The sequence below is a fragment of the Ranitomeya imitator genome, chromosome 2 (assembly GCF_032444005.1).
Source record: "Ranitomeya imitator isolate aRanImi1 chromosome 2, aRanImi1.pri, whole genome shotgun sequence".
In the NCBI taxonomy this organism is placed as follows: domain Eukaryota; kingdom Metazoa; phylum Chordata; class Amphibia; order Anura; family Dendrobatidae; genus Ranitomeya; species Ranitomeya imitator.
In genome coordinates, this window is record NC_091283.1 from 261,804,648 (window position 1) to 261,870,902 (window position 66,255).

The 66,255-nt window shown below is 46.0% G+C and overlaps 1 protein-coding gene across 2 annotated transcripts; it reads right to left on the minus strand.

Annotated features, from left to right (window-relative positions):
- Positions 1 to 4,429: 4,429 nt before the first annotated feature.
- On the minus strand, positions 4,430 to 58,949 carry LOC138667370 (oocyte zinc finger protein XlCOF22-like). 2 transcript variants are annotated; one of them, XM_069755596.1, is made up of 7 exons: positions 58,898 to 58,949; positions 28,661 to 28,810; positions 28,352 to 28,531; positions 28,145 to 28,268; positions 27,966 to 28,063; positions 27,677 to 27,767; positions 4,430 to 5,750 (listed from the first exon to the last, which is right to left on the minus strand). In XM_069755596.1, exons 1-7 carry the CDS (start codon positions 58,922 to 58,924, stop codon positions 4,477 to 4,479), a joined length of 1,944 nt encoding a protein of 647 aa, XP_069611697.1. In that variant the 5' UTR covers positions 58,925 to 58,949; the 3' UTR covers positions 4,430 to 4,476. The 2 variants fall into 2 exon arrangements, with proteins under 2 accessions (XP_069611697.1, XP_069611696.1); XM_069755595.1 differs by having other exon boundaries at positions 4,430 to 5,753.
- Positions 58,950 to 66,255: the final 7,306 nt, after the last annotated feature.

Consider the following 66,255-nt stretch of genomic DNA (forward strand, 5'->3'; position numbering starts at 1 on the left):
GTAGAAATTCAAAAACTGAGAAGTGGGGCATGCCATATTTTTCGGCCCCTTTACTTTTAGTGCAGCAAACTCACACCAGAAGTTCATTGTGGATCTCTCAATGATCCAATGTTGTCCTAAATGACTAATGATGATAAATATAATCCACCTGTGTGTAATCAAGTCTCCGTATAAATGCACCTGCTCTATGATAGTCTCAGGGTTCTGTTTGAAGCACAGAGAGCATCATGAAGACCAAGGATCACAACAGGCAGGTCCGTGATACTGTTGTGGAGAAGTTTTAAGCCGGATTTGGATACAAAATGATTTCCAAAACTTTAATCATCCCAAGGAGCACTGTGCAAGCGATCATATTGAAATGGAAAGAGTATCACACCACTGCAAATCTACCAAGACCCGGCCGTCCCTCTAAACTTTCATCTCAAACAAGGAGATGACTGATCAGTAGTGTTGAGCATTCCGATACCACAAGTATCGGGTATCGGTCGATATTTGCGGTATCGGAATTCCAATACCGAGTACCGATATTTTTGCGATATTGGGAATCGGTGTCGGGATCCATATTCATGTGTAAAATAAAGAATAAAAATAAAAAATATTGATATACTCACCCTCGGACGCGCCCTGGTTGTAACCGCTGCAACCGGCAGTCTCCCTTCCTAAGAATGAGCGAGTGAAGGACCTGCGATGACGTCGCGGCTTGTGATTGGTCGCGTGAGCGGTCACATGAGCGGTCACGCGACCAATCACAAGCCGCGACGTCATCGAAGGTCCTTCACCCTGCATTCTTAGGAACAGAGGCTGCCGGTTACACCGCTTATAGCCAGGGGCCATCGGAGGGGTGAGTATTTCCATATTTTTTTATTTTTATTCTTTATTTTTTACAAGAATATGGATCCCAGGGCCTGAAGGAGAGTTTCCTCTCCTTCAGACCCTGGGAACCATTACAGGATACCTTCCGATATTTGTGTCCCATTGACTTGTATTGGTATCGGGTATCGGTATCGGCGATATCCGATATTTTTCGGATATCGGCCGATACAATCCGATACCGATACTTTCAAATATTGGAAGGTATCGCTCAACACAACTGATCAGAGATGCTGCCAAGAGGCCCATGATCACTCTGGATGAACTGCAGAGATCTACAGCTGAGGTGGGACCGTCTGTCCATAGGACAACAATCAGTCGTACACTGCACAAATCTAGCCTTTATGGAAGAGTGGCAAGAAGAAAGCCATTTCTCAAAGATATCCATAAAAAGTGTAATTTAAAGTTTGCAAAAAGCCACCTGGGAGACACACCAAACGTGGAAGAAGGTGCTCTGGTCAGATGAAACCAAAATCGAACTTTTTAGCAACAATGCCAAACAATATGTTTGGCGTAAAGGCAACACAGCTCATCACCCTTAACACACCATCCCCACTGTCAAACGTGGTGGCAGCATCATGGTTTGGGCCTGCTTTTCTTCAGCAGGGTCAGGGAAGATGGTTAAAATTGATGGGAAGATGGATAAAGCCAAATACAGGACCATTCTTGAAGAAAACCTGGAGTCTGCAAAAGACCTGAGACTGGGACAGAGATTTGTCTTCCAACAAGACAATAATCCCAAACATAAAGCAAAATCTACAATGGAATGGTTCACAAATAAACGTATCCAGGTGTTAGAATGGCCAAGTCAGAGTCCAGACCTCAATCCAATCGAGAATCTGTGGAAAGAGCTGGAAACTGCTGTTCACAAACGATCTCCATCAAACCTCACTGAGCTCGAGCTGTTTGCCAAAGAAGAATGAGCAAGAATTTCAGTCTCTTGATGTACAAAACTGGTAGAGGCATACCCCAAGCGAGTTGTAATCGCAGCAAAAGGTGGCGCAACAAAGTATTAAGTTAAAGGGGCCGACTAATATTGCACGCCCCACTTTTCAGTTTTTGATTTTCCACAAAATATTAAAATAACCATTAAATTTCGTTCAACTTCACAACTGTGTTCTACTTGTCGTTGATTCTTCACCAAAAAATTACATTTGGTATCTTTCTGTTTGAAGCCTGATATGTGGGAAAAGGTTGAAAAGTTCAAAGGGGCCGAATATTTTCGCAAGGCACTGTAGGTTCTCCCAGTCTGAGTTGTATTTGAAGGTCAACAAAAAACGATTTTCCTGTAATTCATTTCTCACACTCTAGGTATAATGGATTTTTCCTATGTGGGATTTTTGATGTTTAAAAAGGTTGTCATCAAGTTGGAAAAGGCCTTCTCATTCCTCATGTTTGGTCCTGTTAAAATATAAATCCTCACACAAACCTCCCATGGTGGTGCCGTTTCACTCGTGTTGGCGCTTGGGGCTCTTCTGAGGTTTTTACGTCATGTGAGCCCTGTGCCCAAACAGCGCTGATGTCACTGTCCCCACCTTTGGACAAATCAAGCATCATGAGGCAGTCAGAGAGCAGCTGTGGCCATGGCTTCCTGTTCATGTCCAATACGTCCGAAGGAAGGATCAGTGAAGCTGCCGCTGATTGGGTGCAGGGCTCATGTGATGTTACAACCTCACATAAGCCCCGAGACAGTGAGTGTCGACACCGCTGAAGTGGAGCCGGTGCGCCAGCGGAGTATGAGTGTTGTTATTTTAATGGGGCCAAACATGAGCAATGAGTTCGCTGCGAAAAAAAGATATATATACTGCATTTTTTGGACTATAAGATGCACCTAGGTTTTAGAGGAGGAAATTAGGCAAAAAAAATAGAAGCAAAAAATGTGGTCAACTCTGTACTTAATATCCCCTATCCTGGTATATATGGCCCCCTCACCCCCATCCTGATACACATGGCTCCCTCATCCCTAGCCTGGTATGCATGGCCCTCTCATCCCTATCCTGGCAGGAATAATCGCCCTCGTCCCTATCCTACTATGCATGGATCCCTCATCCCTATCCTAGTATGCAGGGCCCCCATCTCATCCTAGTATGCATGGCCCCATCCCTATCCTAGTATGCAGGGCCCCCATCTCATCCTAGTATGCAGGGCCCCATCTCGTCGTAGTATTCTTGTATGATTGGCCCCCATCCAGTTCCTGGTATGCATGGCCCAATCCTTATAACTGCCTCCCACACCCATCCTGGTCTGCATGGCCCCATCAGAAAACATAGGAAAAAAACAAAACATGACACTTACCTACCCGCCGCTCCCTCGCAGAGTCCTGCTCCGATACCAGCAGCTGCTTTATGCTTGTAAGCAGCACATGGCAGGGACGTTACAAGCAGAGCACAGCTGCCGGGGTACTTGCTGGGACTGTGCGCAGAGAAAGCTGTGAGTATTCATTGCTCTTCAGTAGTGCGCAGTGTCAGCCACCGGATTCCTGCTGCTGACGGTCACGTGAGCCACTACTTAAGAGAAATGAATATTCATTGGATTCACTCATCAGGAGACCATTTAATACTGAACTATATTCAAGCAGGACTAGACGAAGAAAACCCTAAAATCCTGTATCATGTTATCCGAAACAGTCAGACAACTAGCCACATATTGGCAGATCCAAGACCTCAAACTATATACTTCGTAAGTTTATAACTTACGACTCCAGTGTCAGGAATAGATAGTATGTGAAAATACAGTATATACCGCTCAGGGAACACTTAACTTTCAGAGATAATCTCCATATTCATACTAAATAATGGCACAGGTCTTCCAGACATTATGATTGCACACATCCCTAGTCTTTATAACGATATTGCACTCATTCCTAGACAGACCGCAGCATGGCCATTAGTTAGAAGCTGCTATTGATCTTTGGAGCAGGTAAGTTTTCCCTGAGTGGTACATATTGGGCCATCTGAAAACGGAGTTTAGTCTAGGACAATTTGTCTACGCTACTAATTAACAGCTGTTACATTACCAAACTAGGGCAGTCCCTATAGGAGAAAAAACATAAGAATTATACTGTATTTTCACATACTATCTATTCCTGACACTGGACTGGCTTATAAACTTACGAAGTATATAGTGTGAGGTCTGGGATCTGCCAATATGTGGCTGGTTTTCTGACTGTTTCGGATAACATGATACATGACTTTAGTTTTTGTTTTGTCTAGTCTCACTTGAGTATAGGTCAGTATTAAATAGTCTCCTGAGGAGACGCTTTTGGTGAGGACGATGAAACCTGTAGAAATGAGAGGCTTGGAGAAGAGTGTGTATACGTCACCTCACCCTACATACTCAATTGTGGGGTACATGCTTTTTCTATTAGTCAACAACTGAATAATCTTCAGGGGGTGAATTATGGGTATAGTTTTACATTTGGAATTAATAAAGTTTAGTTTTATCCTTTTGTCAGCAAACATGAGGAATGACGGGAGACAACCCATTTAAGAAGATTCAATTTTGGTTAAAACTATTCCAACATTATGAACATAAAAAAGGCTTCTCCCCTATGTGATGTCTCTGATGTTTATTAACAGTTGATTTTCAAGTAAAATATTTCCCACATTAAGAAAATGAAAAAGTTTTCTCCTCTGTGTGACTGCACTGATGTCTAACAAGAAGCGATTTCCATTTAAAACATTTCCCACATTCTGAACAGGAATTAGGCTTCTCCCCTGTGTGAGTTCTCTGGTGGCTAACAAGATTCCCTTTACGGTTAAAACATTTCCCACATTCTGAACAGGAAAAAGGCTTCACCTCTGTGTGACTGCTCTGATGTCTAACAAGAAGCGGTTTCCATTTAAAACATTTCCCACATTCTGAACAGGAAAAAGGCTTCTCCCCTGTATGAGTTCTCTGGTGACTAACCAAATAAGATTTCTGGATAAAACATTTCCCACATACTGAACACGAAAAAGGCTTCTCTCCTGTGTGAGTTCTTTGGTGTGTAACAAGACTCCTTTTCTGGTTAAAACATTTCCCACATTCTGAACAGGAAAAAGGCTTCTCCCCTGTGTGAGTTATTTGGTGTGTAACAAGACTCCCTTTCTGGTTAAAACATTTCCCACATTCTGAACAGGAAAAAGGCTTCTCCCCTGTGTGAGATATTTGATGTCTAACAAGACTCTCTTTGAAGGTAAAACATTTCCCACATTCTGAACAGGAAAAAGGCTTCTCCCCTGTGTGAGTTCTCTGGTGACTAATAAGAATCACTTTCGATTTAAAACATTTCCCACATTCTGAACATGAATAGGGCTTCTCTCCTGTGTGAGTTCTATGGTGATTAACCAAATCTGATTTCCATTTAAAACATTTCCCACATTCTGAACATGAAAAAGGCATCTCCCCTGTTTGAGATATTTGGTGTGTAACAAGATGCCCTTTGGAGGAAAAACATTTCCCACATTCTGAACATGAAAAAGGCTTCTCCCCTGTGTGAGTTATTTGGTGTCGAACAAGATGCCATTTCTGATTAAAACATTTCCCACATTCTAAACATGAAAAAGGCTTCTCCCCTGTGTGAGTTCTTTGGTGCTTAACAAGATGCCATTTCTTGTTAAAACATTTCCCACATTCTGAACATGAAACTGACTTATTTGCTTTAGGAGCAGTTTGTTTTTTAATGCCTCTTTTATGACTTTGATTTTCCTTAGTAGTCAATAATGAATCAGAAGATGGGACCTGTTTCATAGGATCAGATGATAGATCTTTGCTGTGAATGGATGATGATATATATGGAGTAACAGCAATCACTTCAGTTGTATCTTGTAGGATCTCAAGATCATCAGATTTAAAAATTGAAGATGTCAACTGTCCCTCTGATCTCCTGGTACAGTTATCTGCTAAGATAAAAAAAAAATAATAAAATAATTTTGAACATTTCTACTTAAACTGTCCATAAAAATGGCAAGCTATGTTAAAAACTTTAATTATTTACCAACACAATGACAGTTCACAGTCTAATATAAAACCTTGTTGGATGAATGATGCGTGGTGTTCAACTGTTTGTTCATTCTGCCTCCCAAATATCGAATGAAAAGAAACCAATCAATGTTATGCTGGAAAAAATTATACCAATTCTCATCTCACAAAAAACAAGTCCCCACTCAGGTCCATCATCTGTCAATGGAAAAACAGAGGTTCCCACACTATTAGTGGCTCAAAGGCTGTTGACAAGCAACAAAGTTTCTATAAACCAATCAAGCAAAATCCGCTCTGACTTCTGAGTCTTGCAGTGTGCTCAAACAACATTTAGGATCCCTATATTTAGCAATATTATGTTGAGAAGAATCCACTTAATTTGCGGTATATGTTTCCTGAAGCACAATCTGGGCATTATGTGCTGGGTAACAAAATAGCAAATGTGTAAGTTTCACTCTCCAACATCTACTTCGTGCTAATTTCCAGAAAGTGGCTGTGGAGTCAAAATATTCATTCTCCCTAGATACGCAGTCAAAATTGTTGGTACCGCTCGTTTAATGACAGAAAAACCCACAATGGTCACAGAAATAACTTGAATCTGACAAAAGTAATAAATCAAAAATCTTATTAAAATGAACAAATGAAGGTCAGACATTGCTTTTCAACCATGCTTCCACAGAGTTTAAAAAAAAATAAAACTTATGAAATAGGTCTGGACAGAAATGATGGTACCCTTAACTTAACCGCTTCGTGACCGCCAACAGTAGATAAATGTTGGTGCTAGCAACACTTCCTGTGACCCCTGACCTCATCAACACCTGATTGTTTCAGGTCTTGATGATGTCATTGTCATACCAGCCAATGAGAGAAATCACTTGGAAAGTTTGTTGTAGCAACTTACTTTCCTGGGCGATCTGCCTCATAAAAAAGCTGTTTCTCCTCAGATCTCCTGTCAGTGAGAGATTAGAGGAGAAACATTGTTACAAGTGCTGCTGGTAACAGCTGTGTTAGTCAGCGATCTTGTTATATAGTAAAAAAAACAGATGGCGGGTTAGAGTGAGTGCTATCGTTACGGTTAGTGTTGGTGATAAAGTTAGGGTTTCCGTTAGGCTAAAGTTAGGGTTACCGTTAGGCTAAAGTTAGGGTTGCTGTTAGGGTTAGAGATATGGATATGGAGCGCCCCCAAGAGCTAGGGGTTACTCGGTACCGGGTCCTTCGGTTCGCAGGGGAATGTCACGCTGGCTGACCCGGTGCGTGGAGCTTGGGATGTCCGTGTAAAAGGGAAAGGTCTTTAAAGGGGAAGTGTTCGTGACGCCACCTGTGGTATTCGGTCAGGGTGACCGACACTGCTTTAAGGGGTCCGCTGGGGTGAAGTTATGGCAGCTAGATGGTATACCTTCCCACAGGTGAAGTGTATCCCCAGGGCTTCCCAGTGTGTAGTCGGTGGATGGTGAAAGGCGCAGTGAAGAACGAGGACACAAGGTTGCAGTCTCTACCTTTTACTAAAGGCTTCAGCATCCACAGTCCAGAGCACCAGACCACAGGATAGGCAGAGTCTGGCCAGTTTGGAGGCAAATCCAGAGTCCCCTTATCCAGGTGGAAATCAGTAGCCTTCTTCTAGCGCCGTGGTGTTGCAGTACCTTACTGCTAAGCCTCTCATAAGGTCCTCACAGATGTTGTAGATGTTACAGATGTTATGTCTCTCTGTCCCCCAGATGGATAGGACAAACCCATATGACCGGTGGTTTGAGGCTTTTTACAGGGAGTCTATCATGCCCCGGCCTCTCGTGGGTGCCACCTTGCCTCCTGGTTATGGGGCGGATCAGTAACGTGAAATTAGCTGTCCTGCCGGTCTCTGGAGTAAGGCATAAAGGACTGTTGCTCCCTCGGTGTTCCGGCTACCGGGATCCTGCGCCTCAGAAGGAGGCAACCTGTGTAGGGCAGAACTCCTCCTGGTATCCACTCCTTTGCTATGACTTCTTCTCACCCTCTCTACAATACAGTTCGCTTTTGTGTTCGTTCTTAGGAACTGCCGCACTTAGGGCAGGCACAGCTCCGTGCCCTTCTGACTAGGCCTCTGACAGGCTCCAACCCCTGTCAGGGACCAACTACCTGAGCAAAGCTCAGACAGCAACTGCCTAACTTTCTCTCCAGGCCACCAGTTTTACCTAAGTGTGAAGAGTGCCCTAATAAATAGGAGCATAGCTCCCCCTGGTGGAGTGGAGTATGAAATGTGTTGTATGTTTGTGATGTGATGCCTGGTAAAGAGATCTCCTTCATTGCCTCCAAACGTAACATCACTCCCCCTAGAGGAGAACAATATCACTGCAACAACCAGGACCCTGGGGCGCTGCAGATACTGTTAGGCTAAAGTTTGGGTTGCTGTTAGGCTAAAGTTAGGGATACTGTTAGGCTAAAGTTGGGGTTATGGATACTGTTAGACTAAAGTTAGGGTTACTGTTAGGCTAAAGTTATGGTTACTGTTAGGCTAAAGTTAAGGTTACTGTTAGGCTAAAGTTAGAGTTAGGGTTTATTCTAAAGTTAGGGTTAGGCTAGAGAATTAAGCTTTTTTCAATTGTCTCCCCAATAATTTGGTCACGTCAGTCAGTCGGGTCATGTCAGAGTTTTCTATTTCCGGGAAAAAAAAAAAGACTAAAATGGCCCGTCAGTATTACAGTGCAGAGGAGGCTTATGCACTTTTATGGTCTGACAGCGAAGAAAGTGCAGTGCCACATGGAGATGTGGATAGCTCAGAAATGAGCAGTGATTCTGGTCCATCCTCACACACAAGGATCAGTACAACAAGGACAAATAGCGCTTCTGGAGAAATGTCTCCAACTCAGGGAACAATGCCCAGTATTAACGCTGTCCCTAGTGCTCGTGAATTGGCACACACCAATGTCCAAGGGGCTTTGCTTCTTAATGTAGCATTTTCCAGATTAAACATTTCCATTGATGAGTCCCTTGTAAAATTCAAAGAAGACTGCACCTCAAGCAATTTATTCCTTCTAAGAGGGCAAGGTTCAGATTAAAGCCCTATAAAATGTGTGGGAGTTCAACCGGATACACATCAGCTTTTCGCATTTATGAAGGGGAAGATAGCCAACTAAACCCACCAGGATGCCCTACTTATCTGGGGACATCTGGAAAAAACGTTTAGGAGCTGATGACTCCATTTTTACAAATAGGCTACAATCTGTATGTTGATAACTACTACACCAGCATATCCGTATTTAAAAGTCTGGTTGAACATAACATGGGGGCTTGTGGGACCATTCAAAAAACCGTCAGGGGTTTCCACAATCATTAGTCAATGAAAAGGTCCGAAAGGGGCAGACAGGGGCTTTACGCAATGGAGAGCTGCTTGCCCTTAAGTATAAGGATAAAAAATATATTTCTATTCTGAGCTTGATCCACACAGAGGCCACAAGGTCCACTGCAGACCAACAGGGATCCACTACTCCAAAACCTGTGTCTGTCATTGATTACAAAAAATATATGGGGGGTGCAGACCTTACAGACCAGGTTCTACAACCATACCAGGTATCAAGAAAATCATATACCTGGTATAAAACGTTAGTCTTATTTGTTTCAGGTGGCCACATATAATTCTTTTGTGTTATACAAAAAATATCACCAGCAATATTAGGGAACAAAGCCCACAATTCTCTCAATTTAAATACTTATTAGCAAAGAGAATAAATTAAAATGTAACTTTTATTCATTTATATATTAAGATTACTACCTATAGGAAAGTGATAAAGTGCAAATCATATCTCACTCATCAATATTCGTCTCAAATGGACCTGATCATAGGGCAACTTCTATACTCTTCTCAAAGAGTCCCTATGTAATATTCACTTGACTGATTCCAATCCCGATTATTAGGGTTGAGCGAAACGGGTCGTTCATTTTCAAAAGTCGCCGACTTTTGGCAAAGTCGGGTTTCATGAAACCCGATCCGACCCCTGTGCGGGGTCGGCCATGCGGTACGCGACTTTGGCGCCAAAGTCGCGTTTCAATGACGCGAAAAGCGCCATTTCTCAGCCAATGAAGGTAAACGCAGAGTGTGGGCAGCGTGATGACATAGGTCCTGGTCCCCACCATCTTAGAGAAGGGCATTGCAGTGATTGGCTTGCTGTCCGCGGCGTCACAGGGGCTATAAAGGGGCGTTCCCGCCGACCGCCATGTTACTGCTGCTGATCTGAGCTTAGGGAGAGGTTGCTGCCGCTTCGTCAGAAGCAGGGATAGCGTTAGGCAGGGTCCATTAACCACCAAACCGCTTGTGCTGTAGCGATTTCCACAGCCCAACACCACCTTCGGTGTGCAGGGACAGTGGAAGCTACATTTTTTTTTTTTCCTCAGCGCTGTAGCTCATTGGGCTGCCCTAGAAGGCTCCCTGATAGCTGCATTGCTGTGTGTACGCCGCTGTGCAAACCAACTGCTTTTTTCAAAGCACAAATCCTCTTGTTCCTTCCTTTCTGCACAGCTATCTTGTTTGTTTGTCCACACTTTTTATTTAATTTGTGCATCAGTCCACTCCTTATTGCTGCCTGCCATACCTGGCTGAGATTACTGTAGGGAGATAGTAATTGAAGGACAGTTCCTTTTTTTTTTTTTTTTTTTTTGTGGGAGATTAAGATTGGCATTTCTGCTAGAGTGCCATCCCTGTCTGTGTCATCTCTCACTCAGTGGGCCATAGAAAGCCTATTTATTTTTTTGCTTGATTTGGGTTCTAAAATCTACCTGAAAAAATCACTACATCAATCAGTGGGAGAAAAATATTGGCCTCAGGGCTTGTGTGCCACTCCTTACTCCTGTGTGTGCCATCTCTCACTCAGTGGGCCATAGAAAGCCTATTTATTTTTTTGCTTGATTTGGGTTCCAAAATCTACCTGAAAAAATCACAACATCAATCAGTGGGAGAAAAATATTGGCCTCAGGGCTTGTGTGCCACTCCTGACTCCTGTGTGTGCCATCTCTCACTCAGTGGGCCATAGAAAGCCTATTAATTTTTTTGCTTGATTTGGGTTCTAAATTCTACCTGAAAAAATCAATAAATCAATCAGTGGGAGATTAATATTGGCCTTTGGGCTTGTGTGCCAGTCCTAAGCGTGCCATCTCTCTCTCTCAGATAGTGGGCCATAGAAAGCCTATTTATTATTTTTTTTATTGGGTTTATAAATTTTCCCTGGAAAAAAAAAAAAAAAAGTGGGAGATTAATATTGGCCTCTGGGCTTGTGTGCCAGTCCTGAGCGTGCCATCTCTCTCACAAATAGTGGGCCATAGAAAGCCTATTTATTTTTTTGGTTGATTTGGGTTCTAAATTCTACCTGAAAAAATCAATAAATCAATCAGTGGGAGATTAATATTGGCCTTTGGGCTTGTGTGCCAGTCCTAAGCGTGCCATCTCTCTCTCTCAGATAGTGGGCCATAGAAAGCCTATTTATTATTTTTTTTATTGGGTTTATAAATTTTCCCTGGAAAAAAAAAAAAAAGTGGGAGATTAATATTGGCCTCTGGGCTTGTGTGCCAGTCCTGAGCGTGCCATCTCTCTCACAAATAGTGGGCCATAGAAAGCCTATTTATTTTTTTGGTTGATTTGGGTTCTAAATTCTACCTGAAAAAATCAATAAATCAATCAGTGGGAGATTAATATTGGCCTTTGGGCTTGTGTGCCAGTCCTAAGCGTGCCATCTCTCTCTCTCAGATAGTGGGCCATAGAAAGCCTATTTATTATTTTTTTTATTGGGTTTATAAATTTTCCCTGGAAAAAAAAAAAAAAGTGGGAGATTAATATTGGCCTCTGGGCTTGTGTGCCAGTCCTGAGCGTGCCATCTCTCTCACAAATAGTGGGCCATAGAAAGCCTATTTATTTTTTTGGTTGATTTGGGTTCTAAATTCTACCTGAAAAAATCAATAAATCAATCAGTGGGAGATTAATATTGGCCTTTGGGCTTGTGTGCCAGTCCTAAGCGTGCCATCTCTCTCTCTCAGATAGTGGGCCATAGAAAGCCTATTTATTATTTTTTTTATTGGGTTTATAAATTTTCCCTGGAAAAAAAAAAAAAAAGTGGGAGATTAATATTGGCCTCTGGGCTTGTGTGCCAGTCCTGAGCGTGCCATCTCTCTCACAAATAGTGGGCCATAGAAAGCCTATTAATTTTTTTGCTTGATTTGGGTTCCAAAATCTACCTGAAAAAAATCACTAAATCAATCAGTGGGAGATAAATATTGGCCTCTGGGCTTGTGTGCCACTCCTGACTCCTGTGTGCGTCCTCTCTCACTCAGTGGGCCATAGAAAGCCTATTTTTTTTTATTTGTTTTCTAAATTCTCCCTGAAACAATCATTTCATTTTATTTGGTTTCTAAATTCTTCCTGAAAAATTCATTTTTTTGTATTTTTTTTTTTCTAAAGTCTCCCTGAAAAAAAAAAAAAAATCAAATCAGTGGGAGATTAATATTGCCCTTTCTGCTTGTGTGCCAGTCTTGACTCCTGGGTGTGCCATCTCTCTCTCTCTCTCTCTCCAATTGTGGGCCATAGAAAGCCTATTTATTTTTTTGCTTGATTTGGGTTCCAAAATCTACCTGAAAAAATCACTAAATCAATCAGTGGGAGATAAATATTGGCCTCTGGGCTTGTGTGCCACTCCTGACTCCTGTGTGCGTCCTCTCTCACTCAGTGGGCCATAGAAAGCCTATTTTTTTTTTATTTGTTTTCTAAATTCTCCCTGAAACAATCATTTCATTTTATTTGGTTTATAAATTCTTCCTTAAAAAAATCATTTTTTTTTATTATTTTTTTTTTCTAAAGTCTCCCTTTTAAAAAAACAAAACAAATCAGTGGGAGATTAATATTTACATTTGGGCTTCAGTGACAGTCCTGCGTGTGTGGCATCTCTCTCATTTGTTGCCACCAACAACAGAGTGTGTAATATTGTGCCTGATTTTCGTTGTGGTCTCACCCACCTGTAAAGGGGTAGCTAAATCATACTGAAGTTATAGCTCACCGTGTAAGTTGTGTGACAGCAACAATTACCGTTAGTTTGGTAACGTTTTTAAAACAATGAGGAAGTCTGGTGGAAGAGGTCGTGGCCGGGGGCGTTCATTGTCAGCTGCTAATGAGGGTAGTGGTAGTGGTGGAGCATCAGGTGGTCGTGGGAAAAAAAATATTGCACCTAAGTCTGGAGCTGTGGAGCCAGGTTCGTCGTCTGGCTACACAAGGCCTCGAACGCTCCCTTTTCTGGGAGTAGGAAAACCGCTTTTAAAGCCGGAGCAGCAATAGCAAGTTTTGGCTTATCTTGCTGACTCAGCCTCTAGCTCTTTTGCCTCCTCTCGTGAAACTGGTAAAAGTAAAAGCAGCGCGTCGTTAGTGGATGTTCACGGTCAGGGACAAGTCGCTTCCTTGTCCTCTTCAGCAAAAACAACAACAGAGAAGAATGCAGCAGGCGACACAACGGGTTACTCCATGGAGCTCTTTACACATACCGTCCCTGGCTTAGAAAGTGAAGCAGTTAACAGTCCATGCCCATTACAAGTTGAATCTGACATGGAGTGCACTGATGCACAGCCACAGCCAGACTACTATGCTGGTCCTTTGACTCAGACCACAACATTGCCCTCGCAGGGTGCTGATCAAGAATCAGACCCTGATGAGACTATGTTGCCCCATCACGACCGACACGGTGACACAGACGAAGTTGCACATGAGCTACAAGAAGAGGTAATAGATGACCCAGTTCTTGACCCCGATTGGCAGCCATTGGGGGAACAGGGTGCAGGCGGCAGCAGTTCTGAAGCGGAGGAGGAGGGGCCGCAGCAGGCATCAACATCGCAACAGGTTCCATCTGCCGGGCCCGTATCTTGCCCAAAACGCGTGGCAAAGTCAAAACCTGTTGGAGGACAGCGTGGCCATCCGGTTAAAGCTCAGTCTGCAATGCCTGAAAAGGTATCCGATGCTAGAAAGAGTGCAGTCTGGCATTTGTTTAAACAACATCCAATTGATCAGCGCAAAGTCATCTGTCAAAAATGTTCAACTACCTTAAGTAGAGGGCAGAATCTGAAAAGTCTCAATACAAGTTGCATGCATAGACATTTAACCACCATGCATTTGCAAGCTTGGACTAACTACCAAACGTCCCTTAAGGTTGTAGCACCCTCGGCCAATGAAGCTAGTCATCAACGCAACATCCCTTCCGGCAGTGTAGGGCCACCATTTTCTGCACCACCTGCAGTATCTGTGCAGGTTTCTTTGCCAGGCCAAAGCAGTCAGGGTCAGGGAATCACCAGTTTCGTAGTAGGAAACACTGCATCTAGGGCACCGGCGGCAACAATACCATCTCCCACCGTCTCTCAGTCTGCCATGTCCACCGGCACCCCCGCTAGTTCCACGATCTCCAGCTCTCCAGTCCAGCTCACCCTACATGAGACTATGGTTAGAAAAAGGAAGTACTTAGCCTCGCATCCGCGTACACAGGGTTTGAACGCCCACATAGCTAGACTAATCTCGTTAGAGATGATGCCCTACCGGTTAGTTGAAAGCGAAGCTTTCAAAGCCCTGATGGACTACGCTGTACCACGCTACGAGCTACCCAGTCGACACTTTTTTTCCAGAAAAGCCATCCCAGCCCTCCACCAGCATGTTAAAGAGCGCATCGTCCATGCACTCAGGCAATTTGTGAGCACAAAGGTGCACCTGACAACAGATGCATGGACCAGTAGGCATGGCCAGGGACGTTACGTGTCCATCACGGCACACCGGGTAAATGTGGTGGATGCAGGGTCCACAGGGGACAGCAAGTTTGGGACAGTTCTGCCTAGCCCACGGTCTAGGAAACAGTTGGCTGTAGCCGTTCGCACCCCCTCCTCCTCCTCCTCGTCCTCCTGCAGAAGCGAGACCTCGTCCACAGACCGCAGTCGCACAACCACTCCATCCACAGCTGCCACTGTTGCACACCAGGTCTCCCATTATGGGGCAGCTACTGGCAAACGTCAGCAGGCTGTATTGGCTATGAAGTGTTTGGGCGACAACAGACACACCGCTGAAGTTCTGTCCGAGTTCTTGCAGAAAGAAACGCAGTCGTGGCTGGGCACTGTAGATCTTGAGGCAGGCAAGGTAGTGAGTGATAATGGAAGGAATTTCATGGCTGCCATCTCCCTTTCCCAACTGAAACACATTCCTTGCCTGGCTCACACCTTAAACCTGGTGGTGCAGTGCTTCCTGAAAAGTTATCCGGGGTTATCCGACCTGCTCCTCAAAGTGCGTGGACTTTGCTCACATATCCGCCGTTCGTCCGTACACTCCAGCCGTATGCAGACCTATCAGCGTTCTTTGAACCTTCCCCAGCATCGCCTAATCATAGACGTTGCAACAAGGTGGAACTCAACACTGCACATGCTTCAGAGACTGTGTGAACAGAGGCGGGCTGTTATGTTTTTGTGGGAGGATACACATACACGGGCAGGCAGTAGGATGGCAGACATGGAGTTGTCAGGTGTGCAGTGGTCGAAGATTCAAGACATGTGTCAAGTCCTTCAGTGTTTTGAGGAATGCACACGGCTGGTTAGTGCAGACAACGCCATAATAAGCATGAGCATCCCCCTAATGCGTCTGTTGATGCAAAGTTTGACGCACATAAAGGATCAGGCGTCTGCAGCTGAGGAAGAGGAAAGCCTTGATGACAGTCAGCCATTGTCTGGCCAGGGCAGTGTACAGGACGAGGTAGCGGGCGAACAGAAAGAGGAGGACGAGGAGGATGATGGGGATGATTATATTTTTAATGAGGAAGCTTTTCTGGGGCCAGTGGAAATTGTTGGCACGGCAAGGCCGGGTTCTGGTTTTTGGAGGGACACAAGTGACGTGGATTTGCCTGAAACTGCCCCTCAACCAAGCACAACCACAGATTTGAGAACTGGAACTTTGGGCCACATGGCGGATTATGCCTTACGTATCCTCAAAAGGGACACACGCATAACAAAAATGATGAACGATGATGATTACTGGTTGGCCTGCCTCCTTGATCCTCGCTATAAAGGCAAATTGCAAAATATAATGCCACATGAGAACTTGGAACGAATATTAGCAACCAAACAATCAACTCTTGTTGACCGTTTGCTTCTGGCATTCCCTGCACACAGCGCCCGTGATCGTTCTAACACGAGCTGCAGGGGCCAGCAGACCAGAGGTGTTAGAGGGGCAGAAATCAGAAGTGGCGTTGGCCAGAGAGGTTTTCTGACCAGGTTGTGGAGTGATTTTGCTATGACCGCAGACAGGACAGGTACTGCAGCATCAATTCAAAGTGACAGGAGACAACATTTGTCCAGTATGGTTACTAACTATTTTTCATCCCTTATCGACGTTCTCCCTCAACCGTCATTCCCATTTGATTACTGGGCATCAAAATTAGACACCTGGCCAGAATTGGCAGAATATGCATTGCAGGAGCTTGCTTGCCCGGCAGCTAGTGTCCTATCAGAAAGAGTATTCAGTGCTGCAGGTTCAATACTAACAGAAAAAAGGACTCGTCTGGCTACCCAAAATGTAGATGATCTAACCTTCATTAAAATGAACCACAACTGGATTTCGAAATCTTTTGCCCCACCTTGCCCGGCTGACACCTAGCTTTCCTATGTAAAGGTCTTGCCTGTGGACTATTCTGAACGACTTTTCCAATCTCGTAATTTGCAGCACCTGATTGTCCAGCATCCGACATGTTAACACCTCCCTAAATGGCCAAAGTCCCCACACGGGGCCGTGGTATCGCCACTTGGCGCCAGCACCCGTGAGAGTACTGTTTGTCTGAGGAGGTGGGTGTGCCCGCTTTTGGTCGACGGCACTGCCACTAGGTCCCTCATAGTACAATAAAGTGTCTGGCGGTGGTGGTGCGCACCCAACGTCAGACACACCGTTGTAATATGAGGGGCCCTGGGCCTGTACCGCCGGCCACAAGACAGTCCCCCCCCCCAGCTCAAACAGTGCTCTACCACTTGCAAAATTTTCTCTCACAGCTCCACCAATGTTTAGTCAATGCGCTGACATCCTTCAATGCCTGGCACTGTCAATACCATTGTATTGACATTTTTCTTATGTTAGGCCTTCGAAGCCTGTCTGCGGTCACTCCTTCCACTAGGCCTCCACTGACCTGTCTACTGCTGCCCGTGTTCCCCTGGAACCAATTTTAAATTGCCTACATCCCAATTTTTGTTATGTTAGGCCTTCGAAGCCTGTCTGCGGCCCGTTCTTTCCACTACTACTACACTGACTAGGCCACTGCTGCCCGTGTTCCCCTGGAACCAATTTAAAATTGCCGACAGCAAGCCCAATTTATTATGTTAGGGCTTCGAAGCCTGTCTGCGGTCCCTCCTTCCACTAGGCCTCCACTGACCTGTCTACTGCTGCCCGTGTTCCCCTGGAACCAATTTTAAATTGCCTACAGCCCAATTTTTGTTATGTTAGGCCTTCGAAGCCTGTCTGCGGCCCGTTCTTTCCACTACTACTACACTGACCTGGCTACTGCCGCCCGTGTTCCCCTGGAACCAATTTAAAATTGCCGACAGCAAGCCCAATTTATTATGTTAGGCCTTCGAAGCCTGTCTGCGGTCCCTCCTTCCACTAGGCCTCCACTGACCTGTCTACTGCTGTCCGTGTTCCCCTGGAACCAATTGTAAATTGCCTACATCCCAATTTTTGTTATGTTAGGCCTTCGAAGCCTGTCTGCGGCCCGTTCTTTCCACTACTACTACACAGACCTGGCCACTGCTGCCCGTGTTCCCCTGGAACCAATTTTAAATTGCCTACAGCCAGCCCAATTTATTATGTTAGGCCTTCGAAGCCTGTCTGCGGTCCCTCCTTCCACTAGGCCTCCACTGACCTGTCTACTGCTGCCCGTGTACCCCTTGAACCAACATCAGAAAATATAAAAATAAGTATTTTGCTTATAAAAAAGAAAATACTGGAGAGATATCAAATGCAGACATTTTAACATTAAAAACAAACACATACAACAAAAAACTGGTACAGTACTAAAAATGGCCACCAGCTACAATAACTTTTTCCTGCAAGTAGTTAACTGAAAGTTTTTTTCAATTTAAAACACAGATATGGCATCCACCGAGTGTTGTCCTGTCGCGTCTTCTTTATATTATTGCCAAGAAGATGCAAAACAATGAAAATAATAAAATCATTATTTACCAAAAAAATTGAGTAAGTCAAAACCACATTGCAAATAAACATTCATTACAAATAAAGAAGCAGGGCGCGTCCGAGGGTGAGTATATACCTAATAAGAATATAATCACCCTCGGACACGCCCTGCTTCTTTCCGACAGCCTTCCTTCCTAAGAATCAGCCCTTCCGTGGTGTAGAGAGAGGGTGTGTTACACTCCAAGGTGTTCCCCAGGTTGCCTTTCCTGAGCTTCGATCTTCATGCTCTCGTTTAGTAGTTGTCGGAAAGTAGGCTGCATTAGGCCTACAAATTGGGTATGGGGTGGAGAGAGATGGTGTGTTACACTCCAAGGTGTTCCCCAGGTTTCCTTGCCATTGCTTCGGTCTTCCGACTCTCGTTTAGTAGTTGTAGAAAACTACACTGCATTAGGCCTACAAAATGGGTATCGGGTGGAGAGAGATGGTGTGTTACACTCCAAGGTGTTCCCCAGGTTTCCTTGCCATTGCTTCGGTCTTCAGACTCTCGTTTAGTAGTTGTAGAAAACTACACTGCATTAGGCCTACAAAATGGGTATCGGGTGGAGAGAGATGGTGTGTTACACTCCAAGGTGTTCCCCAGGTTTCCTTGCCATTGCTTCGGTCTTCCGACTCTCGTTTAGTAGTTGTAGAAAACTACACTGCATTAGGCCTACAAAATGGGTATCGGGTGGAGAGAGATGGTGTGTTACACTCCAAGGTGTTCCCCAGGTTTCCTTGCCATTGCTTCGGTCTTCAGACTCTCGTTTAGTAGTTGTAGAAAACTACACTGCATTAGGCCTACAAAATGGGTATCGGGTGGAGAGAGATGGTGTGTTACACTCCAAGGTGTTCCCCAGGTTTCCTTGCCATTGCTTCGGTCTTCCGACTCTCGTTTAGTAGTTGTAGAAAACTACACTGCATTAGGCCTACAAAATGGGTATCGGGTGGAGAGAGATGGTGTGTTACACTCCAAGGTGTTCCCCAGGTTTCCTTGCCATTGCTTCGGTCTTCCGACTCTCGTTTAGTAGTTGTAGAAAACTACACTGCATTAGGCCTACAAAATTGGTATCGGGTGGAGAGAGATGGTGTGTTACACTCCAAGGTGTTCCCCAGGTTTCCTTGCCATTGCTTCGGTCTTCCGACTCTCGTTCAGTAGTTGTAGAAAACTACACTGCATTAGGCCTACAAAATGGGTATCGGGTGGAGAGAGATGGTGTGTTACACTCCAAGGTGTTCTCCAGGTTGCCTTTCCAGAGCTTCGATCTTAATGCTCTCGTTTAGTAGTTGTTGGAAACTACACTGCATTAGGCCTCCAAATTGGCTATGGGGTGGAGAGAGATGGTGTGTTACACTCCAAGGTGTTCTCCAGGTTTCCTCGCCATTGCTTCGATCTTCCGACTCTCGTTTAGTAGTTGTAGAAAACTACACTGCATTTGGCCTACAAAATGGGTATCGGGTGGAGAGAGATGGTGTGTTACACTCCAAGGTGTTGTCCAGGTTGCCTTTCCTGAGCTTCTATCTTCAGGCTCTCGTTAAATTGTGGTTAAATGGAACAACTGCATTTGGCGTACTAGTTGGTTTGGGGCCTACTAACAGTGTCTGCCGCTCCTTGCTGTTCTCCTGGTTTCCTGTCCTGAAATTCCGTTTTCAGGCGCTTGTTAAGTAGTTGTTAATGTTAGACTGCATTTGGCCTACTAGTTGGGTTGTGGCCTACTATCGGTGTCTGCCACTCCTTGCTGTTCTCCTCCACTGAACAAAGCTGTGCCGCCTGTTTACTACGGTTGCCAATTTTGAACTGCATTTCGACTACTTACTGATTTGGGCCTACTCTCTGTGTCAGCCTCTCATTCCAGTTGTCCTCCACTGCAATGCCCCCTGGTTATTCCTGTGTTACCAATTTTGAACTGCATTTAGCCAACTTTATTCTTTGGGCCTATATCTGTGTTTCCTCCTCATCCTGCCCATTGCCCAGCCAGTGATAGATGAGTCTGCTGGTACATTGACCCATAACGCAACATTCCCCGTGCACGCTACACAACAACATTGTGACCCTGCTGAAAGTCAGGTTGCTCTTCCCGCATACCATACCACCTTACACGGGGACAAAGAGGAAGGTGCAGATGAAAGTGCAGGTTCCTTCATCAGGTGGGGGGAGGAATACTAGTTGGCGACGTCACTGGCACAGGGCCTCTCATAGTACGCAAAAGTGTTGCTGCCGGTGGGAGGCGCCCCCGCCGTGCAAACACACCGCTGTACTTTGAGGGGCCCTGTGCCAGTGCCAATGCCAACGAGTGGGCCCCCCCTGCTTGCTCAGGTTCACAGCACTTGCAAAGTTGAAATACTTACCTCTCCCTGCTCCACTGCCGTGACGTGGTCCAGATTTCCTGGGCCCACTAATTACTTGAACCAGCCCTACCCACCACAACTTTAGCCAAATGACCCCCAATTTCAAATGCCTTCCAATTATTATAAGGTAAATTACGCTTGACAAGCTTCATTAAGAAGAATGGATGGTTTTGACATTAAAATGGGCACTCTAGGTGTTTTCCTGGCCCCCACTCACTGCCGACTATGCTGCCCCATTGACTTGCATTGGGTTTCGTGTTTCGGTCGATCCCGACTTTACGTCATAATCGGCCGATTTCACTCGACCCGACTTTTGAGATAGTCGGGTTTCGCGAAACCCGGCTCGACTCTAAAAAGGTCAAGGTCGCTCAACTCTACCGATTACCATTAAATTGGATATAAATTCATATGATCATACACTGCGATAATTATTGCACAGTCCCAGCAAAATCCAAGATCTCAATCCTGCAAAAAAGAAATCACAGTCTGTGTGTGGACCTGATCATACACTGCGATAATTATTGCACAATCCCAGCACCATATAAGGTGTCAAACCTGCAAAAAAATCACAGTCTATACAAAAAAACCTTCTCCTTCCGGTGCACATATTATTTTCACATAATTTTGTGTATAACATATGGAAGGATCTCACCCATTAGGAGAAGGGACACCGACATCAATCCTTCAATTCCAAATAGCCGGATTCCATGTAGAGGAGTGGAATGGTCTTGCCCTATTAAGCCCTGTAAAGGCTATAGCGGCCCTAGCCCCCAAAACTCCCACCCTTACAAGGGCACTCCACAGCTGACCCTTACAACATTGACCCTAACCGTCCCTGTGCGTCCCGGTCAGAGTCAATGTTGTAAGGGTCAGCTGTGGACTGCCCCCCAAACTCACTTCAAATGTAAGGTGTCCCTAAAAAAACCTGTAAAGCACTGCGGAATATGTTAGCGCTATATAAAAATAAAGATTATTATTATTATTAACTATTTTGTAATATGACTGATTTAAGAGCCTAAAAATTAAAATTTTGAAAATTGCGAAATTTTAGCCAAATTTCCATTTTTTTAACAAATAAACGCAAGTTATATCAGAGAAACGTTACCACTATCATAAAGTACAATATGTCACGAGAAAATCTCAGAATCACCAGGATTCATTGAAGCGTTAGAGTTATGACCTCATAAAGTGACACTGGTCAGAATTGAAAAAATTGGCCCGGTCACAAAGGCAAAACAGGTTCTTGCACGAAAGGGTTAATATTTTGCTGCACAAGCTTTTGAGGCAATCGCTGCAATCAAATAATTCCTGCAACTGTCAATGAGACTTCTGCACCTCTCGACAGGTATTTTGTCCCGCTCCTCAAGAGCAAACTACTCCAGGTGTGTCGTGTTTGAAGGTTGCCTTTTCCAGACAGCATGTTTCAGATCTTTCCAAAGATGCTCAATAGGATTTAGGTCAGGGCTCATAGAAGGCCACTTCAGAATAGTCCAATGTTTCCCTCTTAGCCATTCTTGGGTGTTTTTAGCTGTGTGTTTTCGGTCATTATTAGTGATGGGCGACTATACTCGTTGCTCGGGTGGTCTCCGAGTATTTGTAACTGCTTGGAGATTTAGTTTTTGTTGACACAGCTGCATGATTTATGGCTGCTAGCCAGCCTGAGTACATGTGGGGGTTGCCGGGTTGCTAGGAAATTCCCACATGTATTCAAGCTGTCTATCAGCTGTAAATCATGCAGCTGAGACAACGAAAACTAAATCTCCGTGCACTTACAAATACTTGGTGATCACCCGAGCGTGCTCGGGAAAACTCAGGCAACAAGTATACTCATTAATCACTAGTCATTATCCTGTTGCAAGACCCATGACCTGCGCCTGAGACCAAGCTTTCTGACACTGGGCAGCACATTTTTCTTTAGAATCCCTTGATCGTCTTGAGATTTCATTGAACCCTGCACAGATTCTAGACACCCTGTGCCAGATGCAGCACAGCAGCCCCAGAACATAACAGAGCCTCCGCCATGTTTCACAGTAGGGACAGTGTTCTTTCCATGATCTGCTTAATGTTTCCATCTGTGAACATAGAGCTGATGTGCCTTGCCAAAAAGTTCAATTTTTGTCTCATCTGTCCATAGGACATTCTCTCAGGAGTTTTGTGGCTTGTAATCATGTAGTTTAGCAAATTCCAGTCTGGCTTTTTTATGATTTTCTTCAACAATGGTGTCCTCCTTGGTCATCTCCCATGAATTCCACTTTGGCTCAGAAAACGATGGATGGTGCGATCTGACACTGATGTTCCTTGATCTTGAAGTTCACCTTTAATCTGTTTAGAAGTTTTTCTGGCTTTTTTGTTACCATTCGTATTATCCGTCTCTTTGATTTGTCATCAATTTTCCTCCTGCAGCCACATCCAGGGTGGTTGGCTACAGTCCCATGGATCTTGCATTTCTGAATAATATGTGCAACTGTAGTCACAGAAGCACCAAGCTGCTTGGAGATGGTCTTATAACTTTTACCTTTAACGTGTTTGTCTATAATTTTCTTTCTGATCTCCTGAGACAACTCTTTCCTTCGCTTCCTCTGGTCCACGTTGAGTGTGATACACACCGTGTCACCAAACAGCACAGTGAGTATCTGTAGTCCTATATACCGGCCACTCACTGATTCGAAGATTGTACACACCTGTGATGCTAGTTAGTGGACACACCGCAATTTAACATGTCCCTTTTGTCACATTATTTTCATGGGTACCATCATTTCTGTCGCCTGTTTCATGAGTTCTATTATTATATTTTTAATTCTGTGGAAGCATGGTTGAAAAGCAATGTCTGACTTTCATTTGTTCATTTTCATAGATTTTTTATTTCTTATTACTTTTGTCGGATTCAAGTTATTTCTGTGACAATTGTGGGTTTTTCCGTCATTAAACGAGGGGCACCAACAATTTTGATCACATATGTACAGATTATAACCCTCAATGAATTAATTTATAAAATGGAATCACTTTATGAGGATTTTGACTATTCTGGTTTTCTGTCATTTAGTCATATTAGGGCTTCTGCATATGGTGTGTCCAATCTCATCTGGGATCTGTTCCTGCTGTCCAGCTGGAGTAATCTGCTCCCTACTTCAGCCAATTGGAAAGTACCACACCCTACTAAAGCTCAAAGCACATGGCCGGAATCTTCTAGAAACAGCGTTGTTCTCCTCTGGTTCAGTCCTCTGTGCTCAGCTAGTGGCTTGTGTATTTGTTTCCTGTTGTGACTGTGGCCCGTTTACTGACTGCTTGTGTCTTCTGATCCTGTATTCTGTCCTTCCGGTTCTGACCAAGCTACCTGACTATTCTTCTTGCCATCTAATACCACAGAATAGCAGGTAACACCATGGTCCAAGCCTAGGGGTCCCAGTGTAAGTCCAGATCCATGTAATGGTGTTAAAGGGCGATGAGCAAGGCAATCCTTGGGAAATGGAAAGCAGAGAAGATATTGCCAAGCATGTTCATGGTGGAGATCTTTTGAGCTGGCAGTTGACCATGAACAGTGCTCCCAATACATTGTGTCTGCAAACTATTCCAGCTAGATCTGCATTCAAACAGCTAAATGGCGCTCCTTCCCTTCTGAACACTGCCATGTGCCCAGAGAGTAGTGTACAATCGTATGTAGAGTATTGTGAGAAGCTGGAAAATAATTTGTAAGATCCATTTGTTTTCTATTATCCTTTATAATAATAATTTTATTTATATAGCGCCAACATATTCCGCAGCGCTTTACAAATTATAGAGGGGACTTGTACAGACAATAGACATTACAGCATAACAGAACTACAGTTCAAAACAGATACCAGGAGGAGTGAGGGCCCTGCTCGCAAGCTTACAAACTATGGGGAAAAGGGGAGACACGAGAGGTGGATGGTAAAAATTGCTTTAGTTATTCGGACCAGCTATAGTGTAAGGCTCAGGTGTTCATGTAAAGCTGCATGAACCAGTTACCTGCCTAAGTATGTAGCAGTACAGACACAGAGGGCTAATACTGCATAAAGTGTATGAGAACATGATGCGAGGAACCTTTTTTTTTTTTTTTTTATTATAAATAGGCCACACAGGGATCGTTAGGTTAATGCATTGAGGCGGTAGGCCAGTCTGAACAAATGAGTTTTTAGGGCACGCTTAAAACTGTGGGGATTGGGGATTAATCGTATTAACCTAGGTAGTGCATTCCAAAGAATCGGCGCAGCACGTGTAAAGTCTTGGAGACGGGAGTGGGAGGTTCTGATTATTGAGGATGCTAACCTGAGGTCATTAGCGGAGCGGAGGGCACGGGTAGGGTGGTAGACTGATACCAGGGAGGAGATGTAGGGTGGTGCTGAGCCATGGAGTGCTTTGTGGATGAGGGTAGTAGTTTTGTACTGGATTCTGGAGTGGATGGGTAGCCAGTGTAATGACTGGCACAGGGTAGAGGCATCGGTGTAACGGTTGGTGAGGAATATGATCCTGGCTGCAGCATTCAGGACAGATTGGAGCGGGGAGAGTTTTGCAAGAGGGAGACCGATTAGTAGAGAGTTACAATAGTCCAGACGAGAATGAATAAGTGAAACAGTCAGAGTTTTTGCAGAGTCGAAATTAAGAAAAGGGCGAATTCTAGAAATGTTTTTGAGATGCAGGTAAGAAGAGCGAGCCAGTGATCGGATGTAGGGGGTGAATGAAAGGTCAGAATCAAGGATGACCCCAAGGCAGCGGGCATGTTGCTTTGGAGTAATGGTGGAACCGCACACGGAGATGGCAATGTCAGGCAAAGGTAGGTTAGTAGAGGGAGAGAACACGAGGAGTTCAGTTTTTGACAGGTTTAGTTTCAGATAGAGGGAGGACATGATGTTAGAGACAGCGGTAAGACAATCACTGGTGTTTTCTAAAAAGGTCGGTGTGATATCGGGAGCAGAAGTGTATAATTGGGTGTCGTCAGCATAGAGATGGTACTGGAAACCAAATCTACTGATTGTTTGTCCAATAGGGGCAGTATACAACGAGAAGAGTAGGGGGCCTAGGACTGATCCTTGAGGAACCCCAACAGTAAGGGGAAGGTGAGAGGAGGAGGAACCAGCAAAACATACAGTGAAGGATCGGTCAGAGAGATAGGAGGAGAACCAGGAGAGAACGGTGTCCTTGAGGCCGATGGAGCGGAGCATAGTGAGGAGGAGCTGATGATCCACAGTGTCGAATGCTGCAGAGAGATCCAAGAGAATTAGCATGGAGTAGTGACCATTAGATTTAGCTGTTAGTAGGTCATTAGAGACTTTAGTGAGGGCAGTTTCAGTAGAGTGTAAAGAGCGGAAGCCAGATTGAAGAGGGTCGAGAAGAGAGTTATCTGAGAGATAGCGGGTAAGACGGGAGTGGACCAGGCGTTCGAGGAGTTTAGAGATGAAGGGAAGATTAGAGACAGGTCTATAATTAGCGGCACAGTTTTGATCGAGGGATGGTTTTTTAAGTAATGGATGTATGATGGCATGCTTAAATGAGGAGGGAAAAATACCGGAAGTGAGGGAAAGGTTGAATATTTTTGTTAGGTGAGAGGTGATAGCCGGGGAAAGGGACTGGAGGAGATGTGACGGAATGGGGTCACTGGTGCAAGTGGTCGGGCGAGAAGATGCAAGGAGCCTGCTTACTTCTTCTTCTGTAACTGCTTCAAAGTCAGAGAGTGAACTAGATGCAGTGGGGGAGGGAGGACAGTGCATGGTATGAAGAGATTGGGAGATGATTTCCTGTCGAATGTGGTCAATTTTTTCTTTGAAGTAATTGGCCAGATCGTCAGCACGGAGATCCGTGGTTGGGGCCTGCTCTCTTGGGTTGAGTAGGGACTGGAACGTGTCAAAGAGACGTTTAGGGTTATTGGACAGGGAGGTGATGAGGGTGTTGAAGTAGGTTTGTTTGGAGAGGTGAAGGGCAGAATTGTATGTCTTTAGCATGAACTTATAATGGATGAAATCTTCGGGTAGATTAGATTTTCTCCACAGACGTTCTGCGCACCTGGAGCACCGCTGCAGGAAACGTGTTTGCAGCGTGTGCCACGGTTGTTGCCGTCTGTGCCGAGTTGTTTTATGTATAGGAGGAGCAGCTTCATCCAGAGCACTTTGCAGGGTTTCATTGTAATGCTTCAATGCAGAATCAGGACATGAGATGGAGGAAATAGGGGCCAATGAGGACTGCAAGTTCATCATAAGTTTCTGGGTGTTAATGGCCTGTATGTTTCTATAGGTGTGGAAAGTGGGGGTGACCTGAGCGGGATGGCAGTTCTTGATAGAGAATGAAAGAAGGTTGTGGTCAGAGAGCGGGAGAGGGGAGTTTGTGAAGTCATCCACTGAGCAAAGTCGGGAGAAGACCAAGTCTTCTTTATGAATAATTCCAAAGTTATCACCACATAAAGTGACACACATCAGATTGTAAAAATGTGGCCGGATTAAGAACACAAAACTGGCTGCAGGAAGAGGATAAATCAGAGGATTCTGGACACTACTGTAATCAAAAACTGACTATAGACAATAACATCTACTGAAATGCTCAAACTGAACAGTGTCCTTCAGTAATAAATGAGCAGCTAGTGGTGAAACCTCTCTGGGGGAATTAGAGCACGTGGCTTGGTGACTTCACAATCTAAACTATCGGAAGCTCCAATATTTTCTGTCAGATGAGTTTCAAGAAGAAATATTACACATTTATAGAGAACTGTGTATAATAGTGCAGAGAGGAGATGTCTTAAAGGGTACCTGTCAGCAGGATTGTGCTCAGTAACTACAGACACTGTCAGGTCGGTGCCGTTATACTGATTACACTGATACCTGGTGATGAAATCCGTCTTGTGGTTGTTTTATCTGTATTTGTAGTTTGCAGCTAATGAGATTCTCGTGCTCTGGGGTGGGGCTGTGGGCGGGGCTTTATGTGGTGCTCTAGGGCGGGGCTTTATGTGGTGCCCTGATTACATATGCATCTGTATTGGCTTATGACAGGTCGCTGATTCCTCACTACATGGGCCGACAGCCCCTCTGCCTTTGGATCCTAGACTCTGTGGCATGATGCGTGGTCCTGATCGCTGCCATGGAGACCCGATGTCGTCATGACAACATCCGGGTCTCCAGACCTGAGAGGCTTCCTGTCATGCGCAGTGATGATCAGGAAGTCTCTCAGGTCAGTGTATAGAAGGAGAATGTTGTGGTCTAGAGGCAAAATGGTGATCATGGTAATACGGCCGGACTACACCACCGATAAAGCAGCCACAGCCGGTGATAACGAGAATCTGTGACCTCTCTGCATTTAGTGGTTACTACTCACCTGGGTAGCCATATGTGGGAATCTCCTCTTTACACCGCTCATCCCCCCTCACATATGTCTCTGTAGTATTAATATGGGTCAGATCTTCACCCTGGAACAAATATTGTAAAAGTCACCGACAGATGGAGAAGTCCCATCTATGATCCGCTCTAATCCTGCCATCTCCACCGTTCTCATTACACAAGTATAAAACATATAATACTGGTGGATAAAACAAGACTAAGCACAAGACCTTCACCGGCGTCTACACATCATAGGGGAGATCTCCTGACACCTTCTCTCCATCTACCTGATGATCCCGAGGAGCATTGGGATCTTCTTGGTTACAGTCCTGTGGAAGAAGAGGACTGTGACATATTTCTGGTGTTGTCCTCTTACTGGTCAGATCTGGAGGAAACACATACAGGGAGTGAATTCATTCTTTACATACAGATAATTATAGGCCGTGTACTTAGTCCTGTCTATTACCTGGATATGTGAGGGGCTGGGGAACCTCCATTATGACGTTCTTGTACAGATCTCTGTGTCCTTCTAAATACTCCCACTCCTCCATGGAGAAATAGACAGCGACATCCTGACACCTTATAGGAACCTGACACATACAATGATACCGTCATCCCCCCGATCCCTTCATAGTGTTACTGTATAATGTCCCAGCATTCCCAGCAGTGTCACCTCTCCAGTCAGCAGCTCAATCATCTTGTGGATGAGTTCTAGGATCTTCTGGTCATTGGTGTCCTCATGTACCAGGGGGTGAGGTGGAGGCCCCGTAATTGGGCTCAGGGGTCTTTCCCATCCCTCAGACTCAGGGTCCTGACAGCGATCACTAGAGGTCTTCTTCACCACTGTGTAATCCTGGTAATTGAGAGACACATTAATAAATCTCACTATAGACATTTCCAGAGTCCTCACCTCTCCAGTTCTGTCCATCTGTTATTCCCATAGATAAGAATGATGTAATGTGACGTCATCAGATTCTCTCACCTCTCCAGTAAGCCGGAAGAGGATCTCTAGGGTGAGATGTAATATTTTCTCCACCATCTTGTCTCTGTCCACATCCATCTTTGATGGGTAAATCAGGAAAGTTTTCTTTTGCAGAAGATTTTCACTGAGAGGATCCGATATTGTAGAGACCTGAATGAGAAGATGAGCCGATGTAACATCATAAGAATCCTGTGTAATAATACAATTACTGGAGATAATAAGGGAAACATATGAGGAGATTTATTATTTTACAGTATTTAGTTTCCTTCTTTACATCTACTAATAAATCCTATATATTTAGACCACAGACAACAAGCAGTTTCCTCCTCGGAGTCGGCAGCTGAATACGTTTCTCATAGACTCATCTTCCATAACGCTAATTCTCATCTCATTTACCGACCCTGGAATCGGCATTAGCAATACTGCAGGAGATATTCATTACACGCAACATGAGAAATAACTACTTCATGATGAGGACGACATCTTCATCTTCTACTACGGCTCTAGAAACATATTTGGCCAGAGTCGGTCACGGACTCCATCACCACCAGCTGTCTATATGAAGGTTTCCCATTTTCCACGCACTGTAATCTTCTATCATGTTAGATATCAGGTCTGATTCACACACAGAAGTTTGTTTATAGCCTAGGAAGGGGGTAATACCCATGGAGCTTTCCAGGCTAGTAATATCAGCTCATAACTGTATACTTAGCCTTTAGTGGCTATTAAAATTGGGGACCCCCCAAAAAAGTGATGTAGGGTCCCCCTATAATTAATAACCAGCGAAGGTTATGCAGACAGTTGCGGGTTGATATTAATAGCCTCGGAAGGGGCTATGGATAATAAAAAAATCAGCTCTCAGCCACCCAGAAAAGGCACATCTCTAAGATGCTCCAATTCTGGCACCTAGCATCTCTCTTCCTACTTGACCTTTAGTGGATATCGCTGAAATTGTGATGATGGGAAGGAGAGGGTGACCAATACCACACCCCACTGAGCCCTATCAATTCATAGCCATCATAGCAACCGAGTGGGCTACCGTTTTGGATGATGCACTCCTGCCTATCCAACTATCGTATGGTAAATATCTCATAGATCCCGGGTTCATTAGTATTGGCACCAAGAATGAGGCTAAGTGAGTATTTATTAATTGTCGGTGGTCGGAGGTAGTCAGTGAGGTGGATGGTACCATATTGTGCATGTAGGGGGCAGTACTGTGGGAACATTAAAAAGTGGGGGGATGGCAGTACTGTGGGGACATTATAATGTGTCTGAGGGGGATGCCAGTCCTGTGGAAACATTTTCCTGGGTCTGTGGGAAGCCACTATTGTAGGAACAAAATACTGTGTGTGGTGGGATGATGGTTCTGTGGGAACTTTATACTATGTGGGGGGTATAGCGTTACAGTGAGAACTTTATACTGTGTGTGGTGGGGGTATGGTCTTACTATGAGTAGATTACACTGTATGTGGTGGGATGGAGGTACTGTAGGAACATTACATTGTGTGTGGAGGTATGGCGGTACTATGAGAGGATTATACTGTGTGTGGGGGGATGGAGGTACTGTAGGAACATTACATTGTGGGTGGGGGTATGGCGGTACTATGAGAACATTATACTGTATGTGGTGGGATGGAGGTACTATGAGAAGATTATACTGTGTGTGGTGGGATGAGGTACTGTAGGAACATTATACTGTGTGTGGTGGGATGAAGGTACTGTGAGAACATTATACTGTGTGTGGTGGGATGAAGGTACTGTGAGAACATTATACTGTGTGTGGTGGGATGGAGGTACTGTAGGAACATTATACTGTGTGTGGGGGGTATGGTGGTACTGTGAGAAAATTATACTGTGTGTAGTGGGATGGAGGTACTGTAGGAACATTATACTGTGTGTTGTGGGATGGACGTACTATGAGAAGATTATACTGTGTGTGGGTGGGATGGAGGTACTATAGGAACATTATACTGTGTGTGGGGGTATGGCGGTACTGTAGGAACATTATACTGTGTGTGGTGGGATGGAAGTACTGTAGGAACATTATACTGTGTGTGGGTGGGATGGAGGTACTGTAGGAACATTATACTGTGTGTGGGTGGGATGGTGGTACTGTGAGAACATTATACTGTGTGTGGTGGAATCGAGGCACTGTGAGAACATTATACTGTGTGTGGTGGGATGAAGGTACTGTGAGAACATTATACTGTGTGTGGTGGAATGGAGGTACTGTAGGAACATTATACTGTGTGTGGGGGGTATGGTGGTATTGTGAGAAAATTATACTGTGTGTAGTGGGATGGAGGTACTGTAGGAACATTATACTGTGTGTGGGGGGATGGAGGTACTATGAGAAGATTATACTGTGTGTGGGTGGGATGGAGGTACTATGAGAAGATTATACTGTGTGTGGGTGGGATGGAGGTACTATAGGAACATTATACTGTGTGTGGGGGTATGGCGGTACTATGAGAAGAATATACTGTGTGTGGGGGTATGGAGGTACTGTAGGAACATTATACTGTGTGTGGTGGGATGGAGGTACTATGAGAAGATTATACTGTGTGTGGGTGGGATGGAGGTACTATAGGAACATTATACTGTGTGTGGGGGTATGGCGGTACTACGAGAAGATTATGCTGTGTGTGGGGGTATGGAGGTACTGTAGGAACATTATACTGTGTGTGGTGGGATGGAAGTACTGTAGGAACATTATACTGTGTGTGGGTGGGACGGAGGTACTGTAGGAACATTATACTGTGTGTGGGTGGGATGGAGGTACTGTAGGACGATTATACTGTGTGTGGGGGTATGGCGGTACTATGAGAAGATTATACTGTGTGTGGGGGTATGGAGGTACTGTAGGAACATTATACTGTGTGTGGTGGGATGGAGGTACTGTAGGAACATTATACTGTGTATGGGGGATATGGTAGTACTGTGAGAACATTATACTGTGTGTGGTGGGATGGAGGTACTGTGTCACGGAGTTAACGCAACAGAGCAGTACCAGAAAATCACGGCGTCTGATGGCTTCTGCTTCATCGCTGAGAAGAAGCACTTCTCCTGTGTATTAAAGGTGTTTTGTTTTCTTTTAGCAGGACAGGGGTTAATAGGCCATGTGGAAATTCCTGCTTTCAGCTGTGCTCAGTTAGCCACTCCTTTCTCCTATGAAAGCTAGGCTTTCTGATCAGATTCTTGTCTGAAATAGCACTTCCTTGATAGACCTGGAGTAGTGAGGAGCTGGTGTTTGGAGAGCTGGAGGAATTTATTGTGACACAGTTGTATGGTTTGTACGCTTGGAATATTCCTCATCCTTACCTGCTTTATTTACCCTCCCCGTCCTTCACACCCTGGTGGATACCTTTGTTATTTGTGAGAGCATATTTTGTGTGAGTGGAGTTTTCTTTTTACTCTTGTCTTTGTTCCCCTGTTTGTTGGGTTGGTGTACTGTTGTACACTGTAGCGCCTCTCTTCCCCGGGTGGGGGAGGGGGACAGACGCAGGGCAGCAGTCAGGAGACAGGGCGAGGGCGGAGGCCCCGGCATTCATCGCCATCTGAGGTATCCTGGGGAACAGGGCGAGTTAGGGCGCCCCCTAGAGCTAGGGCCAGTCCAATCGTGACATTATTTCAGACCCGAAAGCATTTTCTGATCCGTAATGGATCCTATCACAGCGCTGACAGGGCAGTTGCAGCAGCTCAGTCTGGAGGTGGCGGATTTACGCACGGTGGTTTCACAGCACTCTGTTACGTCTGGTGTGGGGATCTCACTTTCCAAACAAACCATTGTGGAGCCCAAGGTCGCGCTGCCAGACAGGTTCTCTGGAGGTCGGGACAAGTTTGTTGTGTTCCGGGACGCCTGCAAACTTTATTTTCGGCTGCATCCGGTATCCTCTGGTACGGAGGAGCAACGGTTGGGGAATGTTATCTCGCTCCTACAGGGGGACCCGCAAGCATGGGCATTCTCTCTTCCATCTGACTCACAGTCACTTCAGTCAGTAGAGGGCTTCTTCCAGGCTTTGGGCTTAGTGTATGATGGTGTCTCCTTGGCTGCGTCGTCTCTGCGCCAACTTCAGCAAGGAAATCGTCAGGCAGAGGAATACTGCTCCGAGTTCCGGCGGTGGGCCACTGACACTAGGTGGAATTACCCGGCCCTCCGTAGTCAGTTCTGTGTGGGTCTCTCCGTAAGAGTAAGGGATGCTTTAGCTCTCTATGAGACTCCGGATTCCCTTGAGGCGGCCATGTCTCTGGCGATCCGGGTTGATCACCGTCTTCGCCAGAGGCATGGGGAGACACCTCTGGGTGCAGGAGGTCCAAGTTTGAGCGTGACCAGTACTGATAATACTGTGGAACCCATGCAAGTGGGTTCAACATCCCAACCTAGCAAACTCGCATTAATTCGACGTAAGGGGAGTGTGTTTTGGTTGTGTCAAGAAAGGTCATTTTGTGAGCACATGTCCTACCCGTCACTTGTTTAAACAACCGCCGGAAAACTAGAGAGCCCGGGTTGCGGGGAGGTAGGCAACCCGGGCGTACTCATAACCTCTGTGGGAAAGACTCGTTTTTTCCTCCCAGCTATGTTATATGTGGGTGAAAATAAGGTTGACGTGTCCGCCTTCTTGGACAGTGGGGCGGGGTTTAATTTGGTCAACGCAGGGTTCGTCCGGGACCAAGGCCTTGTCTCACACACACACACACACACAAACCTTGTCCAGACCTATACCCATAATAGCTATTGATTCCGGTCCTCTAAGACAGGGGCACTTCACTCAGGTAGTCCATGACTTACGGCTACAGGTAGGGGCCATACACTCTGAGGTGTTAAAATTTTATGTGCCTGAGGGCCTACCCTCACCTGTGGTACTGGGACTTCCTTGGCTCGCTCTGCACAATCCAGTAATTGATTGGAAGACACAGGAAGTGGTTAAGTAGAGTACATATTGTCAAGGACACTGTTAGGGTACACGGTTGGCAAGGGTGGATACCCAGTCTGTGCCCCATTACCTGTCAGACTTCGTGGATGTGTTTTCTGAGCAGGGGAGCCAAGAGCTTCCCCCACATCGTCCTTATGATTGTGCCATCATTCTGGTTCCTGGTGCCAAGCTGCCTAAGAGCAGACTCTATAACCTCTCAGGTCCAGAAAGGCCGGCCATGAAGGACTATATTACAGAAAGTCTGGCTAAGGGCCATATCCGACCTTCCTCTTCACCCCTTGCTGCAGGGTTCTTTTTCGTAAAGAAAAAGGATGGCGGGTTACGTCCTTGCCTGGATTTCCGGGAACTTAATGCTATCACGGTCCATGATCCGTATCCGCTACCTCTTATACCTGACCTTTTTAATCAAATTGTTGGGGCAAAATGGTTCTCTAAAATGGAACTCAGGGGGGCATACAATCTCATCCGAGTTAAGGAGGGTGATGAGTGGAAGACTGCGTTCAATACGCCAGAAGGACACTACGAGAATTTTGTGATGCCTTTTGGGTTGACAAACGCGCCCGCTGTCTTCCAGCACTTCATTAATGACATCTTTAGTCACCTTGTAGGCAGGTTTGTTGTTATCTACCTGGATGACATTCTTATGTACTCACCTGACCTAGAGTCACACCAGCAACATGTCAGACAAGTCCTGCAGATACTTCGTGACACTAAATTGTATGTCAAGCCTGAAAAGTGCATGTTCTCGGTGGAGGAGATCCCTTTTCTTGGATATGTATTATCTGCCACCGGGTTTCGCATGGATCCGGCGAAAGTCCGGGTGGTATTGGAATGGGATCGTCCTGAGGATTTGAAGGCCTTACAAAGGTTTTTGGGTTTTGCCAATTACTACCGTAAATTCATAAAAAACTTTTCAGTAGTAGCTAAACCGCTCACTGACATGACTAAAAAAGGGACAGACTTCTCCAAGTGGTCCAGTCCTGCCAGGGAGGCATTTGACACTTTGAAGGGGTGTTTTGCTTCTGCACCGATTCTTATTCAGCCTGATGTTACTCAGCCATTCATTGTGGAGGTGGATGCATCCAATGTGGGAGTGGGGGCTGTACTGTCGCAAGGTGCATCTCCTGGTAAATGGCAACCATGCGCTTACTTCTCTAAAAAACTGTCGCCAGCTGAGAGAAACTATGACATTGGTGACAGGGAACTCTTAGCTATCAAATGGGCATTTGAGGAGTGGCATCATTTCTTGGAGGGAGCGGTTCACCCTGTTATGGTGATCACTAACCATAAGAATTTGGTTTACTTGGAGTCGGCAAAACGTATTACACCTCGTCAGGCAAGATGGGCTTTGTTCTTTACCAGATTTAACTTTTTTGTCACTTTTAGGCCGGGAAGTAAAAATGTTAAGGCAGATGCTTTGTCCCGTTGCTTTCCTGGGGGAGGCGATAAGTGCAAACCGGTAACTATACTACAAAAAGGGGTAGTAATGGCGTCCATATGCTCCAATCTTGAAAGAGAGGTTGCGGATGCTCAGGGGGACGCCCCTGCTACCTGTCCTCTTGGTAAACGGTTTGTACCAGTCAATCTGCATGTGAATCTGCACCCTACTATTCATCTGTCTCCACACCCTCCATGCACATGATAACTGCACTTGATACTTGACTATTGCACTTAAACACACGGGCTGATGAACGGATCATGCAGCTTTATATGAAAATCCCTATTTATTATAATTGCCAGACCTGAAATAACAAGCACTTTTCACCTATTGTGTCCCCCCATTTCCTTGTAGATTGTAAGCTTGCGAGCAGGGACATCACCCCTAATGTCACTGTTTAAATTGTCTTAACTTGCACTGAATTTATTGTCTGTACATGTCCCCACTTAATTGTAAAGTGCTGCGGAATTTGTTGGTGCTATATAAATAAAAATTATTATTATTAATATTATTATTATCTCCGTCTTAGAATCCTCAGTGAACATCATGATACGGTGCTGGCTGGACATCCAGGGAATAAGGCTACCGCGGATCTACTTACTCTGCGTTTTTGGTGGCCAGGTACTTATAAAGATGTTCAGGAGTATGTCGCCACCTGCAATATCTGTGCGCGTTCTAAGACTTCACATACTCGTCCATCAAGGGCTCTCCTACCTTTGGAGATTCCCAGCAGACCTTGGACTCATTTGTCAGTCGATTTTATTACGGCTCTACCTGTGTCTGCAGGGAACACTGTAATCCTGGTGGTAGTGGACAGGTTCAGTAAAATGTCTCATTTTATTGCTTTACCAGCTTTGCCTAATGCCAAAACTTTGGTGCAAATCTTCGTCAGGGAAATAATAAGACTGCATGGGATTCCTATGGATATTGTTTCTGATCGGGGGGGGTTCAGTTTATCTCCAAATTTTGGAGGGCGTTTTGCACCCGTTTGGGGATCCATTTGTCTTTTTCTTCGGTGTTTCACCCTCAGTCTAACGGGCAGACTGAACGGGTTAATCAGAATTTAGAGACATATCTTAGATGTTTTGTATCTGAGTATCAGTAGGACTGGGTGACCTACTTACCGTTGGCTGAATTTGCTGTTAATAATCGCTGTCAGGAATCAACTGGTAAGTCCCCATTTTTTGGGGCATATGGGTTTTATCCGCAGTTTAGTTCGTTCAATGGTGATCGCCCTTCTGGTTTACCGGAGGAGGAACGATTCTCTTCTTCTATTTTTACGATTTGGCAGGGGGTGATTGATAATTTGCAAAAGATGGGCTCCAAGTATAAGAATGTGGCTGATCGTAGACGTTTGGTGGGTCCGGACCTGAGTGTTGGTGACTTGGTGTGGCTGTCCTCAAGGAACATTAAGCTAAAGGTTCCATCTTGGAAATTGGGTCCCAGGTTTATTGGTCCCTATAAGATCTTAGCCGTAGTCAATACGGTAGCATTCCGCCTTGCTCTGCCGCCTACTTTTAAAATCCACAATGTGTTTCACCGTTCTCTTCTCAAAAAGTACGTGGCATCTGCAGGATCTTCACCTTTGCCACCTTCTCCTGTCATTGTCGATGGTAATCTGGAGTTCCAGATAGCCAAGGTCTTAGATTTCGTCGGTCACTTCAATACATGGTACATTGGTAGGGGTACGGTCCTGAGGAGACGATGTGGGTTCCAGCTTCCGATGTTCATGCATCCAGGATGGTTCGGGCCTTTCATGCGGCCCCCCCAGATAAACCAGGTCCTGAGGTTCCGGAGGTCCCTCATAGAAGCCGGGGTACTGTCACGGAGTTACCATGACAGAGCAGTACTAGAAGACCACGGCGTCTGACGGCTTCTGCTTCATCGCTGAGAAGAAGCACTTCTCCTGTGTATTAAAGGTGTTTTGTTTTCTTTCAGCAGGACAGGGGTTAATAGGCCATGTGGAAATTCCTGCTTTCAGCGGTGCTCGGTTAGCCACTCCTTTCTCCTATAAAAGCTAGGCTTTTCCCGTCTCCCATGACAGCACACCTGAGAGAGGGATCTGCCCAGTCGGGACAGGAAACCTACTGAAATAAAAGGGCGGTACCTCTCCCTCGCTTCAGTTGGGTTTCCTGTCCTGATGGGAACCCTTGTGCTGAATCACAGCGGTACTTTTTTATTTTTTATCGACTGTTGATTGAAGATCCACTTACCCACTCCCGTCCCGGCACTTGAAGCGCAGGCAGGACGCCTGTATGTCGGCCTTCGGGATGCTGGTAGCGCCGTCCGCAGATCCTTCAGGCTCTCGCGCACGTGCGGGCGTCGGTCCAGCGCAGTCCGGATCTCTGGAGCCATTCTGCGGCTGCCACGCCGCTCTCTCCCCCTCTGCTGGGCGACTTCCGGGTGCGCGGCTGGCGTTCAGCGCAGAGCACGCTGGGAATGGGCGTGCCTGCGTGACGTCAGAGAGGCGCACCGGATCCAAGATGGCGGCGCCCATGGATTGAAAACGGCGGTAATAATGTAAGCTTTCCGGCGGTATTCTGGAGGGGGAGAGGAGCGAAATTGGTACCGGAAGAGGCGGGGAGCACTGTGGAAAGACCCCTTATTAAGGGGGTGGCTACACAAGATCGCTGCTCATTTCGATACAATCCAGAGATGGAGGGTATGGAGCAGCAGCAGCAGCAGCAGCTATTACAGCAGCAGCAGTAAGAGCCCTTATCAGGCGATACACCTGCTCACCATCATGCTAAGAAAAACAGCCGCTCAGGTGGAAAGAGCAGCAATCGTCGGACGTCTCACGACTCTTCAGCATCCAGGAGGAATGTTCCCCGTGCTCCCAGTCCGCCTCGGAATCCGGTACCCTTTATGGTCAGCGGGTGGTGAGTGATCTACGTGAATGTCACCCTGGTGGTAATGGGCTACATTTTCTGTTTACTTGGCAGGCACCGAGGAAGGCTAGCTCCAAGACAAAGAATAAGGAATGTGCCCTCTGTAAAGTTCCATTGGCAGTCCAGTGGCAGAAAAGTCTTTGTGTAGATTGCATTCAAAAGACTATCCAGGAAGAGACCCCTGACTTTTCCTCTAGTCTTAGAGCAATAATCAGAGCCGAAGTGCAGGACTCTGTTAAAGCAGCCCTTAAGAAAAAGGGTAGTAAACACCCTGAACCAGTTTCAGCTTCTGAGGTGTCTCCTTCCTTATAGGGAACTCGGCAGCACATTGCCTGACACAAATAAAAGAAGTCATAGCGATGCTAGAGCGGTTGGGGTGGAAAATAAATCTTGCCAAGTCAAGGTTGACGCCGGAGCTAGTGCAATCTTTTCTGGGTTTAGTTCTGGACTCCAGGCGTCAGCTTTGTCTTCTACCAGAAAACAAGCAGGTCAAAATTCAAAATCTTGTAGAGTCGGCAATTCATCACCCCGTAATGACGTTGAGGAAGGCAATGTCCCTGTTGGGTTCTCTGATGTCCTGTATACCCACAATAAGATGGGCACAGTTCCATCTAAGACCGTTACAATGGGAGGTCCTGTCAGCGCAGAGGTGGTTAAAAGGGCATTTAGAGGGGAAGCTACGCCTTTCATTAGAGGTAACGGATTCCCTAAAATGGTCGGCCGTGAGAGATCATTTGACATCAGGGGTCCAGTGGATAACTCCGATAGATCAGATCATCACCACAGATGCAAGCGGTTCAGGATGGGGAGCTCATTTGGGGACACTCTCAGTTCAGGGATCTTGGTCCCAATTGGAATCTCAACAGGCATCAAACCTAAGAGAGTTATGGGCTGTAGAGAGAGCTGTAAAACATTTCCTTCCCATCCTTCAGGGTCCTCATACCAGGGTCATGTCAGACAATCACGCAGTAGTTGCATATATCAATCACCAAGGGGGGACGAGATCCCCTTCCCTGATGAAGTCAGCGTCTGTCCTCCTACAACTATCAGGTCGCCACCTACTATCCCTCTCGGCTCTCCACATAAAGGGAGTCGAGAATACGAAAGCAGACTACCTAAGTCGCAAAACACTGAAACAAGGAGAGTGGTCTTTGAATCCCCAGGTGTTTCAACAAATAGTGCAGGCTTGGGGCTTACCTGTGATAGATTTATTTGCCACCCTAAACAACAGGAAGGTAGAGCTTCTGTTCATTAGACCCAAGAGAAAAACCCTTCGCGGTAGATGCTCTCCAAATACAATGGAATTTCAGTCTCGCGTATGTGTTTCCACCAATAGCGATGATTCCGACAGTAGTAAGAAAGATCAGAATGGAGCAGGCGAGAGTAATTTTGATTGCTCCATTTTGGCCAAAGAGACCTTGGTTCTCCCTCCTGAGACAAATGTCAGTGACTGATCCATGGATTCTGCCAGAGATTCCAGACCTGCTTACTCAGGGTCCAATATGCCACTCTCAAGTGAAGGGCTTCCATCTTGCAGCCTGGAATTTGAGAGGGCATTACTGAGTAGGCAGGGTTTTTCACCAGGGTTAGTCTCCACCCTGTTGAAAAGTAGAAAACCAGTTACATCAAGGATATATGGCAGAACATGGAAAAAGTTTCTAGATTTTTCGGGGCAACCTTTGGGGGACAGAGCTCCTGTGGGTACCATTTTAGAATTTTTACAGGCGGGGTTGCAACTAGGGTTAGCGACTAATATGCTCAAGGTACAAGTGTCGGCATTAGGAGCCTTGTATAACTGTAATCTGGCCTCCAATAGATGGGTGTCCCGCTTTATAAAATCATGTAGTAGGTCTAGACCAGTGGTAATTCAGAGGGTTCCTCCATGGGATCTGAATCTGGTGTTAGAAGCTCTGACTAGTAATCCGTTTGAACCCTTGCAGGAGTCATCAATAAAAATACTTACGCTTAAGACAGTACTTCTGGTAGCGTTGACATCAGCCCATAGGGTGAGTGACTTGCAAGCCCTGTCTATCTCCCCTCCTTACACGCAGATATTTGATGACAGAGTAGTGCTCAGACCAGATCCGGCATATCTGACGAAAGTAGTACTTAAATTCCATAGAAGTCAAGAAATTGTGTTGCCCTCTTTTTGTGATAATCCCAAGAACCCAGGGGAAGAGAAATTTCATACACTTGACGTAAGGAGAGCTATTTTGCAGTATATATCTCTGACTAGTCAGTGGAGGAAGGATCAATCCCTATTTATAGTTTTCCAGGGTAGCAGGAAGGGATATGGGGTATCCAAGGGTACTATTGCTAGGTGGATTAGGGAGGCCATTTCCTTATCCTATGCTTCTAGTGGTGCCCCGATCCCTGAAGGCATCAAGGCTCACTCCACCAGAGCCGTGGCTACTTCCTGGGCAGAAAAAGCAGAGGTATCGATTGATCAAATCTGTAAGGCCGCTACCTGGTCCTCACCGTCTACCTTCTTTAGACACTACCGGCTAGATCTATCCTCCTCAACTGAACTTACCTTTGGTAGAAGGGTGCTGCAAGCGGTGGTCCCTCCCTAAGGTGTTTCTTTCTCCAAAAATCTCTCAGGTGTGCTGTCATGGGAGACGGGAAAACACCAAGGTTACTTACTGGTAGCCGGTTTTTCCGGAGCCCATGACAGCACCTGTATATTCCCTCCCTTTTTTCACCCTTTGGTGTGCACCTTTAGTTGGGTGTTTTTGTTATTATTATAATGTGGTGGTGGATTACCATGTGTACTAACCAAGGAGGCCTCGCATGCTCTGAAAACCAACTGAAGCGAGGGAGAGGTACCGCCCTTTTATTTCAGTAGGTTTCCTGTCCCGACTGGGCGGATCCCTCTCTCAGGAGTGCTGTCATGGGCTCCGGAAAAACCGGCTACCAGTAAGTAACCTTGGTGTTTCTGATCAGATCCTTGTCTGAAATTGCACTTGCTTGATAGACCTGGAGTAGTGAGGAGCTGGTGTTTGGAGAGCTGGAGGAATTTATTGTGCGACAGTTGTATGGTTTGTTCGCTTGGAATATTCCTCATCCTTACCTGCTTTATTTACCCTCCCTGTCCTTCACACCCTGGTGGATACCTTTGTTATTTGTGAGAACATATTTTGTGTGAGTGGAGTTTTCTTTTTACCCTTGTCTTTGTTCCCCTGTTTGTCGGGTTGGTGTACTGTTGTACACTGAAGCTCCTCTCTTCCCCGGGTGGGGGAGGGGGACAGACGAAGGGCAGCAGTCAGGAGATAGGGCGAGGGCGGAGGCCCCGGCATCCTCGCCATCTGAGGTATCCCGGGGAACAGGGCGAGTTAGGGCGCCCCCTAGAGCTAGGGCCAGGAAAGGTGCCCCTGGTCCCAGTTTACTCGCCAGTCCAATCGTGACATACTGTAGGAACATTATCCTGTGTGTGGTAGGATGGTGGTACTATGAGAAGATTATACTGTGTATGGCGGTACTATGGGAATATTATACTGTGTGTGGGTGGGATGGAGGTACTGTAGAAACATTATACTGTATGTGTAGGTATGGAGGTACTGTAGGAACATTATACTGTGTGTGGGGGTATGGCGCTACTATGAGAACATTATACTGTGTGTGGGTGGGATGGAGGTACTGTAAAAACATTATACTGTATGTGGGGGTATGGCGGTACTGTAGGAACATTATACTGTGTGGCGGGGGTATGGTGGTACTATGAGAACATTATACTGTGTGTGGGGGTATGGCGCTACTATGGGAACATTATACTGTGTGTGGGTGGGATGGAGGTACTGTAGGAACATTATATAGTGTGGCGGGGGGGTATGGCGGTATTATGAGAACATTATAATGTGTGTGTGGTGGGATGGAAGTACTGTAGGAATATTATACTGTGTGTGCCTAGGTCATGGAAGATAATACCAGTTGGTATAAAGACCTGCGAGTGCTGTTGCTGGGGGTTCCGAATAACCAGGTGGCAGGAGTAATTAGAGTAGTTGGAGGACGCGCAGAGCCAGAAGCGCCCCGGCCGGTGGCGTCCCTGGATGCGCGGCTGAAAAAAATGGCCGACAGTGCTCTGCAGCGTGTGACGTCACAAGGCTACGGAGCCCTGCTAGGGCAAAAAGCTAACCAACGCGTTTTGAGGGACTCTGTCCCTCTTCGTCAAGGTTACCGCCCTGTTACGATCTGGTGGTTTAGGAGCAACATGGACAAGCTCTGAAGGAGGTGGTATCTGTACTGACCGCAAACCCTGAACCTAGCAGCGCAACTAGAAATAGCCGTGGGGGGTACCTGACACTCCCTAGACCCCTCGGCACAGCCTAAGATCTAACTTCCCCTAAAGATGGAAACAGGAAACCTATCTTGCCTCTGAGAAAATCCCCAAAGGAAAGATAGCCCCCCACAAATATTGACGGTGAGAGGAGGGGAAAATAACATACGCAGAAATGAAATCAGATCTTAGCATAGGAGGCCATACTAGCTAGATAGATAGGACAGGAAAGGATACTGTGCGGTCAGTATAAAAACTACAAAAAATCCACACAGAGTTTACAAAAATCTCCACACCTGACTAAAGGTGTGGTGGGTAAATCTGCTTCCCAGACCTTCCAGCTAACAGAAATAATCCATACTGACAAGCTGGACAAAACATAGAATGCACAGAACAATAAGTCCACAACATGTGGACAGAAATGAGCAAAGCCAAGACTTATCTTTGCTGAACTGGTCAGGAAATCAAGGAAATCCAAGCAGAGATGTGAATCCAGCCAGGAAACACTGACAAGTGGCACTGGCTGAAAAGAAGAGCCAGGAATAAAAGCCGAGCAGAAAGACAATTAGTGGAAGCAGCTGCAGACTACTAAATCCAAGGAGCAGCCATACCACTTAAAACCACCGGAGGGAGCCCAAGAGCAGAACTCACAAAAGTGCCACTTACAACCACCGGAGGGAGCCCAAGAGCGGAATTCACAACAGTACCCCCCCTTGAGGAGGGGTCACCGAACTCTCACCAGAGCCCCCAGGCCGATCAGGACGAGCCAAATGAAATGCACGAACCAAATCGGCGGCATGGACATCGGAGGAAACAACCCAAGAATTATCCTCCTGGCCATAACCCTTCCACTTGACAAGATACTGAAGCCTCCGCCCCGAAAAACGAGAATCCAAAATTTTCTCAACCTCATATTCCAACTCTCCCTCAACCAACACCGGGGCAGGAGGATCAACCGAGGGAACAACGGGCACCACATATCTCTGCAACAAAGATCTATGGAAAACATTATGAATGGCAAAAGAGGCTGGAAGAGCCAAACGAAAAGACACCGGATTGATAATTTCAGAAATCTTATAAGGACCAATAAACCGAGGCTTAAACTTAGGGGAAGAAACCTTCATAGGAACATGACGAGAAGACAACCAAACCAAATCCCCCACACGAAGCCAGGGACCAACACACCGACGGCGGTTAGCAAAACGTTGAACCTTTTCCTGAGACAAAGTCAAATTGTCCACCACATGAGTCCAAATCTGCTGCAGCCTGTCCACCACAGAATCCACACAAGGACAATCAGAAGGCTAAACCTGCCCCGAAGAAAAACGAGGATGAAAACCAAAATTACAAAAGAAAGGTGAAACCAAAGTAGCCGAACTAGCCCTATTATTAAGGGCAAACTCGGCCAACGGCAAGAAAGCCACCCAATCATGCTGATCAGCAGACACAAAGCATCTCAAATAGGTTTCCAAGGTCTGATTAGTTCTCTCAGTTTGGCCATTAGTCTGAGGATGAAACGCCGAAGAAAAAGAAAAATCAATGCCCATCCTAGCACAAAAGGCCCGCCAAAACCTAGAGACAAACTGAGAACCTCTGTCAGACACAATATTCTCAGGAATGCCATGCAAACGAACCACATGCTGAAAAAACAATGGAACCAAATCAGAGGAGGAAGGCAACTTAGGCAAAGGCACCAAATGGACCATTTTAGAGAACCGGTCACAAACCACCCAGATAACAGACATCTTCTGGGAAACAGGAAGATCCGAAATAAAATCCATGGAGATATGCATCCAGGGCCTCTCAGGGACTGGCAAAGGCAAAAGCAACCCACTAGCGCAGGAACAGCAAGGCTTGGCCCGGGCGCAAGTCCCACAGGACTGCACAAAAGCACGCACATCCTGCGACAAGGAAGGCCACCAAAAGGACCTAGCAACCAAATCTCTGGTACCAAAAATCCCAGGATGACCAGCCGACACTGAACAATGAACCTCAGAAATTACCCTACTTGTCCATCTATCAGGAACAAACAGCTTCCCCACAGGACAGCGATCAGGTTTATCAGCCTGAAATTCCTGAAGCACCCGCCGCAAATCAGGGGAGATGGCAGAAAGAATCACCCCCTCCTTAAGAATGCCAACCGGCTCAAGGACTCCAGGAGAATCAGGCAAAAAACTCCTAGAGAGGGCATCAGCCTTAACATTCTTAGAACCCGGAAGATACGAGACCACAAAATCAAAACGAGAGAAAAACAGGGACCATCGAGCCTGTCTAGGGTTCAGCCGCTTGGCCGACTCGAGGTAAATCAGATTCTTATGATCAGTCAAGACCACAATGCGGTGCTTAGCTCCCTCAAGCCAATGTCGCCACTCCTCAAATGCCCACTTCATAGCCAACAACTCACGATTGCCGACGTCATAATTGCGCTCCGCAGGCGAAAACTTTCTGGAAAAAAAGCACACAGTTTCATCAAAGAACCATCAGAATTCCTCTGAGACAAAACGGCCCCTGCCCCAATCTCAGAAGCGTCAACCTCAACCTGAAAAGGAAGAGAAACATCCGGCTGACGCAACACAGGGGCAGAAGTAAATCGGCGTTTAAGCTCCCGAAAGGCCTCAACAGCCGCAGAGGACTAATTCGTCACATCAGCGCCTTTCTTCGTCAAATCAGTAAAGGGCTTAACCACACTGGAAAAGTTGGCAATGAAACGGCAATAGAAATTAGCAAAGCCCCAAAATTTCTGAAGGCTCTTCACAGATGTGGGTTGAATCCAGTCATGAATGGCTTGGACCTTCACAGGATCCATTTCCATAGGCGAGGGAGAAAAAATAAAACCCAAAAAAGAGACCTTCTGAACTCCGAATATGCACTTAGACCCCTTCACAAATAAAGCATTATCACGAAGGATCTGGAATACCATCCTGACCTGCTTCACATGAGACTCCCAATCATCGGAAAAAATCAAAATATCATCCAAATATACAACCATGAATTTATCAAGATAATTGCGGAAAATATCATGCATGAAAGATTGGAACACAGATTGAGCATTAGAGAGCCCGAATGGCATCACAAGGTATTCAAAATGGCCTTCGGGCGTATTAAATGCAGTTTTCCATTCGTCACCCTGTTTAATACGAACAAGATTATATGCCCCTCGAAGGTCAATCTTAGTAAACCACTTAGCCCCCTTAATCCGAGCAAACAAATCAGAAAGCAAAGGCAAGGGGTATTGGAATTTGACCGTGATCTTATTAAGAAGACGATAATCTATACAGGGTCTCAAGGAGCCATCCTTAGCAACAAAAAAGAAACCCGCTCCCAATGGTGACGAAGACGGCCGAATATGCCCCTTCTCCAAAGACTCCTTAACATAACTCCGCATGGCGGCATGCTCTGGCACAGACAGATTGAAAAGTCGGCCCTTAGGGAACTTGCAGCCAGGAATCAAGTTAATAGCACAATCACAGTCCCTGTGCGGTGGAAGGGAACTGGACTTGGGCTCATCAAATACATCCTGGAAATCCGACAAAATCTCAGGGACCCCAGAAGAGGGGGAAGAGGAAATTGACATCAAAGGAACGTCACTATGTACCCCTTGACAACCCCAACTAGTCACAGACATAGTTTTCCAATCCAGCACCGGATTATGTTCCTGTAACCATGGAAAACCCAGTACAACAACATCATGCAGGTTATGCAACACCAGAAAATGGCAATCTTCCTGATGTGCTGGAGCCATGTACATAGTCATCTGCGTCCAGTACTGAGGTTTATCCTTGGCCAATGGTGTAGCATCAATACCCCTCAAAGGAATAGGGCTCTGCAAAGGCTGCAAGGAAAAACCACAGCGCCTGGCGAATTCGAAGTCCATTAAGTTCAGGGCAGCGCCTGAATCCACAAATGCCATGACAGAAAAGGACGACAATGAGCAAATCAGGGTCACAGATAAGAGAAATTTAGGCTGTATAGTACTAGTGGTAACAGACCTAGCGACCCTCTTAGTACGCTTAGGGCAATCAGAAATAACATGAGCAGAATCACCACAGTAAAAACACAGCCTATTCTGACGTCTGAATTCCTGCCGTTCTGTTCTAGTTGAAATCCTATCACATTGCATAGGCTCAGGACTCTGCTCAGAGGACACTGCCATATGGTGCACAGCTTTGCGCTCGCGCAGACGCCGATCAATCTGAATGGCTAGAGACATAGATTCGCTCAAACCAGCAGGCGTAGGAAAGCCCACCATAACATCTTTAAGGGCTTCAGAAAGACCTTTTCTGAAAATTGCAGCCAGAGCCTCCTCATTCCATTTAGTGAGCACAGACCATTTTCTAAATTTCTGGCAGTATAATTCTGCCGCTTCCTGACCTTGACACAGGGCCAACAGGGTTTTTTCTGCATGATCCACAGAATTAGGTTCGTCATACAATAATCCGAGCGCTTGAAAAAATGCGTCTACATTCAATAATGCCGGATTCCCTGATTCAAGAGAAAATGCCCAGTCTTGAGGGTCACCACGCAGCAAGGATATGATGATTTTTACTTGCTGGATGGGATCACCAGAAGAACGGGGTTTCAAAGCAAAAAACAATTTGCAGTTATTTTTAAAGTTCAAAAACTTGGATCTGTCCCCAAAAAACAAATCAGGAGTAGGAATTCTAGGCTCTAAAGCCGGAGTCTGGACAACATAATCTTGGATACTCTGTATTCTTGCAGCAAGTTGATCCACACGAGAAAACAAACCCTGAACATCCATGCCAGAGCATAAATCCCGAACCACCCAGAGATCAAGAGGAAAAAAGAGACAAAACAGAGCACAGAAAAAAAATGGTTCAGAACTTTCTTTTCCTTCTTTTGAGATGCATTTAATTCATTTTTGTCCACTTGTACTGTTATGATCTGGTGGTTTAGGAGCAACATGGACAAGCTCTGAAGGAGGTGGTATCTGTACTGACCGCAAACCCTGAACCTAGCAGCGCAACTAGAAATAGCCGTGGGGGGTACCTGACACTCCCTAGACCCCTCGGCACAGCCTAAGATCTAACTTCCCCTAAAGATGGAAACAGGAAACCTATCTTGCCTCAGAGAAAATCCCCAAAGGAAAGATAGCCCCCCACAAATATTGACGGTGAGAGGAGGGGAAAATAACATACGCAGAAATGAAATCAGATCTTAGCATAGGAGGCCATACTAGGTAGATAGATAGGACAGGAAAGGATACTGTGCGGTCAGTATAAAAACTACAAAAAATCCACACAGAGTTTACAAAAATCTCCACACCTGACTAAAGGTGTGGAGGGTAAATCTGCTTCCCAGAGCTTCCAGCTAACAGAAATAATCCATACTGACAAGCTGGACAAAACATAGAATGCACAGAACAATAAGTCCACAACATGTGGACAGAAATGAGCAAAGCCAGGACTTATCTTTGCTGAACTGGTCAGGAAATCAAGGAAATCCAAGCAGAGATGTGAATCCAGCCAGGAAACATTGACAAGTGGCACTGGCTGAAGAGAAGAGCCAGGAATAAAAGCCGAGCAGAAAGACAATTAGTGGAAGCAGCTGCAGACTACTAAATCCAAGGAGCAGCCATACCACTTAAAACCACCGGAGGGAGCCCAAGAGCAGAACTCACAAAAGTGCCACTTACAACCACCGGAGGGAGCCCAAGAGTGGAATTCACAACACCGCCCCTTCCCTGCCGATTGCCATATATAGCCGTCCAAAGTAGTTATCCTGTTAACCCACGGTGTACTGGACAAAGAAAGGCTGTAACCGCATACCAATTAGTCTTAGTGCTCATTTGTATACCGGATCATATCAGCCATATACTGCATGTAATTGCTGACACCAATAGCCTATTTGAGCCAGGAACATTGATTTTAATGCTAATTTGTGTGCGATCTGACTTGCCATGTAATTATATAGTGTTATTATCCCCAATACAGTTATGCACTAGTTCTGCAATAGAAAAGAGGGATGTGTGTGGGAGCGTTCTAGAGATGTATGGAAATGCTGCAGAAAAAACGAGGGTGCCAAAAGAAATAAAAGTATTTAAAAATTGGAACTATACCGTAATTCCTTTATTAGTATTAGTAATTAAAATTAGTATTTAGAACTGAAAGTGGGTATTAGAATACGCTACTGGGAATAAAATTATTTACGCATGCAATGAACCGAATGGGCAACTAAATCTTTTATTAATAAGTAAAAAATGAAAAATAGACGTGAAAAAAAGGCATGAAAAAAATTACATATAAATATATGAAAATGAAATATAAATATAAATAGAAATAGAGTTAAAATGTGCTCATACATTTATGACCAAGTATATACGAATGCACTCATCGGTCTATCGAGCACGCTAGTCGCTAAATAAATAATGGCTAATGATAAAAGCAATTTTAATAGTAGGCTGCTTTAACCCCTTACCGGCATCGGACGTACTATACCGTCCGATGCCGGCTCCCCTGCTTTGATGCAGGGCTCCGCGGTGAGCCCGCATCAAAGCCGGGACATGTCAGCTGTTTTGAACAGCTGACATGTGCCCGTAATAGGCGCGGGCAGAATCGCGATCTGCCCGCACCTATTAACTAGTTAAATGCCGCTGTCAAACGCAGACAGCGGCATTTAACTACCGCTTCCGGCCGGGCGGCCGGAAATGACGTCATCGCCGACCCCCGTCACATGATCGGGGGTCGGCGATGCGTCTCCATTGTAACCATAGAGGTCCTTGAGACCTCTATGGTTACTGATCGCCGGTGGCTGTGAGCGCCACCTTGTGGTCGGCGCTCACAGCACACCTGCAATTCTGCTACATAGCAGCGATCTGATGATCGCTGCTATGTAGCAGAGGCGATCGGGTTGCGCCTGCTTCTAGCCTCCCATGGAGGCTATTGAAGCATGGCAAAAGTGAAAAAAAAAAGTGAAAAAAATAAAAAAAAATATAAAAGTTTAAATCACCCCCCTTTCCGCCCCAATCAAAATAAATGAATAAAAAAAAAAAAATCAAATCTACACATATTTGGTATCGCCGCGCTCAGAATCGCCCGATCTATCAACTAAAAAAAAGTATTAACTTGATCGCTAAACAACGTAGCGGGAAAAAAATTTGAAACGCCAGAATTATGTTTTTTTGGTCGCCGCGACATTGCATTTAAATGCAATAACGGGCGATCAAAAGAACGTATCTGCACCAAAATGCCATCATTAAAAATGTCATCTCGGCACGCAAAAAATAAGCCCTCAACCGACCCCAGATCACGAAAAATGGAGACGCTACGAGTATCGGGAAATGGCGCAAGTTTTTTTTTTTTGTTTTTTTTTAGCAAAGTTTGGAATTTTTTTTCACCACTTAGGTAAAAAATAACCTAGACATGTTTGGTGTCTATGAACTCGTAATGACCTGGAGAATCATAATGTCAGGTCATTTTAAGCATTTAGTGAACCTTGCAAAAAAGCCAAACAAAAAACAAGTGTGGGACTGCACTTTTTTTGCAATTTCACCGCACTTGGAATTTTTTCCCCATTTTCTAGTACACAACATGCTAAAACCAATGATGTCGTTCAAAAGTTCAACTCGTCCCGCAAAAAATAAACCCTCACATGGCCAAATTGACGGAAAAATAAAAAAGTTATGGCTCTGGGAAGGAGGGGAGCGAAAAACGAACACGGAAAAACAAAAAACCCACGGTCATGAAGGGGTTAAATACGCCCTTCCAGGCTTAAAATCTTTTTTACGTATATTTTTATCTTCATTTTTATTTTTGTCTCTTTACCTACATAGAACCAAAACAGTTTTTTGGGGTTTTCTTTAAAATAAAAAACTCCCCCAAGAATCACCCCACTACTCCAAATTAAAACGCATATAACTCCAACTCATAGTTAAGGCCCACAGGGGCCAAACTATTTAGAGTGAAAATCCATTGGGATTCGACCCTGGACATTTTCTTAAGGTAGTCTCCCCTCTTTGGTTTTGAGGAACAAAAATGGACATCCCTCAAGGACTGATTATGTTTGTCCTTAAAATGACGTGAAAGGGGGTGTGCTAAAAATCCTTTTTGTATATTTTTAAAATGCTCCTTAATCCGCTCCATTAGGCGTCGTTTGGTGCGGCCTACATATATTTTCCTACACGGGCACTGAATGAGATAAATAACCCCTGTAGAAAAACAGGATATATTTTCTTTGATTCGAAACTCCTTAGTGCCATCTGAGTCAAAGAATGTGACTTGATGAATTTTTTTAAAAGAAGTATGTAAACATCCAGAACAACCTCCGCACGGTAAAAAGCCCACATTCGAATGGTTAGATGTTTGAAAACACTTTTTGTTGATTGCCGTAGTAGGGGCTATAAGATTGCCAAGTGTTTGGACTCTTCTATATACGAACCTAGGGTGGACGGGAAGCTCACCTATCACTTTATCTTTCTGTAAAATAGGCCAGTGTTTGCGGATGATGCGAGCAAATTTATTATATCCCGCATGGAACTGTGTCACAAATGGCAAAGTGTAAACCTGTTCCGATAGGTTGCTGTTTCTTGAGTCCTTCTTAGCTGTTTGCTTAAATAAAGAACCCCTATCCGTTTGGGCCAGCTCATATTGTGTTTTCTCTAGCAGAGGCCTGGGGTACCCCTTTTCCAGAAATTTCTTGGTTAAAAAGTTGGCTTCCATGTTATAGTCCTCAATCGTTGAGCAATTGCGCCTAATCCTAGTAAATTGCACTTTTGGTATATTTGTAAGCCAACCCGGAAGGTGGCAGCTGGTGAGGTGTAAAAAACTATTAGAATCAACCGCCTTCCGGTGGCATTTAGTGCGCAATTGGTCGTTCTCCACATAGATAGTGAGATCCAAGAAATTTACCTCAACAGGACTTGTGTGGTATGTAAATTCCAGGCCATAGGAATTGTTGTTAAGCCCCAAAAGAAAGGTGCTAAGCTCAACTTGGGAGCCTTCCCATATAAAGAAAATGTCGTCAATAAACCGACGCCACATAACCAGACCAGGATGTAATTTACCCGCATTATATATGTGAGACTCCTCCCATTTGGCAACATAAACATTAGGGGCAAAACGCATGCCCATGGCGGTGCCCCATGTTTGGAGGTAATATTAGCCTTCATATCTATATATATATATAATTTTCTAAGGGTTTTTCCGTCTGTCTGTCTGTCTGTCTGTCTGTCTTTCTGTCTGTCTGTCTGTCCTGGAAATTCCGCGTCTCTGATTGGTCGAGGCCGCTAGGCCTCGACCAATCAGCGACGGGCACAGTATCGACGTAGAAATCCCGTGCCTCCGATTGGTCGAGGCCGCCAGGCCTCGACCAATCAGCGACGGGCACAGCGACGATGATGTCATAAAGGACGTAGACATCCCGCGTCTGATTGGTCGAGGCCGCTAGGCCTCGACCAATCAGCAACGGGCACAGTGACGATGATGTCATAAAGGACGTAGAAATCCCACATTTCTGATTCAGCGATGGGCACAGTCTGCCGCGAATTCTGGAATCATCATTGTCCATATACTACGGGAACATGCATATTCTAGAATACCCGATGCGTTAGAATCGGGCCACAATCTAGTATAAAATAATTGTGTTGCAAAATGAACTTGATACAGTCCACAATAAAGTGAGTCTGTTCATTTGTGTATATGTCAAGGGCCATAAGAAAGTATTCGGCCGCTTGGCAACCTTTGTCCTGATCGATGACCGTGTACAACGACCTAATGTCCAATGTACCTATTATATAATCTTTTTCCCACTTGATGGTGTCTAAAATCTGTAAGGTGTGACCCGTGTCCTTTAAATATGATGGTATCATTGTCATGCATTTCTGTAAGTGTACATCGACATATCGGGACAGGTTGGACGTTAAGCTGTTAATGCCCGATATTATGGGTCTACCAGGAGGACGAGTCATGCTCTTGTGGAGCTTAGGAATATGGTAGAATAAAGCCCTACTTGGATTCTTATTCATTATAAACTTAAATTCCTTCGTATTCAAAATTCCCATGGATTTCCCTTTTTGCGCTAAGACATTAAATTTACTAATGTAATGTGAGGTGGGATCACCCGTCAATTGCTTATAAGTCACTTGGTCTTGCAGAAGTCGAACCGATTCCTCATGGTACATGGATCGGTCGAGAACCACAATGCCACCCCTTTGTCCGCAGGCCGTACGATAATATCCTGATTGGCCTGGAGGTCTTTAATTGCCTTCTTCTCCTGACACCTGCTGGTGTAACTTTCGCATTTGCACTTTATTATTATTTTATTCAGAGTATTGTGTTTACAGTGGACACGTTGACACACAATTGTGAATCTTTGCACTCTCTTGCACTTTACTATTTTATATGCAAAAAAATGTTTATTTATGTTTATCATACGCACCATATATAACACTTTGGTTTTGTAATTGTGCACTTACATATATTTGGTGATTGTGCACTGCATATTTTTTGTTGTGACACTTTTTTTGATATTTTTGCCTAGTTGCACCCTGAGATATTTCCACATCTATTTTACATATTCTTGTGTAGTGTGCCCTCTTTTTCTTGTACCATACAGATATGCATTGTATTTATCATTTTATGTAATTTTTTGATTCTATATTACTTTTAACCTGGTATACCAATAAAAAAATAAATATATACTTTCTATACTTTGGACTTTAACCCCTTAGCGACCGCCGATACGCCTTTTAACGGCGGCCGCTAAGGGTACTTAAACCACAGCGCCGTTAATTATCGGGGCTGTGGAAAAAGTCCATAGCGCCCCCCAGAGGCCGATTTTCTCCGGGGTCTCGGCTGCCGAGGGTAGCCGAGACCCCAGAGAACATGATTCGGGGGTTTTTTAACCCACCCCGCATTTGCGATCGCCGGTAATTAACCGTTTACCGGCGATCGCAAAAAAAAAAAAAAAAAAAACGCGATCTCTTTTTAATTTCTCTGTCCTCCGATGTGATCGCACATCGGAGGACAGAGAAAAGGGGTCCCAGGTGGCCCCCCAATACTCACCTAGCTCCCCCGATGCTCCTCGTGTCTCCCGGTGGGCGCCGCCATCTTCAAAATGGCGGGCGCATGCGCAGTGCGCCCGCCGGCCGGCACCGGGAGAATCTTTGGGGTCTCGGCTGCCGGGGGTAGCCGAGACCCCAAAGAGCATGATCGGGGTCGGTATTACCGACCCCTGTTTTGCGATCGCCGGTAATTAACTGTTTACCGGCGACCGCAAAAAAAAAAAAAAAAAAGTAAAGTGTAATTCTCTGTCCTCTGATGTGATCGCACATCAGAGGACAGAGAAATAGGGGGATTCGGGGACCCTACAATACTCACCTGTGTCCCTGGATCCTCTTGCTGCTCCTCCTGGCCGCCGGCAGAAGAACATGGCGGACACATGCCCAGTGCGCCCGCCATCTGTCTCCATCTGCTGGCCGGCAGGAGAACAACAGTTGGGGCTAAAATTAGGGTTAGGGTTAGGGTTAGGGGTAGGGTTAGGGGTAGGGTTAGGGATAGGGGTAGGGTTAGGGGTAGGGTTAGGGGTAGGGTTAGGTTAGGGTTAGGGTTAGGGGTAGGGTTAGGTTAGGGTTAGGGGTAGGGTTAGGGGTAGGGTTAGGGGTAGGGTTAGGTTAGGGTTAGAGGTAGGGTTAGGTTAGGGGTAGGGTTAGGGCTAGGGTTAGGGCTAGGGTTGGGGCTAAATATAGGGTTTGGGTTGGGGCTAAATTTAGGGTTAGGGTTGGGGCTAAATTTAGGGTTAGGCTTCTTTCACACTTACGTCGGTACGGGGCCGTCGCAATGCGTCGGCCCGACATACCGACGCACGTTGTGAAAATTGTGCACAACGTGGGCAGCAGCTGTAGTTTTTCAACGCATCCGCTGCCCAATCTATGTCCTGGGGAGGAGGGGGCGGAGTTACGGCCACGCATGCGCGGTCAGAAATGGCGGATGCGACGTACAAAAAAACGTTTCATTGAACGTTTTTTTGTGCCGATGCTCCACCAAAACACAACTGATCCAGTGCACGACGGACGCGACGTGTGGCCATCCGTCACGATCCGTCGGCAATACAAGTCTATGGGCAAAAAACGCATCCTGCGGGCACATTTGCAGGATCCGTTTCTTGTCCAAAACGACGGATTGCGACGGAATGCCAAACGACGCAAGTGTGAAAGTAGCCTTAGGGCTAGGGTTAGGGTTGGGGCTAAAGTTAGGGCTAGGGTTGGGGCTAAAGTTAGGGTTAGAGCTGGGATTAGGGTTAGGGTTTGGATTAGGGTTGGTATTAGGGTTAGGGTTGGCATTAGGGTTACGCTTGGGATTAGGGTTAGGTTTCGGATTAGGGTTAAGGTTAGGGTTGTGATTAGGGGTGTATTGGGATTAGGGTTAGGTTTGAGGTTAGGGTTGAGATTAGGATTAGGGGTGTGTTGGATTTAGAGTTTTGATTAGGGTTAGGGTTGACATTAGGGTTGTTTTGGGGTAAGGGTTGTGATTATGGTTAGGGTTAGTGATTAGGATTATGGATCAGGTTGGGATTAGGGTTAGGGGTGTGTTGGGGTTAGGGTTGGAGCTAGAATTGGGGGGTTTCCACTGTTTAGGTACATCAGGGGGTCTCCAAACACGATAGCCAATTTTGCGCTCAAAAAGTCAAATGGTGCTCCCTCCCTTCTGAGCTCTGCCGTGCGCCCAAACAGTGGGTTACCCCCACATATGGGGCATCAGCGTACTCGGGATAAATTGGACAACAACTTCTGGGGTCCAATTTCTCTTGTTACCCTTGTGAAAATAAAAACTTGGGGGCTACAAAATCTTTTTTGTGAAAAATTTTTTTTTTTTTATTTTCACGACTCTGCATTCTAAACTTCTGTGAAGCACTTGGGCATTCAAAGTTCTCACCACACATCTAGATAAGTTCCTTGGGGGGTCTAGTTTCCAAAATGGGGTCACTTGTGGGGGGTTACTACAGTTTAGGTACATCAGGGGCTCTGCAATCGCAACATAATGCCCACAGACCATTCTATCAAAGTCTGCATTCCAAAAAGGCGCTCCTTCCCTTCCGAGCTCTGCCGTGCGCCCAAACAGTGGTTTACCCCCACATATGGCGCATTAGCGTACTCGGGATAAATTGGACAACAACTATTGCAGTCCAATTTCTCCTGTTACCCTTGTGAAAATAAAAACTTGGGGGCAACAATATCTTTTTTGTGGAAAAAAAAATATTTTTTGTTTTCACGACTCTGCATTCTAAACTTCTCTGAAGCACTTGGGCATTCAAAGTTCTCACCGCGCATCTAGATAAGTTCCTTGGCGGGTCTAGTTTCCAAAATGGGGTCACTTGTGGAGGGTTTCTACTGGTTAGGTACATCAGGGGCTCTGCAAACGCAACATAATACCCGCAGACCATTCTATCAAAGTCTGCATTCCAAAACGGCGCTCCTTCCTTCCGAGCTCTGCCGTGCGCCCAAACAGTGGTTTACCCTCACATATGGGGTACCAGCATACTCAGGACAAATTGGACAACAACTTTTGGGGTCCAATTTCTCTTGTTACCCTTGTGAAAATAAAAACTTGGGGGCTAAAAAATCTTTTTTGTGGAAAAAAAAAATATTTTTTATTTTCACGGCTCTGCATTATAAACTTCTGTGAAGCACTTGGGCATTCAAGGTTCTCACCACACATCTAGATAAGTTCCATGGGGGGTCTAGTTTCCAAAATGGGGTCACTTGTGGGGGATTTCTACTGTTTAGGCACATCAGGGGCTCTCCAAACGCGACATGGCGTCCGATCTCAATTCCAGCCAATTCTACATTGAAAAAGTAAAACGGCACTCTTTCTCTTCTAAGCTCTGCGGTGCGCCCAAATAGTGGTTTACCCCCACATATTGGGAATCGACGTACTCAGGAGAAATTGCACAACAACTTTAGTGGTCTAATTTCTCCTGTTACCCTTGTGAAAATATAAATTTGTGGGCAAAAAGATCATTTTTGTAGAAAAAATGCAATTTTTTTTTTCACGGCTCTACGTTATAAACTTCTGTGAAGCACATGGGGGTTCAAAGTGCTCGCCACACATCTAGATAAGTTCCTTAAGGGGTCTAGTTTCCAAAATGGTGTCACTTGTGGGGGGTTTCCACTGTTTAGGCACATCAGGGGCTCTCCAAACGCGACATGGCGTCCAATCTCAATTCCAGCCAATTCAACATTGAAAAAGTAAAACGGCGCTCCTTCACTTCCAAGCTCTGCGGTGCGCCCAAACAGTGGTTTACCTTCACATATGGGGTATCGACGTATTCATGAGAAATCGCACAACAACTTTTGTGGTCTAATTTCTCCTGTTACCCTTGTGAAAATAAGAATTTGTGGGCGAAAATATCATTTTTGTGTAAACAAAAGCGATTTTTTATTTTCACGGCTCTACGTTATAAACTTCTGTGAAGAACTTGGGGGTTCAAAGTGCTCACCACACATCTAGATAAGTTCCTTAAGGGGTCTAGTTTCCAAAATGGTGTCACTTGTGGGGAGTTTCCACTGTTTAGGCACATCAGGGGCTCTCTAAACGTGACATGGCGTCCGATCTCAATTCCAGCCAATTCTGCATTGAAAAAGTCAAACGGCGCTCCTTCACTTCTAAGTTCTGCGCTGCGCCCAAAAAGTGGTTTACCCCCACATATGGGGTATTGGCGTATTCAGGAGAAATTGCATAACAAAATTTATGGTTACATTTCTGTTTTTACACTTGTGAAAATAAAAAAAATGGTTCTGAATTAAGATGTTTGCAAAAAAAAGTTAAATGTTCATTTTTTCCTTCCACATTGTTTCCGTTCCTGTGAAGCACGCAAAGGGTTAATAAACTTCTTGAATGTGGTTTTGAGAACCTTGAGGGGTGTAGTTTTTAGAATAGTGTCACACTTCATTATTTTCTATCATATAGACCCCTCAAAATGACTTCAAATGTGATGTGGTCCCTAAAAAAAAATGGTGTTGTAAAAATGAGAAATTGCTGGTCAACTTTTAACCCTTATAACTCCCTAACAAAAAAAAATTTTGTTTCCAAAATTGTGCTGATGTAAAGTAGACATGTGGGAAATGTTATTTATTAACTATTTTTCATGACATATCTCTCTCTCTCTCTCTCTCTTTAAGGGCATAAAAATACAAAGTTTGAAAATTGCAAAATTTTAAAAATTTTCGCCATATTTCCGTTTTTTTCATAAATAATCGCAAGTAATATCGAACAAATGTTACCACTAACATGAAGTACAATATGTCACGAAAAAACTGATCTCAGAATCAGCGGGATCCGTTGAAGCGTTCCAGAGTTATAACCTCATAAAGTGACAGTGGTCAGAATTGCAAAAATTGGCCTGGTCATTAAGTACCAAATTGGCTCTGTCACTAAGGGGTTAAGTTGGCTTTTGTTCTTGTGTTTCTATGTGCGTGTGTGTGGGGGTATAGCGGTACTATAGGAACATTATACTGTGTGTGGGGGTATGGCGGTACTGTGAGAACATTATACTGTGTGTGGGGGGTATGGCGGTACTATGAGAACATTATACTGTGTGTGAGGGTATAGCGGTACTGTGAGAACATTATACTGTGTGTGGGGGTATGGTGGTACTATGAGAAGATTATACTGTGTGTGGGGTTATGGTGGTACTATGAGAACATTATACTGTGTGTAGGGGTATGGCGGTACTATGAGAACATTATACAGTGTGTGGGGGTATGGCGGTACTATGAGAACATTATACTGTGTGGTGGGATGGCAGTACTATGAGAAGATTATACTGTGTGTGGTGGGATGGAGGTACTGTAGGAACATTATACTGTGTGTGGGGGTATGGTGGTATTGTGAGAACATTATACTGTGTGTGGGGGTATGGCGGTACTATGAGAACATTATACTGTGTGGGGGGGTATGGCGGTACTGTAGGAACATTATACTGTGTGTGGGGGTATGGTGGTATTGTGAGAACATTATACTGTGTGTGGTGGTATGGCGGTACTATGAGAACATTATACTGTGTGTGGAGGTATGGCGGTACTATGAGAACATTATACTGTGTGTTGGGGTATGGCGGTATGGCAGTAGTGTGAAAATACCTTTTTTACGAGAGATGCCAGTACTGTGGAAACATTATACTGTGTGAGCGCCATCATATATATTACATAAGGGCTGTAAAAAGGAGAGTCATAAAAAAGACTCCTCAGGGCTGTGCTGCATTTGTACAGACTGCTATCTGCCATCCAGACGGGACCATGTGACATCAATGGGAAGAGGGAGGGTTTCCGGAGGGAAGAGTCTAGAGGGTGCACCTGGTCAGGAGACCTTGATGATGCAGTTACTGATATTATAAAGGCCAGAGCCCCAAAGGCAGAACAGATTTGGCGCCAAGAAAAGGAAAGGGGTGCGGGGAAGAATCTGAGGTACCAGCTCATGGTAAAGTGCCCGAGGCAGCTGGGTGTGGGGCAGAACCTGCTTACAGGGCATAATGGGGGCATTACACTGTGTGGGGCCAAGAAAGGGGCCCTGTACTAGGAGAACAATCCGCTCCCTCACTTCCTGTCCTCCATAGTTGGCTCGTATGTATCTATTACAGGAAACAGAACAACAACATTATGATTCTTATAAAGTGGCAACAACAACCCCAAAAGAGTCTCAGTGCAGAAGGGGTTAATGTCCCTGCGCTCAGTAATGGGGAATCTCCACATACCTCCACCTGCAGAGCCGCACTCCACATATATGGCTGCTCTGTGCGCACAGGACCTGTGATGAGGTCACAGGAGGGAGGAGTCAGGGGTCACGTGATCCGCAGTGAAGACGCTACATGGAGGCTTCTCAGTAATGCCGTAGCCATGTTGGTTGTGGCAGTACAGTGATTGGCTGGCCGCACAGCATCATCGGGTCTATAAGAGACCTGGCCCCGTCCTGCTTGTCACATTCAGCTCCGGATTCAGACAGTGTAGGGAGAGCTTCTGCCGAGATCGGGTCAGATGTGGGGGGTTTTCAGTTAGTGAGGGTCTACCATCATAGAATCCACAAATCCAGCTAACCCAACAGTCCTTCTAAGGACTAATTCCGGAGTATATAGATGTTCGGGTTGGCGGAACGCATCAAATATATTGTTTATTAAAAGGAATTGGTGCGTTCGCAACCCGGGATCCACCGTGCAGGAAAGTACCTGCTGCTAAATAATGGCGGCTCTATATGGCGGTATATACCAACTCTGTTAGCTTCACAGAGTAACCGCGAGAGGTGAGCTCTGTGCCCTGTTAGACTTTCACAGAGGCACAGGCCAACTACCCAGATGTGAGCAGTGAGTGGTCATGCATGCATACTCAATCTCCTCGCCGGAGGAGCCAGCATTCTAGGGGCTTATTTCAGCCGGGTCCCTGAACACACTTATACACAATCTCCTCGCCGGAGGTGCCAGCATTCTAGGGGCTTATTTCAGCCGGGTCCCTGAACACATACAAACACATGACCACATTGGCGCAAAGCATATAGCAAAAGACGATACTAGCGCATGGCCGTGTGGTCATTCGCAGTTTATATAGTTGCAGCACAGGAAGCTGCTACTGAAGTTTTTTGCCCTTTCAGGACCTTCCAGAACGACCAATGGAAAGTGCTGCAGTACCTGAGCATGTTTTGCCCTTTCAGGACCTTCCAGAAGGACCAATGGAATGTACTGCAGCACCTGAGCATGTGACCGAACATGTGGCGCTCGACCTCCAATGGGAAACCCTGCCCTGGGCATGCTCAGTGTGAGTAAACAAGGACTTAGTCCCAGAGAGGCTCGCTCGCCGCAGATCAGTGCAGGGTACCATAGGAAAGCCAGAAAAGGCAGTAGTGACCCTATGCACCGAATCAGCCCCAGCGAGACGCTGGGAGCGACGTCTCCGCTGAGCAGAGCCCACTGCGGCCGATACCGAATGGGAGACCGCAGCAGACACGGATCGAGATTCCCCCTGTGCAGCAGAGGAAACTTGACTCCTAACATTACCCCCCCCTCCTAGGGCCCCCCCCTCCTTGAGCCTCACTACGCTCAAAGGCTGCGATAAGCAGCGGAGCCCGAATGTGCTCCACAGGCTCCCAGGTTCTATCCTCTGGGCCGTGACCCTTCCAGTCCACCAGATAAAATTTCTTGCCACGTACCACCTTGCACCCCACAATAGCATTCACCTCAAACTCATCCGTGGATGAACCCGATGTCCCAGCAGATGACTCGGAAAACCGGGACAAATGAACGGGCTTTAAGAGGGAAACGTGGAAAGTATCGGTGATACCAAGGCGTGGAGGAATAGCCAAACGGTAGACCACAGGGTTGACCTGTTCCAGAACCTTAAACGGGCCAATGTAGCGAGGAGCAAACTTAGTGGACTCAACTCGCAGCCTGATGTTACGGGCTACACTAAGTCGCCAGGAGCAAAGACCGGAGCAGGGCGCCGGTGTGTATCAGCCGAAACCCTCATTCTCTCCTTGGAGGCCGGATGGCATCCTGTGTGCGGTCCCAGATGTCACGTGCCTCCACCGCCCAGTCTGCCACCCTAGAATCGGTGGATGACACGGGCATGGGCACAGGGACACGCGGATGCTGGCCGTAATTAAGGAGAAAAGGAGTTTGACCAGTGGAATCGGCTACGGCGTTGTTCAGGGCAAATTCCGCCCAAGGTAGCAAAGATGCCCAGTCATCCTGCCTAGCAGAGACGAAATGTCACAAATATGTCACCAGAGTCTGGTTGGTTCTCTCCACCAACCCATTCGTCTCGGGATGGTATGCAGAGGAGAGGTTTAACTCTATGCTGAGTAAACGGCAGAGCTCTCTCCAAAACCGAGATGCGAACTGGGGACCCCGATCGCTGACAATCTTATCAGGCATACCATGCAAACGGAAAACATGTTTAATGAACAACACCGCCAAGGCCCGTGCTGAGGGTAACCGAGGAAGCGGCACCAAATGCACCATCTTGGAGAAATGGTCGGTGACAACCCAAATAATGGAGCAGCCACGTGACTTGGGTAGACCCACCACAAAGTCCATCCCGACCATCTCCCAGGGCCTGTCTGCCACCGGTAGAGGGTAAAGCAACCCAGCAGGCCATTGCCGAGGAGACCGATTCTGGGCGCAAGAAACGCACGCCTGAATATAGTCCTTGACATCTCGGGCCATATGCGGCCACCAGTATGTTCTCGCCAGAAGCTCAGATGTCCTCTTGGTCCCAAAATGCCCACCCACTCTGGAGGAGTGAGCCCAAGAGAGAACCTCCGGTCGCAAGTTAGCTGGTACGAAAGTCTTGCCTGGGGGCACAGACTCTAGCGAAACCGGAGCTACAGTTCTCAGGCTCTCAGAAGGGACAATAAGCCGAGGCTCCTCCTCCTCCGATGACACCACGGAGCGGGAGAGAGCGTCAGCACGAACGTTCTTCTCCCCGGAGAGGAAATGGAGAGTAAAATGGAACCGGGAGAAGAACAGGGACCATCTAGCCTGGCGAGAATTCAGCCGCTGGGCCGTTTGCAGATACACCAAGTTCTTGTGGTCAGTGAAGACTTGGAAGGGAAAGCGAGCTCCCTCCAAGAGATGTCTCCACTCCGAAAAAGCCAACTTCATGGCCAGCAACTCCCTGTCCCTGATGGAATAATTCCTCTCCGCTGGTGTGAAGCTCTTGGAGAAGAAGAAGCAAGGATGCTTCCGACCTTGAGCATCCTTTTGGAAAAGGACTGCTCCAGCACCAACGGATGAGGCATCCACCTCCAAGATAAATGGCTTATCAACATCGGGGCGATGTAGGATGGGAGCACTAGCGAAGTGTGACTTGATCGAGAGAAAGGCTTTGGAGACCTCCTCTGACCACAACTTGGGATTTGCTCCCTTCTTGGTGAGGGCAACCAAGGGAGCTACCAAAGTTGAGAAGTGTGGAATGAACTGGCGATAGTAATTAATGAACCCCATAAAGCGCTGCACCGCTTTAAGAGAATGGGGTTCCTGCCAGTCCATTACAGCTTGTAGCTTGGCAGGATCCATAGCCAAACCCTGGGCAGAGATGATATAACCAAGGAAATGCAAAGACTCCTGCTCAAACACACACTTCTCCAACTTGGCGTAGAGGGAGTTTGCCCGTAAGAGGTCGAAGACTTTGCGAACATCTCTCCGATGGGAGTCAATATCTGGAGAGAAGATGAGAATATCATCCAGATAGACTACGACCGAGGTGGTGAGCATATCCCGGAAGATGTCGTTCACAAAGTCTTGGAAAACGGCTGGGGCATTACAGAGCCCGAAGGGCATCACCAGATATTCATAGTGCCCATCCCTGGTGTTAAAAGCCGTCTTCCATTCATCCCCCTCACGGATGCGAATCAGGTTGTAAGCACCCCGCAGATCTAACTTTGTAAATACCCTCGCTCCCCGTAGCCTATCAAACAGCTCAGATATCAGGGGTAGTGGGTACTTGTTCTTAACGGTGATGGCGTTAAGACCCCTGTAGTCTATGCATGGACGTAAGTCTCCAGTCTTCTTCTGTACGAAGAAGAACCCTGCCCCTGCTGGTGACACTGACTTCCTAATGAATCCTCTTGCCAGATTCTCCTGGATGTACTGGGACATTGCCTCCGTCTCCGGGAGAGATAACGGATAGACTCGACCACGGGGAGGCTCAGCACCAGGCAAGAGGTCAATAGGACAGTCATAGGGGCGGTGAGGCGGAAGGGTCTCCGCAGCTCTTTTGGAGAACACGTCTGCATAGGGCCAATAGTGCTTGGGGAGAGAGGAAAGATCTGCGGGTACCTGTGTAGTAGCAACCTGAACGCACTCCCTCAGACATCTACCCTCGCAAGATTTACTCCAACCCAAAATTCTCCCAGAGGACCACTCAATATGAGGAGAATGGTAGCGAAGCCATGGTATCCCCAACAGGACCTCATCAATTCCCTCAGGAATGACTAATAGGGAGATTATCTCCTGATGTGATGGAGACACAGATAGCGTGAAAGGAATGGTTTGGTGGGTAATCTGTAAAGGTAGTGTTGACCCATTTACCACTCGAACGGTTACCGGCTTGGCGAGCATCACCAAGGGTATTGCGTGACGCTGGGCAAAAGCGGAAGACATAAAGTTACCCTCTGCCCCAGAATCCACGCATAGCTCGACCATAAGAGTGGATGGGCCTATGGTAATTGTCCCCTTGAAGGACAACTTTGAGGCAAACGTCGCCGTGTCTAGTGTACCTCCTCCAACTGCCACTAGACGCTGACGTTTCCCTGACCGCTGAGGACCCTTGGAGGCAAGGTGTCCTGACTGCTGGCAAACATGACGGACCTTATGTGCACGGGCAGACTGAGACTTGGATCCCGCTCGTGTCACCTCTAAGGCCTCATGTGACTCGGATGCCTGGACTGGAGATTCCAAAGGTTTGGCGAAGGTGGGAGCCAGCCGAAACCTCTGCCTACACTGGGCTCGCTCCAACCTCCGCTCGTTAAAACGGAGGTCAATACGAGTAGATACGGCTATGAGCTCCTCCAGTGTGGCGGGAATCTCCCTAGTGGCCAAAGCGTCCTTCACATGGTCAGCCAGCCCCCTCCAAAATACGGGAATGAGGGTTTTATCTGGCCATTCCAACTCAGACGCTAATGTCCGGAAGTGAACAGCAAAATGGCTGACCATGGTTGAACCCTGAGTCAAAGCCAGCAGTTGGAGCGCTGTATCATGGGTGACTTGAAGTCCTAAAAAGCCCTGTTTCAGAGTGTCCAGAAACCTAGGAACACTCCGCACCACATGATCGTTGCGCTCCCACAGCGGCGTAGCCCACTCCAACGCTCTGTCCGACAGGAGAGAGATTATGAATCCCACCTATGCCCGCTCAGTAGGGAAACGTGCAGCCAGAAGCTCGAGGTGTATACCACATTGGCTCACGAAACCCCTACAGGACTTACTGTCCCCAGAGTATCTCTCAGGCAAAGGAAGGTGAGATAGGGTCGGAACAGAGGTGGCAGTGGGTAAAGCTGCTGCAGCCACGCTAGCAGCCTGAACAGCTATTGCGGTAACATTCACCGCCGAGGTTGCACGCTCAAGAGACGCCAACCGGCCCTCCAGCAGCTGGATGTACCCCTGCAATCGCTGTTCATCCGCCATTACTTAGCCAGATCCTGGCGCTAGTATACTGTTAGGGTTGGCGGAACGCACCAAATATATTGTTTATTAAAAGGAATTGGTGCGTTCGCAACCCGGGATCCACCGTGCAGGAAAGTACCTGCTGCTAAATAATGGCGGCTCTATATGGCGGTATATACTAACTCTGTTAGCTTCACAGAGTAACCGCGAGAGGTGAGCTCTGTGCCCTGTTAGACTTTCACAGAGGCACAGGCCAACTACCCAGATGTGAGCAGTGAGTGGTCATGCATGCATACTCAATCTCCTCGCCGGAGGAGCCAGCATTCTAGGGGCTTATTTCAGCCGGGTCCCTGAACACATACAAACACATGACCACATTGGCGCAAAGCATATAGCAAAAGATGATACTAGCGCATGGCCGTGCGGTCATGCGCAATTTATATAGTTGCAGCACAGGAAGCTGCTACTGAAGTTTTTTGCCCTTTCAGGACCTTCCAGAACGACCAATGGAAAGTGCTGCAGTACCTGAGCATGTTTTGCCCTTTCAGGACCTTCCAGAAGGACCAATGGAATGTACTGCAGCACCTGAGCATGTGACTGAACATGTGGCGCTCGACCTCCAATGGGAGACCCTGCCCTGGGCATGCTCAGTGTGAGTAAACAAGGACTTAGTCCCAGAGAGGCTCGCTCGCCGCAGATCAGTGCAGGGTACCATAGAAAAGCCAGAAAAGGCAGTAGTGACCCTATGCACCGAATCAGCCCCAGCAAGACGCTGGGAGCGACGTCTCCGCTGAGCAGAGCCCACTGCGGCCGATACCGAACGGGAGACCGCAGCAGACACGGATCGAGATTCCCCCTGTGCAGCAGAGGAAACTCGACTCCTAACAATAGATTGCAGTGCTAGGTAGGCAGGGGAGTGTATGTGGCTCTATACATATCAGTGCAAGGCCAGCAGGCGCTGTGTGTGGGTATATACTGTAGATATCACTGCATACATCAAGAGGGTCCATTCCATTACTGTCTGCTGCTGCCTATTACATATATACATAGCCCCAGGTGTCAGTGGCCAGGAATCATTTGTTTTGCATCTTAATCCTGATTATTTTATTCCAGATCCCTTTTTTCTCCATTTGCTTGTTGACACTGCAGACTACGGCCAGATCCTTTTCATAGTTCAGCGTAAAAATCCGGCTATTTTACACGGGTTTGCCTGTCCCAGCGTTCACATCTGAGTGCGCAGAAAATTCTGCCATTTTTTGTGGTACTGTAAAATTTTTGGGAGTGTCTTATCCAATTTCTTGACACCATTTTGCTGCCCAAAAATATTTTAGCAACAGGGCAGATATTGTAAACTGAGTTTTGTACTCCACACGGATCACATATCATTGCGCTCAAAATTGTGCCATTTCAGGGCTCCATAGAATATTTTTTGTTGTGCCATTGCAACTTATTGACACAGTTTTCCTGGCCAAAAAAAATACAGGCCTGATATATGATTGAAAGTGGCTCTCTCTGTCACACGCCTCATCTATCTGTGGGCTACAAATTGTGGCATTTGAGGCCTCCATTGAACTTTTTTGGCTGTGTGTTACTCTAGTTATTGACACAAGTTTGCTGAAAAAAATCTTGTTACCTACAGGGCAGATATTGTAAACTGTGGTTTTCCCGCACACGGATCACATAACATTCGCTCAAACTCCAGCCATTTGTAGTGAATGTGGAAAATATTGTAGTCCATTTAAAATGGGCACGGCGTGTGGCAAGGGATGGGGAAGTGATGGTGATGGTGCATGCAGAGGTCGAGGCTGTGGGAAGCTGAAAGTGAGCCACAACAAACACCCACATCTGCTGGCTCGACCTTCCTGTCTCAATTACTAGGGGACCGCAGCAGGACAGCAGGATTGGAACCAGAGCAGTGTGAAAAGGTTGTTGGTTGGATGGCGGATAATAGAAAATAGCAAAAA

Bases quoted from the DNA above. Each gene is read 5' to 3' on its own strand.
- LOC138667370 (XM_069755595.1), bottom strand. From the start codon at position 58,924: ATGTGGAGTGCGGCTCTGCAGGTGGAG. The intron at 28,269-28,351 runs GTGACACTGCTG...TGTATGTGTCAG, and splicing joins TTGAGCTGCTGACTGGAGAG to GTTCCTATAAGGTGTCAGGA. The intron at 5,754-27,676 runs GTGAGTAGTAAC...TTTTTATCTTAG, and splicing joins TCCCACATATGGCTACCCAG to CAGATAACTGTACCAGGAGA.